The sequence below is a fragment of the Acinonyx jubatus genome, chromosome A3, assembly GCF_027475565.1.
Source record: "Acinonyx jubatus isolate Ajub_Pintada_27869175 chromosome A3, VMU_Ajub_asm_v1.0, whole genome shotgun sequence".
In the NCBI taxonomy this organism is placed as follows: Eukaryota; Metazoa; Chordata; class Mammalia; order Carnivora; family Felidae; genus Acinonyx; species Acinonyx jubatus.
In genome coordinates, this window is record NC_069388.1 from 26,639,207 (window position 1) to 26,710,285 (window position 71,079).

Genomic DNA, 71,079 nt, shown 5'->3' on the forward strand with positions numbered 1-71,079 from the left:
GTGCTCTGGCTGCCGTGAGGAGAGATAACGTGGGTATCACAGAGGAAGTGTAGGCGACATGTCCCCCCCACCCCCGCCCAAACCTAGTTTCAGCTGGGTTCTTGGGCTTTATAGGTATGTCCTGAATTTCCACTGAATTTCCAATCTCCTGAATTTCTTTATATATATGTCCTGAACCTAACTTTACTATTTTGAACACGTTAAAGTGGTATATATTTCATTCCCCTTTAATCGTGAGACCCCCCCCCCCCCTTGGTTGTCAAAAAGCAGAATCGGGCAGCTTCTGGGCTTTCGGGGAACGGGATGCAACAGAGATAGAATAACAGTCCTTGTTTCGCTGAAATGAGATGAGTTGTTTTAGTTCATGGCAAGACAATGATCTCTAAAACCCAAATGTATCAGAAAGGGTCAGGGGGTTCCAATTTCAAAGAGCTCCTTTAGATATTAGGTGACCTGGTGGAGTCAGATAAAACCACCTGACCATAAGCCATGAGAGGTAAAGGCTGAGGGTCCTGCTAAAGAAACTTCCACCCAGTCTCTGTTACTAGTAGGAAGTAGAGGGCAGTGCTCTCCCCAGGGGAAACTGGGTGCTTAAATCGACTTCGTGTGTCTCCCTTTGCTCTGCTGTGGCATAAAATAGATCCAGAAGACCCTCAAGTTTCCTGTGTCTGTCTGGTGGAGATGCGAAAATGAGGCTGATAGAGCCTGAGTAGCCCCTGATGCAGAAGGTGGTGTGTGCGAGGGGCGAACGGTCTAAACCTGGGGACCAGATCGAAGACAGCTGAGGTGAAGGGCTCAGTCGGCGGGGCTCTCCACAGGACCGAGAGCTTCTGTCAGTCATGGGATCCAGTACACTGCAAGTGCCAGAACACTCCCTGGCCACTCAATGAGGGACCTTGTCCCTGAAGTCAATGAAGGCCTAGCACAGGGTTGCCTTGGTTCTTCATGCTCCTGCCCCAGGGCCTTTGCACTTGATATTCCCTTCAGCTTGAATGTCCTCCCCCACAAATCCACGTAGCTCGCCCCTTGTCCTCCCTCAGATTGCAGTGAGCCGTTTTGTGGGCACCCCTTTGAGATGGCAAACCTTCCTCCCCCTGGTACTCGCTATCCCCTCCCAGCCCATGCTGCTCATATACTTAGCAGCTGCCCTTATGTCTATTTCACTTACGTCTTTAAACCTTTTCTGCCTCCCTCAATGGAATGTACGCTCAAGAGGACCAGAAATTTTGCTCACCTTGTTTTGTTCTGATTTGCTCACTGCTTCCCCCCCCCCCCCCAACCTATCACAGTGCCCAGGACGTGAAATCCATTCAACCATGTTTACTGAATAAACCGATTAATTCTTTCTTGACCTATCGCACCACCTTCTCCTAAACCCAGATGCTGTCCGAGGAAGGGGAGGGGGGAGGGCGGGACAGAAGAAGGAAGAAATGCTGCCAGACCGAGTAGTTAGTTGCTCAAAAGAGACTGCACTGACTTGGAAAGCCGCTTTCACCCCGAAAAGACGAGAACGAGTTGTTAAGTGCTGACGTTCGGCGCAGCCCCTGATGATGGGTCCTGCTCTTCGTGACTGTTCGTTCTGTCGGCGGGATGGGGGTTCCCGGGAAAACTCAGATGGGTTGTGGAAAATAAAGACGCTGCACTGTGTCGCACGCCGACGTTTGTTGTAGCAGTTTGAGAGAGGAGGAGGTCGAAATGCTGAGCAACCCATCCGCTTGCCGGAGGTCAGGGGGTTAGAAAGCGGTGGGGCATTCTCCCCCCCACCCCCACCCCGGTTCTGAGGCTTTCCTCTCTGCCCTGTGCCGCGTGGTGTGACAGACATTTGCCACCGGCAGATACAAGGGCTGAGGTCAGCTTGGCTGAGGAAATTCACATATTCTGGCTCTGCAGAAAGGTTAGGAGAAAGCCCGGGTGTGGGTAGAAGCTTCTGCAGGCTGGGCGGGAGGGGCCCCATAGCCAGGCTGGGGGTGCTCGAATGGGCACGTCTGACCACGGCCCCCCCCTCCCGTTAGCCTCCCCCTGGCTCCCTTACCTGGCAGTCAAGGCCGGACCTGGACCTTGAACGCTTCCTCCGCTTCCCCCCCGGCCGGGCCCCTAACCCACTCAACCGTGTGCCAGTTCCCTGAAGGCGCCACGCTCCCTCCCACGGCTGGGACCTTCCGCATAAGCTGATTTCTGCCTGAGACGCCCTTTCTGCATCCTTCTCCTCGCCTTTCCCTTCTAATCTCCGCATACGTTTCGGGACACAGGGTACCCCTTCAGGAGGACTCTCCTGGCCCTCAGACTGGGCTGGCCCCTCCCATGTGCACCTCAGACCCTTAGAGCCCCTCTGTCTCATGTCACTTCGGGTTGTGAATTCTCTTGTCTCTTGTCTCCCCTAGGGCCACGTCATTCATCTCTGTGGCCCTAGCGTCCGTCACGGGGGCAGCAACAGTGTATGTGCGTTTTCCTCTCCGGTTAAGTGGTTGTGATCTTTACAAAGCCTAGATCGTTCTGGGGACTATTTTGTAAAAGGTTGCCTTCTCCTCCTTCTCTTGCCCACCCTTTCCTTTTTTTTTTTTTTCCCCTAGATATGAAATTTATTGTCAAATTGGTTTCCATACAACACCCAGTGCTCATCCAGAAAGGTGCCCTCCTCAATACCCATCCCCCACCCTCCCCTCTCTCCCACCCCCCATCAACCCTCAGTTTGTTCTCAGTTTTTAACAGTCTCCTATGCTTTGGTTCTCTCCCTCTCTAACCTCTTTTTTTTTTTTTTTTTCCCTTCCCCTCCCCCATGGGTTTCTGTTAAGTTTCTCAGGATCCACATAAGAATGAAATCATATGGTATCTGTCTTTCTCTGTATTCTTGCCCCCCCCCCCCCCCTTTCCATTCTTTCTCACATGCCAGGCCACCCGCACCTGCTCGCGGGGAGAGAGAGCAGGGATGGATGGGGTGGCTGAGCAAGAAACTCTGGATGTCTGGTTGGTACCTAAGATCTGGCACCTGCTGCCGGCCAGGGCGCCTCCTCCACGTGGTTCCAAAGGGAAGCTCCTGAGGCCAGGAGCCTGGGGATGCCGTGAGCCGGCCTCAGTCTCCACACCCTGCCCCTCCCCAAGAGGCCCAAGTTACCTGGAGTGAGCTGGGACAGGAGCAGCAGGGCGGCCAGAGTCAGCGAGAGGAGCTTCATGGCTGGAAGTGGCCCAAGGTGAGGCTGCGGGTCCGATGCGACAGCAAAGCTAATGGGGCAGGGCTCCGGCCTCTCTGGCGGTCGGTCCTTCTGTTCAACCGGAAGGATGCCACCCGCACGTGCCCTCAGCCACCCACGGGTTCGGCCCCCGCGCTGCCCGAGCTCAGGCTGTGCAGCCACATACTAAGGGCTGGCAAGGTCAGCGGGGTGGGGGAGGGGAGGGGGGCAGGCAATCAGGTCCAAGGTCCTTCCAAGGGGCTCTAAACAACCCCACCCCTCACCCCCCTCCCCCCGGCACCGAGGGCCCGCCAGGGGGCGCCACTCATGTGGAGCCCAGAGGGGCGGGGAAGGCCTCACAGAGAAGGTAGTGGCACCTGCAGAGGGGTGCACCCGTGTCCCGGGCAGAGAAGTCCGCCCCAGGGCTTACGCTGGTGTGGAAAATGAGAAACGCGACCCAGCTGGAGCGAAACCCGGACGACCGTGGGGAGAGACGAAGCCCCAGCACCAGCCTGGCGGTGCTCTCAGCTAACCCAGCGCTAACCCTGCAGTGGACCTCACCCCCAGGGCCACGTCGTCTGGACCCGGGGCTGAGCTCCTCCCCCAGAGGTCCAAGGACCAGCTGTTGGGGTCCCCGCTCTGATGTAGACCTCAAGGGTATAAAAGCGTAGATAGGGTTTACAAGACAAAAATGACCCGAGAACCATTGACAAAGGGGCAACATAGGAAGTTGAAGACTGAAAATAGGCAAAAGAGTGAGGTCAGTAAGTGTAAACGACTCCTTCTAGAACCTTGATGAGGAAGAGGAGACAGTGGGGAGGAAGGGACTCGGTGCCTAAAGCCTGGAAATCCACCACGGGGGTGTTCATTTCTGTTAAGGAGGGTTATCTATCTATCTATCTATCTATCCATGATATCTATGTATCTATCTATATTTTTGAGAGAGAGAGAGGGAGGGAGAGGGGCAGAGAGAGAGAAACTTAAGCAAGCTTCATGGTCAGCGCTGAGCGCTACCTGGGGCTGGATCTCACCACCCTGGGATCATGACCTGAGTGGAAATCAAGAGTCTGACACTCAACCGACTGGGCCACCCAAGCGCCCCCAAGGAGGCTCATCTTTTTAAACTGTGTCAGTTGAGGTTCAATCTGGGAAGCAGAGCTACGATCAGTATTATGGGACGAGGACGTTATTATAAGAATTGGACTCTATTCAATTGCAGAAAGACCTAGGAAAGTAAAGATCTGTTCAGGACGTTGGTGGGGTCACTAAGGGAGCTGGTGTAGAAGTCGTGAAAAATCATGGACAAAAATACGAATAGACCATTCACAAAAAAGATTTAGAAGGCTCTTGAGCGTGTGAAAAGATACTCAATTTCACTCATAGTTGGAATTTAAAGAAAATCTGTTGTTTTTTGTTGAAATATGTTCAAATCCTAACCCCAAGTACCTGTGAATGTGACTTATCTGGACTTATCTGGACTTACAGGGTCTTTGCAGATGTAATCCAGTTAAAGTAAAGTTTTCCTGGATCAGACTGGGCCTTCGAAGAAGAGGGAAAGGAGGGAAAGTTGGGCAGAGACACTCAGGGAGAAACCGTGTGACAAAGGAAGCAGGGATTGGAGGGGACACTGCTGCAGGCTGAGGGACACCAGCAGCCAGAATTTAGCAGAGAAGCGTAGGACAGATTTCTCCTCTGAGTCCCCAAGGAGGAAGCGACCGTGCCAACACTTTGGTTTTGAAATTCTAGTCTCCAGAACTGTGAGAGAAGAAAATTTCTGTTACTTTAAGTCCCCGGGGTTGTGGTACTTCGTTATCGCAATCCCAGGAAACGGATACATCATCCTACCCAAGCACTAATGTATCTTTAGGTGTTTGCCACAGTGAACAAGGAACATTGGGGTCTCTGCCCAAATGGAAACATCGGTGCCCTTGTTCCTCCTCCTTTTCTAAAGAAAAAAAAAATCTGCTACAGGCCACGTAGGCGAGCAAACTCTTAACGTATTCACTTGCTTTCTTTTGGACACTGAATTCACCTCTGGAGAAGGAAAAAAGAAGAAAAATGTATTGCACGTCCCATAGCCCACCTGCCCCCATCTCCAACTCCGGCCAAAGAAATTATTGAAAAGAAGACATTTCTGCTGCATCTTTATTTTTTTAATTTTATTTCTTAAATGTTTATTTATTTTTGGGAGAGAGAGAGAGTGTGTGTGAGCAAGGAAGGGGCAGACAGAGAGGGAGACACAGAATCCAAAGCAGGCTCCAGGCTCCAAGCTGTCAGCACAGAGCCCGACGCGGGGCTCGAACTCACGGACCGCGAGATCATGACCTGAGCCGAAGTCGGTCACTCAACCGACTGAGCCACCCAGGCGCCCTCTGCTGCATCTTTAAAATCTTGAATAAATATTGAAGTCACATACACTAGATGTTAATGTTGAGTAATGCCAGAAGTGGGACCCCAGTGCCCTCTGGACAACACAGAAACCTCTAAAGCTGAATGTCATCGTGTTCTGGCCGCCATCAAGAGTCTATGAAGCCAACTGTGAGAAGAGATTGTGGGCTGGTGTTGGTAGCGGTAATGAAGGCCAATTTGTAGCTTTCCCAGAAAGATACCCAGGCTGGGGTGCCTTCCTTAAAACGTTTACCTGGGTCTCCACAACCTTGTTGGGGGTGCTGATGTTGTCAAAGGCCGTATCTGCCAGGGGCCACATGGGCACTGTGGCCTGGCAGCCCATGTGGCACCTTGAGATGACAAGGAAACCAAGAGAGTCATGGGCAGGCAGCCTGGTCTTTACCGCCAACCCGGGAGTTCCAGAACTCCTCAAAACAAGGCCCCTCTTCCCGCGCAGGATTCCATCGACCACCCGTACCACTTGTTCTAGGCAAAAGGGAAAAGACAGGACCAGATACCTGTTGCGAAGCTAGGTAGATGGTTCCCTTGGACAACCCTGACGGCTTCAGGCTGAAGAGACTTGCTTTCAGAACGGCTGGGGGCTGCTGAGGCTGTTGCCGAGCTGGGCGAGAAGGCTGGGGTCGGAGGGTGTCTTCTGTCTGGACCAGAAGGGACTTGCATGGGCGTTCCCTCCAGGGCAGTGAGGAGTTGAGGCTGGTCAGTTGCTGTTCGCTCCATTCTCAACTGTGACATTGCCCTAGGACCTCCCAGTTCCCCAAGGACAGATGAGAAATTCCTTCTCAATAGTGGTGGGCATCCAGTGCTGGCTTATTTGTGGGGCCCCTTTGTGGGTCCTTTGGAGGCACGCTGAGGGATGCATATACCAGACTGTTCCCAAAAGTGAGTGATGAACTCTCTGGCTGACTTCGCATGACCTCTCCCAGCTCCTGCTTCTGGGGACTTCTTTTTTTTTTTTTTTTTTGCCTTGGCAGGAAATCCTCTTTGGTCGAGGGTATCCCGTCAGGAGGGTTTGAGTGTGACTTAGTCACCGACTTGTTCCATCTCCCTAACAAAGCACTTCGTATGAACAATGGTAACTAACCTCAGGGACTATGCGTTGGAATTCGCTTTCCTCAGGAAATGTCACGAACTCCTCTTTTGGCCCGTCTGGTACCAGATGGCTGCATCACGGTTTACTTACCCAGGCCTCTCTCTGTGTGGACCCTTTGGTTGTTTCTGATTGTCTGCATTGTAGACACCGCTGTGATAAACATTACTGTAATTCTAATCCCATTATTACTTGTGACAGTCAAGGTTCATTCAGGAAAACAAACTATGCCAGATATTTCCACGAAGGGGATGGATAGAAAGAATTGGTTAAACAGGTATTTGCGATTGACAAAGGGAAAGGGGATGTTGCAGCGACGCAAATATAGCAATTGCTGGACGCAGCTTCGGCCCCAAAGGCTGAGGGAATAAAAGAAGGAGGTTGGATGGGGCGCTTGGGTGGCTCCGTTGGTTAAGCGTCTGACTCTGGATTTGGTTGGGCTCAGGTCTTGATCTCACGGTTTGTGGGTTCGAGCCCCACGTCGGGCTCTGCACTGGCAGTGTGGAGCCTGCTCTTCATTCTCTCTCTTCCCACCTCTCTCTGCCCCTCCAGGCTCACGTATGTTCTCTCTCAAAATAAATAAGTAAACAAACTTTATTTAAAAAGAAGGAGGTTGGGAGTATTAGCTCGGAAAACCCCACAGGGTTGGGACCTAGACATTGAGGGAAAGGAATTTCCTAGTTTCCAGAGCTCAGAGGAGATGTTTTGCAGATCAGGGACTCTGACCTATGAGTAAGGGCACTAGCCAGTGCCGTGCCTCTAAGAGAACCTAGAGAGGCCTGTGTTAGGAGTGCACGTCACAAAATATGGAAAACTCAATAATGAGAAAGCAAACAACTTGATTAAAAAATAGGCCAAAGATCTTAACGGACACCTGACCAGAGGAGACGGACAGATGGCAAATAATCGCATGAAAAGAAAATGTTCCGCATCATACGTCACTGAAGAAATGCAAGTTAAACAATGGTGGGATGCCACTGCACGCCTAGTAGAGTGCCCCACATCTGGACCACTGATATCACCAAGTGCTGGCCAGGCCGTGGAGCAACAGAAATTCTTATACGTTGCTGGTGGGAATGCAAAATGGTACAGCCACTTTGGAAGACCCTTGGGTGGTTTCCTACAAAACTAAATACACTCTTTCCATAAGACCCAGCAAACACACTCTTTGGTATTGACCCAGAGGAGCTGAAAATTTACGTCCACACAAACACCCGCACATGACATTCAAGGTAGCTTTATTCACCATTGCCACAACTCGGGAGCCACCAAGATATCCTTCAGTAGGCGAATGGATAACTTAACTGTGGTGCATCCAGACAATGGAATATTATTCCGGGCTAAAAGGAAATGAGTTTGAAAAGACAGGGAGAAATCTTACCTGCATATTGCTGGGGGAGAGAAGCCGGTCTGAGAAGGCTTAGAATCATACCTTATGATTCTAACTGTATGACATAGGCTAAACTTTGGAGACAATAAGAAAGAAATCAGTGATTGACAGGATGGAGGGAGGAGGAGAAAGATGAATAGGCAGAACACGGAGAATTTTTTTTTAAGGCGGTGAAAATAACCTGTACGATATCATCATGAGGGATGTGTTATACGTTTGTCCAAACCCGTAGAATGTAGGATACCAAGAGTGAACCCTAATGCAAACTATGGACTTTGACTGATTATGATGTATCAATGGAGGCTCATTGGTTGTAAACAATGTCCCCCTTTGGTAGAGGATGTTGAGAACGGGGGAGGCTATTTCTGAGTGTGAGCAGGGGCATATGGGAAACTTCTGTATTCTCTTAATTTTATTGCAAAACTGCTCTACAAAAATGAAGCCTTTAAACAAATATAAAAAAGAGAGGCACCTGGGTGGCTCAGCTGGTTAAGCGTCCAACTTCGGCTCAGGTCATGATCTCTCGGTTCGTGGGTTCGAGCCCCGCGTCGGGCTCTGTGCTGACAGCTCAGAGCCTGGAGCCTGCTTCGGATTCTGTGTCTCCCTCTCCCACTTGCGCTCTCTCTCTCTCTCTCTCTCTCTCAAAAATAAATAAACACTTAAAAACATTAAAGAGGAGAAAAAAGGAGCTTACTTAACTTTCATTACTTTGTAGCACATAGAAAAGACGATGCCTTGTTTTCTGTGTATGACGTGGGGTCTTGGAGGGTATCAAGGTGAGTCATAAAAAAGGCTGACATATAGAAAAAAACAAACCTCTCTGGCTGTCGTGTGACTTCTTCCCGCCGGACCCTAACAGGTGAAAGTGGATAAAGGCAGGCATGTCAGCTCAGGGATGCTGGTCCGGCTGTGGGCGGGCCGTAGTCAGGGCAGTGACCGAGAAGTCCGAGGGAGGCAGGCTGTTCCAGGGCTGCGTGTAACTGTGGGACGCTGAGGCACGTGTAAGTGACGTGTGCTCCATGTGATGAGGGGGGCAGAGAGTCCAGACCTGTCCTCCTTTGCTTGTCACCTCCTCAGGCCAGACACCAGCCCTTGAGCCACCTGAAGTCATGAAGTGCTTTTTGCTAACTTTGGCTGTGCTGCTGCTCTTGTCCTGGGTCATTCCAGGTAACCCAGACCTCTTCGGGGGAGGGTCGGGTGTGGGTCTCAGCTGGGGACCCCCAGCGCTTGGGAGGACGGGCTGGTGGGCGGCAGAGCGGAACACCGCTCATCCGGGGAAGAGAGAGGAGCCCCCAGATCCTGGGAGAGACCCTGCCCCACCACTTACCAGCTCTGTGACGTCCCCGGGGAACTACCTGGCCCCTCCGAGTTGCAATGTCTCGTTCTTCCGTTTAGAATAAATCAGGTTTGAGATCCACATGGAACACAAAGAAATTTTATGCAACCGATGTAGCTTTTTTATTTATTTTTGATTTTTTAATGTTTATTGCTGAGAGAGAGAGACAGAGAGATGGGGCACGAGCAGGGGAGGAGCAGAGAGAGAGGGAGACACAGAACCTGAAGCGGGCTCCAGGCTCCCAGCTGTCAGCACAGAGCCCGACACGGCGCTCGAACCCACAAGCCGCGAGGTCATGACCTGAGCCGAAGTCGGACACTTAACCAACTGAGCGGCCCATGCGCCCCCGAATGTAGCTTCTTTATTTTCTAAACCCACGTAAGAGGAGGGCTGGCGCTCAGCCAGTCTCCTTTTCCCGTGGCAGGTGCCAGTTCTTAGGCACCGAATGTCACCTGCCGATTTTTCTGCCGGCTCCCCCTGACCTCCACTCCTCAGTCAGCTCCAGGGGCCAAGGGCAGGAGGTCAGGTGTGGGAGGAGGAGTGGGGGAAGGCTGGGAAAGCAGGAAGGAGGCAAGGCAATAGTGACCTCTTCTCACACGAGTCCCTGAAATCACTTGGCTTTTGCCCCACTTACAGCTGCCCGAAGAGAGACAGAATCTCCTAACTCCCATCGCCCGTCCGTGCCAGGCCCTGTACTGGAGCCTCGGAAAGGTTTTAAGTAGAGAAGAGCCCATGTCAAACTTGCCCAGCCCAAGGTGCTAGTGCGGTCCTCTCTTTGTGATCTGACAGAAGCTTCTACCCCTGTCACCCTCGGCGTCTCTAACTTTCTGTTTAATCATGTTCATTACTAGTCCTGTGTCGATAAATTTGGTTTATTTTGGAGAGAGAGAGACAGAGACAGAGAGTGGGGCTCGAACTCACGAACCAAAGGAGGGATCATGACCCGAGCTGAAGTCGAACGCTTAACCGACTGAGCCACCCATATCTTCCTTTCTTTTTAAACACAGCCTCTTTTTCACTCTGTATTTCTCTTATGCCATTATCTGCTAATTCACCTGATCATGTATTCCTTCTAGTTTAGTCTTTACTAATAAAGCGATTTTTTTAAATGTACAATTCTTGGGGCGCCTGGGTGGCTCAGTCGGTTGAGCGGCCGACTTCGGCTCAGGTCATGATCTCGCAGTCTGTGAGTTCGAGCCCCGTGTCAGGGTCTGTGCTGCCAGCTCAGAGCCTGGAGCCTGCTTCGGATTCTGTGTCTCCCTCTCTCTCTGCCCCTCCCCCGCTCATGCTCTGTCTCAGAAATAAACATTAAAAAATTTTTTTTTTAATGTGCAATTCTTTCCGAGATACCATCGTGTCATATCTGAAGTTTTTTTCATGCTAATGGCTTTTATACGCTCTTCATTTGATCCCCACCACAACTGTCTGAGGCAGGTTCTGTATCTTCTTTTTAGAAAAGAGGAAATCGATGCTCCGAGAAAGGAAGTAACCTGCTTGAGTTCTTCTAGTTGGCTGCGGTATAGACAGATTTCAAAACCAGGTGGATGGGTTCCGACAGTCCGTGTTCCTAAGTGTTATGACCGGACCCCAATGACCCTTAATTATTATGACCCGCTGTACCCATGAGACGGAACATCAGGAAGAGCAGTGAGTGGCATGAGTGTCCAGAAAGCATGTGAGACTTTACCACCGTCCTATACATCGTGGGAGGTGACTCCATGTTCTAGGGTCTTCTGCGTGGCTATTAATTAGCCCTCTCGAGCCAGGACCTAGCGCCCCTCAGGACGGATGTCGGCTTCTCTCCCTTTCCGCCCTTCGTATCAGGCAGCACTGAAAAATGCTGGAATCTTCGTGGCTCCTGCCGTGAGAAATGCATCAAGAATGAAAAGATTTACGTTTTCTGCATGAGTGGTAACCTGTGCTGCGTGAAGCCCAAGTTTCAGCCAAAGTCGTTACAGACGTGAATTAGTGCTCTGAGCCCGAGGGCACAGCAATGAAGACAACCCTGCCCCGAGTCTGACCTCAGCAGATTCCTGAGCTTGATTAAAATACCTTTGGATGTTTTCCGTGTTCGTCTCTTGGCACACCTAATCAAAGTCGAGTAGAAGGAAGGCTTGGGTAAGGAAGTATATACAGGAGAGGAAAGCAGATCTACTGTATGTTAGATGCATCTATGATCTCATCGTCCCTTTAGACCTACCTGAGAGGTAGTTATGGTTATCAGTTTTATTTTATGGATCGGGAACCTGAGGATCAGAGTGGTGAAGTGATTTACTCAGTCCATTCACATAACTATCATGGGGAGATGCTGGGATTACATACCCGTCCTCGTACAGGCTTAGAAATAGCTCCTCGCCTCTTGGACCATGGCAAATATAAACAGAGATGCGTATCGTATTTATTTGAACCTCTGAGATAGGAAGCTGGGGCAGGCAGTGTTACAAGGGGTCTTATGTTCTGGGATTGCTGTAGAAGCTGAAGAGTTAAGCTGAAGTTACATTCACTCCCAGGCCTGATTCTTAATCCATTGTTTCTTTCTATGTGTATTAGTTTAATTTTTTATACTTAGTTTGGATTTTCATCAAAGCCAAACGTAGTTTTAGGACTCAGCTTTGAATAAGGGGCTATAATAACATATAGCCCACACATCTCCCTTTCTCCATTTCTTGTGTTCCAAAGAGAACCACTTTCTTATCTTTTAAATCTTTTATTTATTTTGAGACAGAGAGAGAGAGAGGGAGAGAGAGAGAGAGTACAAGCAGGGGAAGTCCAGAGAGAGAGGGAGAGAAAGAGAGAATCCCAAGCAGGCTCCGCACTGACCGCACAGAGCCTGATGCGGGGCTCGAACCCATGAACCGTGAGATCATGACCTGAGCCGAAACCAAGAGTCGGATGCTTAACCGACCGAGCCACCCAGGTGCCCCTCATATCTTTTAGTTGTTTCTTTGGATTTCACTCCATATCTCCAAACAATATGCTTACGTACTATTGTTATTTCCTTTTTTTTTTTCATTTTTATGTATTCCCCATTGAATTCCTGATATGAAAAATGAGAATTTAGCTGTCTGTTATCTCCTCTGAATAAGATCAGAACCATTAGGTAGCTTATCAATTTTATCTGCCTGGAGTTGGACTTCCTCCAGACTGAACTGGGTGCCTCCAGACCCGCTGCCATCCTGGGTCTCTGTTGACATCATTCTGGGGATTCTTTGATTTTCTCCTGTGATAAATGCCCTGCTTCCTGGATCCTAGACCTTTCTTGATTTGCCCCTTTACTTTTGGCAGAGCACCTCCTGATGGGCTCTGGAAAACATCTGGCCTCCATGTAGTAACCTCACACTCGGTTAGTAGTTTGGTTGCTCGTTCCATATTGGAAATGATTTCCTCTCAACCTTCTGAAGGCATTGTTGCATTGCCTTTCAACATCGAGTGTCACCGTGGAGAAATCCGAGACCGTTCCGAAACTCGTCTCGGTATTATTTTTTTTTTTAATTTTTTTTTCAACGTTTATTTATTTTTGGGACAGAGAGAGACAGAGCATGAACGGGGGAGGGGCAGAGAGAGAGGGAGACACAGAATCGGAAACAGGCTCCAGGCTCTGAGCCATCAGCCCAGAGCCCGACGCGGGGCTCGAACTCACAGACCGCGAGATCGTGACCTGGCTGAAGTCGGACGCTCAACCGACTGCACCACTCAGGCGCCCCTCATCTCGGTATTATAAACTGTTCTTTCTCTCTGAAAGCTTTTACGATTTTCTCTCTACTACGGGGTGTTGAAATTTCATCATGATGTGCCTAAATTTTTTGTAGGATTATTTTAATCAATTCTACTCAGCACTCAATGGACCCCATCAGTTTGGAAATGCATGTCCTTCAATTCTAGAACATTTTTTTCCTTGACTTATTTCTTTGATGATTTCCTGCCTTTTGTGTTTTTTGCTTCCTATTTATGTAACTCTTTCTTTCCTTCCTTCCTTCCTTCCTTCCTTCCTTCCTTCCTTCCTTTCCTAGAATTCTTATTTTGCAAATGTGGGATTCCCTAATTTTCTCATTTTCTTTTTTCTTTTTTTAATTGAGAGAGAGAGGGTGCAAATAAGGGAGGGCAGAGAGAGAGAGAGAGAGAGAGAGAGAGAGAGATTGAGAGAGAAGTGGGGCTCACCCGAAGCAGGGCTTAAGCTCACCTGATGTGGGAATCGAACTCACCAACTGTGAGATCATGACCTGAGCTGAAGTCAGAAGCTTAGCTGACTGAACCACCCAGGCGCCCTAATTTTCGCATTTTCTTATATTTTCTCTACTGCTTTTATCTCATTTAATCTAATTTCTAGAAATTTTATCTTTGTACTTTTATTCACTAAAATTTTTTTCTTATTCTTTTTTCTTTTTATTTATTTTTTTGTTTATTTTTTATTTATTTTTATTGTTTAAAAAATATTTATTTTTTAATGTTTATTTTTTAAGAGAGAGAGAGAGTGAGAGAGAAAGAGCACAGTGGGGAAGGGGCAGAGAGGGAGGGAGACACAGAATCTGAAGCAGTCTCCAGGCTCTGAGCTGTCAGCACACAGCCCGACCCGGGGCTCAAACTCATGAACTTCGAGATCATGACCTAAGCTGAAGTTGGATGCTTAACCGACTAAGACACCTAGGCGCCCCTTTTTCCTTTTGTAAAATAATTAATTAATTACTTTTTGAGAGGGAGAGAACTCGAGTGAGCAAGGGGCAGAGAGAGAGGGAGAGAGAGAGAGTATGGAGCCTGGGGCGGGGCTTGAACTCATGAACCATGAGATCATGACCTGGGCTGAAGTCAGATGCTCAGTGGACTGCGCCACCCAGGTGTCCCTTTTTTCTTTCTTTTTAAAAATAATCCTGTTCTAGTTTCATGGTATTAATCGCTTCTCTCATTTTGATGATTTTTCCGATGACGTTGTCTCCTGCATAATCTACTTCTTTTTAGTTGCTGTTATTATTATTATTATTTTGTTGCCACCCATCCCTCTCTTCCTCCTCCTCCTCCTTCTTTTTCTGGTATGTTAGAAGCTTTCCTCATCTGGTTAGTAGTTCTTGGTTATTTGCTTATATTGTGAGTGGGCCATGACCAACTGGCTTCATTTATCAAAGAACACACAGTGCCCGTGTCTTCAGGTCTTTTTTTCCTCTTGGACTGGTCAAATCTCCCCTGGAAGAATCCTCTGCAATCTTTATGACCTGAAAGTGTGCGTTCCTCTCGAATTCATATGCTGAAATCCCAACCCCCAGTGGGATGGCGTCAGGAGGTGGGGCCTTTGGGCGGTGCTTAGAGCCCTCATGAATGGGATTCGTGTCTGTATAAGAAAAGACCCCAGAGAGCTCTCTCACCCTCTCTGCCCTGTAAAGACAGTGAGAAGAGCCTATGAATAAACCAGGAGGCAGGGCCTCACCAGACACTGAATCTGCTGGTGCCTTGATCTTGGACTTGCCAGGATCCAGAACTGGGAGAAAAAAAAAAAAATGCTTATTGTGTAAGCCACCCAGTCAATGATAGTCTGTTACAGCAGTTGAAACAGAAGCAAATACAGTGTCTGTATCTTCAGGGTTTTTTTCCTCTGGGATTGGTCAGATTTCCCTGGAAACTGTCCTCCAAAATCCTGCTCAAAATGTACAAATCTGCCTGTCAGTGTCTTCAAAGCGGAGATGGGAAAGAAGGCCAGATCTTACCCTTAAATAGGTAAAACTTCACTTAACTCTCTTCCTGTGTTCAATACGATCCCCTGCTCTCAGAGGGCGCCTTGTTGCCTCCCCGCATCCAGAGATCCACGTGTTAGACTCTTCAGATAAGAAAGTTCTCGTTTTCTGCTCAGATAAGGGAGGATTGTCAGTGTGACATGGGAGAGGAGATCTGGACTGTGCAGATTTTCAGCAACTGGGCAAGGCTGTAGGGCAAGGATGCGGGCTGGTCTCCACCTCTGGGAAGTACCACAGGCCGGTTCTGAGGCTGCCCAGCACAGAGCCTAACGTGGGGCTCTGACTCACGAACCTCGAGATCATGACCTGAGTGGAAATCGAGAGTCAGACGCGTGACTGGCTTTGTTTTTTAGAACACGGTCTGTATCACTTACAAACCTTCCCTCCTCCAGACAGTGGAAATCTGATTGCCATCCAATCAGGGCCCCCTGATTTCCTGAGTTCCTCGAGGGACTAAGAGGGGAAAGTGATGTTATCAAGATGGTGGCGTAGGTTGTTCTAAACTTCAGTCCCCTTTACGGAAAGACCAACTAGCCGCTATCCATAGACAGGACAGCACTGTGGAAATCTGAGAACTTGGGGGTAAGATTGAAGCACCCCCGGACCTCAGAAAAGGAAAAAAACATACACTCTGATGGTACCCTGCCCCCACCCCCCGCCCAAGGCCAGCACAGTGTTGCAACAAGAGGGATACCCGGGGTCTATGGTTTCTCCAGGGGGAGAAAGCGAACCTAAGGTGGGCATCCAGCTGGGCCTTGTGGGCTGCTTCCAGAGGGGCTCGCTAGGTCTTGTTTCACGGGGATCTTTGGGAGGAATCCGTACGGCTTGAGTACTGGGGATCAGATAGAGATGGAGAAGGGAGCAGGGCTTACGGCAGCCAGTACCTGCTCTCGGACTGCATTCCTGCTTGCAGCAGACCCAAGCAGAGATCTCAGCCAGCATTTCTGTCCCTATGCAGAGCCAGTGATTCCAAACGGCTAGGGAGCTCAGTTGCCAGCTCCCTGGCCAATGATGCACACTCTATGGCCTGCTCAGGCCGGGAAGCAAATTTGCAGCCCTCGCCAACTGGTGAGTATAGCCTTCGGTCCTGCTGACCAGGAGCCTGGCTGGAGACCCTGGCAGCCTGCTGCAGCCCGGCCTGAACATGGAATCCAGCCAGCGGCACCGTGTGGCCCCAGGAGACAGCCTGAGATCCCAGCGGGGCTAATTATGGAGCCCCCCCCCCCCCCCCCAGCCTGTAGCTGGGCCCAAGTGTGGAGAACACTCAGTGGCACCACCCTGTCAGGAAACGCAGCCTGAGATTTCATCCAACCAGAGGGGACTGCAGAGCCCTTGTAGTGGTTCCTCTCGACCAGGGGCCACAGCCAGCAGCCCCACCCGACCACAGAATCCAGCCGGCCACAGCATCCCTACCTCCTGACCTCAGAGAGGGTCATACTCAGCTGTGGAAGGTTGCAGGCTCTTCCTCTAAGGTCAGCAACAAGACAAAGGTGCCCGCTCTTGCTACTTACATTTAATATAGTCCTACAAGTCTTCACCAGAGCAATCTGGCAAGAAAAAGAAATGAAACGTATCCAAACTGGAAAGGAAGAAATGAAGTTTCCTCTGCAGATGACAGGATTGTGTATATAAACACGTCCTTAAAGGCTCCACCAAAAAGCTTAGGACTAATCAACAAATTTAGCAAGGTTGTAGGACACAAAACCAACAGACGAAAATCAGTTGTGTTTCTGTACCCTCACAATGAATTACCTGAAAAGGAAAGAAAGAAAGACAATCCCATTTAGGGGCGCCTGGGGGGGCTCAGTCGGTTAAGCGTCTGACTTTGGCTCAGGTCATGATCCCACGGTTCGTGGGCTCGAGCCCCGTGTCGGGCTCTGTGCTGACAGCTCAGAGCCTGGGGCCTGCTTTGGATTCTGTGTCTCCCTCTCTCTCCGCCCCTCCCCTGCTCACGCTCCGTGTCTCTCTCTCTCTCTCTCTCTCTCTCAAAAATATAAATAAAAACACTAAAAAAAAAAAAAAAAAACCCAATCCCATTTACAATAGCATCAAAAGCAATAAGATACTTCAGAAGAAATTTAACCAAGAAGGTGAAAGATCTGTATATGAAAATTACAAGACTTTGATACAAGAAATCGAAGAAAATACAAAGAAGTGGAAAGGTATTCTCGCGTTCATGGATCAGAAGACTTAGTATCGTAACTGTGTCTATACTACCCAAAGCCACCTTGGATTCTGTGCAATCCCTATCAAGATTCCAACGACATTTTTTTTTTATAGGAACAGAAAAAAAAAAAAACCAGTCCTAAAATTTGCACGGAACCACAAAAGATCCTGAATATCCAGAGCAATCCTGAGAAAGAAGAAAGCTGGAAGCGTCACACTTCCTGATTTCAAACTATATTGCAAAGCGATCTTTGGTCATCAAAATAGTATCATCCTGGCCTACAAACATGTGCCAAACATGCTGCTCAGTGCTGCTGAGCCAGTCCCGGCAGAGAGCCTCCCCTGCCCGGCCCGGCCGTGAACCCCAGAGACCCCTGTGCACAGCAGCCTTCGCTGCAGAGACTCCAGTCTTGCCTCTGCTTCCGTTCCTCATCAGGAAAAGGAGGAGCATAGTCATCCCTATCTTGCAGGGTTGCAGGGAAGATGAGGTAAACTAATATGTCTAAACCACTCAGAATAGTTTCTGGCACGAGGAAGGACACCATAAGTGGTAGCTATTATTGTAAGTGCTTTTGGCCTGTGTACCTGGCTCTCTCTCCCTCTGAAGTTAAGTCTTCACAAACAGGGGCTGATCTCACTTTCTCGGCATCCCCAGCAGGATTGTTATTTTCTTGTATCTGCTATCGTGGAAGCTCTGGTTCTCTCAAGGCTGGCTTGTACATTGTCAAAATTCAAAGACGCGGTCCTGAGTGTTTTTTTGTTTTGTTTTGGACTCATTCGCGGTAGCTGTTGGAGGGCAGAAATCAGGATGCTGGGTAAAGGTTACAGGAGGGCAAATTCTGGTTCAATAGAAATAGCCTCCTAAACAACAACAACAACAACAACAACAACAAAGAAATAGCCTCCTAAAATGACAGGAGTCCAAGCATGGAATGTGCTATCTTGACATGTACTAATTTTTCCATCACTGAAAGTGTTTTAAAAGAAAGGGGGAGGATTGGTTGGAGTGAACTTTTGCTTTCGATAACATAAGACATGAGACAGCCTCTTAGTTCTGAATTCTAAGAATCTATGCTCAAAAACTAAAAAAGAAAAAGGCTCCATATTGTTGACACCAGGGATTTTCAAGCTTCTTTTTAAAGCAGCAGAACATATTTTTCAAAAGTTGATTTATTTATTTTGATAGATAGAGAACGGGAGCAGGGGAGATGCAGAGAGAGAGGGAGAGAGACAGAATCCCAAGCAGGCTCCGCACTGTGAGTGCAGAGCCCGACGCGGGGTTTGATCTCAGGAGCTATGAGATCATGACCTCAACTAAAATCAAGAGTTGGACGCTTAACTGACTGAGCCATCCAGGTGCCCCAGCAGAAAACTTAAAAAACAAACCCTTAAATGGAAGCCAATATATCAAACAGATCAACAGAAAGATGCTCATGTTAAAATGGGAAGAGAGAAGGGAAGGACCAGATCCCTACCTTCTTAGTCTCCCTCGATTTTCTGATTTTGACCCCCAGAGCCAAGTCTAAGTTTCTTATATTTGCATTCAAGAATTTAAAGGTCTCATGGCTATCCAATCCTGCAACATTATATGGTGCATGAACTCTCAGCTATAGCCATGCAGTATTTTCCTTATTTCCAAATGGCTCCCAAGCTTTGGCAGCCACCATCGCTCTGTCCACACTGCTCCCTTACCTGGAATACCCCCTCACACCCTCCCCTCTGCCATTTCTCTGGAACCTGCCTCCCTTCAAGGCTCTGACAAGGCCCTCCATGAAACTTTGCTGACCTCCCTGGCCTTTGTTAATTGTCCCTTTTTTTGTGCTGTTCCACCCGAATATGTTTTTCTATTTTGATTCAGCACAGAGTACTTTGTATTGTTTTTATTCGTGTGGCCGTCCTGCCTGGCCACGGTGACGATACGTGTGGCTGTTGACGCTATTCAAATACTTCCGGCTCTCGGCATTCTAGGCGTACGGTAGGAGTGCATTTCTTGGCCCTCTTGTGGTTGGCCGGGGCCGTGTCGCTGTTGTAGCCAGTGAGTTAGGTCATACCCATTATTTCCAAGGTCAGGGCATGTAAAAGGCAGTTCTAAGACCCACTAGGGCTCTCTTTTTCCTCTGCCATGGTGATCAGCAGCGGTTGAGTGGCTACCAATCGGTTTGGGTTCCCAAGTGAGAAGACAGAGCAGTGTCTCCGGCCAACCCGCAAAGAACGTGCAGCGTGAGCGAAAAGTAAACCTTTGTTCTCACAAGCCACCAAGAGTCTTTTGATGTTGTTGTTGCTGTTACTACATCGTAATCTAGTTTATCCTAATACAGTTGGTTATTAGGGGCCACTATCCTATACTGTTTTGTATTTCTGGTGCCCAACAGAGTTGGACTGCTCATAGCAGCTGCTTCATCAAGGTTTGGTTTATTTAGCAAACATTTCTTAAGCGTCTTTGGAAGTTCGTTTAAAAATGCTTGCTTTCCATTTTCCTGAAGAAGCTGTAAGCATTTTAGGGACCAGAACCCTCTTAGTTCCTCTGCCACTATGTCCAGAGGACCTTAGACTTTGGTCCATAGGAACCTTAAAATGGCCTGCGTAGGGGGACGGGGAGGGGGGCAGTTAGAGAAAGACATTCTAGGAGGGATGAAAACACGACCTGACACGGAGACAGCAGTGGTTGGTGCCTGGGAAAGAAGACAAAATGATATGACGCCTTGAGAGAAAGAGCAACTTCTGGAAAGGTTTGGGCAACACTAAGAAGTCATCCCGAGGGGCCCAAGAGAGCTAGAAACAGGGATAAACTTGGCAACGTGCTCTGATATGTCTTTCATCCTAGCTCGAACAGAGATACATTGTAGCACTCCAGACACAGAAGTGAGATCTGGCCTTGAGCCTGGATTCTGGGTAAACACTTTGCATCTTAGACTGAGACCCAAAGTTTTGAAACTTACGACCTTGATTTGAAAAACCACAGTGGGCAGAGAGGTCTCTGAATCACTGACAATCCTTGCTGAATACTGACTAGGTTAATGACGGAGGGGAGCCAGGAGAGCTTCAGGGAGGAAAGAGGTCATGAGTCAAATGCTCCAAGAAGTCAAGGTAGGTGAGAATTCACGGTAAATAACAACAGCTACCAGTCACCAGGGCTTTCCTGTGTGCCAGACATTGCTCTATGTGCTTCACAAGTAGTACCTTATTTAATCTTCCCAGCTAACCTCTGAGGTCCGCGGTGGTGTCTCCATATGAGAAATGACGAACTGAGGTTCAAAGCCATGAATAGGCTTGTTCAAAGCCACATGGCTGGTGGTGTCTATAAACAACAGACTATTACTGAGCCATCAAAAAGAACAAAATCTTGCCATTTCCAACCACATGGACGGAGCTGGAAGAGTACAACGCTAAGTGAAATAAATCAGTCCGAGAATGATAAATACCATGAGATTTCATGCATAGGTGGAATTTAAGAGACAAAACAAATGAGCAAAGGAGAAAAAAGCGAGAGAGAGAGAGAGACAAACCAAGAGACAGACTCTTAACTCTAGAGAACAAATTGATGGTTACCAGAGGGGAGATGGGGAGGGGATGGGTAAAACAGGTGATGGGGATTAAGAGTACACTTACATGATGAGCACCGTGTGTTGTATGGACGTGTTGAATCACTATATCATATACCTGAACCTGATATGACACTGTATGTTAACTGGAATTTAAATAAAAACTTAAAAGTCACGTGGATGATAAATGGTAAAGTGAGGATTTAAACCTGGATTTGTTTGGTTCCAAAGCTTTTTTTTTTTTAATTCCCCCACACTGGCCCTACATCCTTTCAAGTAACTTGAAGAAGAAACACCAGCATATCCACTGCCATTGCTAATTACACATGGCACCAGGAGCCAGAGAGCTGGAATGTAATAGAAAGAAAGCCAGAAGGTCTCCAAGCCTCCTGTGGCCAGTAGTTTCATCCTCTTTCCCCACCTCCCTCCAATGTCCCCACCCCCAGAGACTGCAATGAAGCAAAAATGTAGAGGGGACGCAGCCTTTTATGAGAGTCTCCTCTACTGCTGAAAACCAGTGCTGATTCTGCTAAATAATTTGTATAATGGGTTCCGGTCATTCCTTTTTAGGCCACTTATTCTGCGAATCGGCATCCACGAGAACGAACATGCAGGGTTATGGTGAAGTTCCTAATTTACATCCAAGTTAGTTAGCATACAGGGCAAGAATGATTTCAGGAATTGAATCTAGTGATTCATCCCCTATGTATAACACCCAGGGCTCATCCCAACAAGTGTCTTAATGCGCCTTGCCCATTTAGCCCATCCCCCCCCCCACCCTCAGTTTGTTCTCTATATTTAAGAGTCTCTTATGTTCTGTCCCCCTCCCCGTTTTTCATATTACTCTTGCTTCCCTTCCCTTATGTTCATGTTTTGTATCTTAAATTCCTCATATGAGTGAAGACATATGATATTCGTCTTTCTCTGACTAATTTTGCTTAGCATAATACACTCTAGTTCCATCCATGTTGTTGCAAATGGCAAGATTTCATTCTTTTTAAAAAAATTTTTTTTAATGTTTGTTTATTTTTGAGAGAGAGAGAGAGACAGAGAGATAGAGCATGAGTGGGGGAGAGAGAGAGGGGGGGACAGCATCCAAAGCAGGCTCCAGGCTCTGAGCTGTCAGCACAGAGCCTGATGAGGGGCTCAAACCCACGAACCATGAGATCATGACCTGAGCCGAAGTCAGACGCTTAACCAACTGAGCCACCCAGGTGCCCCAATTTCATTCTTTTTGATGGCCAAGTAATACTCCATTTTGTATATTATGATAAAGTTCTTTACTGCAGGAGAGGTAGATCTCGAAACAGTTTAGTGTAGGAGAAACTCTGTGTCTTTTAAAAGTTCTTTTGATGTACAAATGAAGTTCCTTCTAAACTCAGGTTTCTGCAAGAATGGGGCTCCCACGAGTTGCTCTCTACTTTCTCTCCAGTCTTTCAAGACTCTAGAAACAACCTCTCTCCTCAAGAATGGAGGGAGTTGTGCCTTTGTTTTTGCCCTGGGCCTTAGCTACCTTTTCTGGAAGGAAAGGAAATGAGTTCCAGTCCAGAGGGCTGATTTCCTCACTAGTGATCCTTAGAAGAAAGCCTCTTATCAAATAGCCCCCTTTTTAATTTCTTTTAGCTCTGTTTCAAGGATCCAGTTAATTATTCACAGCAAATTTGGCATTGTTGATTTTTTTTTTTTAAATTCTAAAGACAGTGAGAGAGAACAAGTGGGGGAGAGGGGTGGGGCAGGGAGAGAGAGAATCTTAAGCAGGCCCCATGCTCAGTGTAGAGCCCCACATGGGGGTCCATCCCACAATCCTGGGATCATGACCTGAGCCGAAATCAAGAGTTGGACACTTAACCGACTGAGCCACCCAGGCTCCTCTCAGCGTTGGTGTTATGGCTGATGCTTTTACTGATGTATTGATTTCTATCCCTACAATCAATTCCTATCCGTGTCCTGCACAAGCAACTCTTTCCATGTTTGAATATGTACCTTTTTAAAGCGTATGTATTTTGGGGGCACCTGGGTGGCTCAGTTGATTAAGTGTCCGACTTCAGCTCAGGTCATATCTCATGGTTTGTGAGTTCGAGCCTTGCATTGGGTTCTGTGCTGACCGCTTGGAGCCTGGAGCCTGCTTCGGATTCTGCGTCTACCTCTCTCTCTGTCCCTCCCCTGCTCACACTCTGTCTCTCAAAAATAAATAAAGATTAAAAATTAAAAAAAAAAAAGATTAAAAAAAGTGTATGTATTTTTATTTTACATAGTGGTTTTAGGTCATATATTTCGTTCTGTTGCTTACTTTTTAAAATTAGCACTAGTTTTTAGAGAAGTCAACTTTACTGCAATTTTAAGCATAATTTATGTATAAAATGGGCCCATTTTAAGTGTATACATTTTGATGAGTTTTGACACCTGTGTATAGAATGTTATCATCATCCTAAAAGTTCCCTATTGTCCCATCTCAGTCAATGCCCACCCCCTCCCAACAGCCCTAGGCAACTACTGATACTTTTTTGCTGTTGTTGGTGGTGGTGGTGGTTTTTTTTTTTTTTTTTTTGTCACTGTAGATTAATCTTTTCTAGAGTTTCATACAAATAGATTTATTCAGTATAGTCTCTTTTTATCTGGCTTCTTTCACTCACTTTTTAGAGTCCTGTGTACTGTGTGTAGTAACCATTAATTCTTTACTTCTGAGCAGTGTTCTATTATATGGACATACCGCCATTTATTTCTTTGCTACTTGATGGATATTTAGGTTGTTTCTACTCGTGAATAAATAAAACCGCTATGAAAATGTGTTGCGCACTATTTGGTGTAGACATAGCCCTTTCTTTATCTTGGATAAATATGTAGGAATGAAATCACCGGATTGTATGGTAAGTGTGTGTCTAAATTTTTAAGAAACCATCAAACTAAAAACAAAACAAAACAAAACAAAAACCCCATCAAACTGCTTTCCAAAGTGGTGATACAGTTATAGTGAGCACTGGTTTTCAACACTCATCCATATTTATTTGTGCACACCAAACTCTCCAGCATATGATATCCCCACGCATATTCCTTTTGGAAAAGGAGGATTTCTTTGGAACATGTACCCGGGATTGGAATTTCTGGGTCACAACAAATGCTTACACTTAATTGGACTAAGTGTCATTAGATTCCTCCCCAGAATGACTGTTTCCATCTCAAGTGTAGGAGCCAGCTTTTTAGAATTTTGGGATTCTGTTTACAAAGAACACAAAATTACAAATTCAAAACCAGGTCCCAAAGTGAATATGGGTTTAAAGTTTTTTAAATGTTTATTTACTTTTGAGAAAGAGAGAGAGTGCAAGTAGGGGAGGGGCAGAGAGAGAGGGAGACACAGAATCCAAAGCAGGCTCCAGGCTCTGAGTTGTCAGCACAGAGCCCCACGCAGGACTTGAACGCACAAACTGCAAGATCGTGACCTGAGCCGGCGTCGGACACTTAATTGACTGCAACACCCAGGCGCCCCTGACTCTGTATTTAGAATGAGCTACAAAATTACAATAGATTACTGGGATCTTTTAAGATAATCAGCCTGAAATGCCTATTTATTGATGTTTCCTAATTGCAACCTTGTTTCCCCTCCTTAGCTAGAACATTCTAGAATTCTCAGCACTCACAAGGGTCCAAGCTAGTGAGGGGCCCTGAACCTTTGAGATTCATAGTCATTCAGCCTCTGATCCACACCCCACCAGCAGTACGTGAATATTCCTCTATTCTCATTTCCCTGTCATTATTTGGCGTTATTTAGCTTTCTAACATTTGCCAGTCTGGATCCAGCCTGCTGCCTGATTTTGTATGACCCGTGAGCTAAGATTGGGTTTTACGTTTTTGAACAGTTGAAAAAAAAATAAAAAAGATAGTATTTAGTGACGTGAGAAAATTATATGAAATTCACATTTCAGTGCCTGTAAATAAAGCTTGCTTGGAACACAGCCACACCCATTTGTTTACACACTGTGGTCGCTTGTTGTGCTACAAAGGCAGAGTTGAGTAGTTGCAACAGAGACTGCATGGCCTGAGAACCCGGAAATATTTACTATCTGGGCCTTTACAAAAAAGGTCTGATGGCCCCTTGTCTAGAGCATTCGTTTTTCTTGGAGACAACTGTCTTATTCTGTATCAGAAAGGAGACATGCCTCCTGTTAATGTGCCCTTGTGTCTGCCCATTTTGAAATGATAGATCTGTCCATTACTGTGCTAAAAAGCATTTCATTTGGCTGTTTTCTGATCTGTCTGCTGGCCTTATGTATCTCTAAGCCATTACTATGTCTTCTCCCACTCCCAAACTCAGGGTCTTAACACGGCATTCTTGATCATGGCTCACGAGTCAGCGGGGAAGCTGGACTTTGGCTGGGTTGCTCTGCTTGGGGTTGGAGTAGCAGGCACAGCTTAATTTCTCACTGCAGCTCCGTGGGCAAGCCGGGGTGGCCCTGCTCCGTGAATGTCTGTCTTTGGACCACTGGGGCGCGTGCTTCTCATGGTGATGGCCGAGGTGCTAAAGGGCAGTAAAAACGGTCATCGCCTCTTAAAGTCTGGGCTCAAAACTGGCACGCTGTCACTCCTGGCCATGTGCCATTGGCTAAAAAGCAAGTCTCACAGCCCAGACAAAAGTGAAGGGACAGGGAAGTGCATTCCTCCCGGGATGAGACCTTCGAAATGGATTCAGATAGGGGTGTAAAATTGGGGTCGGTAATGCAGTCTACCATAGATTATAGGAAACACCGCAATGGGAGAAAGTGGCCTTTCCTTTGCCACCTAGGAGGATGCCACTTGTTCTCAAACACACGCTGTTAAAAGTCGGGGCTGTGGCCTTCCTCCTTATCCCACTCCACAAAGTCTGACATTTTTTAGTTTCCAGTAGTGATGGCCAGGAGAAAGAGAGAGAGAGAGAGAGAGAGAGAGAGAGAATCTGAAGCAGGCTCCAGGCTCCGAGCTGTCAGCACAGAGGCCGACTCGGGGCTTGAACTCACAAATCGAGAGGTCGTGACCTGAGCCAAAGTCGGACGCTTAACTGACTGAGCCACCCAGGCGCCCCATGCCCTTCCTTTACCATCAAAATGAATCCCCAACATATGAGACATCCTAAGATGTTCTTATTGCTGGAGAGAACCCAAGGGACACAGAAGTATCACTCCTTTTCGGTCTCACTGCCCTTTCTTTTCTTTTACCAGAACTGAATGACTAGCGAAAGCATTTTTTCCCCTTCTTGGCTCCCCAGTTACATTGCAAACGTCCTCAAAGGTAAGGCTGTGTCTTCTCTTTGTTAACGTCTCTTCCCCCTGTCCCAGCCTCCCCTGGAGGTTTAGACAAGGGTGGGGTATCCGGCGGCCATTCAACCAGTGTGGTTGATGACTTGTCTGCTTGTCTAATCGTAAGGGACTGTTCCCTTTCTGGTTCACTGATCATGGCTCTGCCATGCTCCTCGGGGCAATAAATACCGGTCTGGACTGCCCAGAATGCAGACCTCTGCGTGTCTTGCCAGCCCAGAAGCCTCTAAGCCTCCTAATCTCCCCCTGAGCCCTCAGCGTTCATGAAGCGTATTCTCCTGGTTTTGACTGTTAGCCTGCTCCTGGCCCAGGTTGCCCAAGGTAAATAGGATCTCTCCCAAGCGGGAGTGGGTCATGTTCAGGGAATTCTGGGGGCTCTAACAGCCTGGACTAGGAGAATGGCAGCCTCCTTGGAGGCCTCTGGATGATCTCTGTAGCCAGGGGAAAATTTGAGCTCTCTTGTACCAGCTGATCTTTCCAGTGCTATTACTTGACTACTCTGATCTTCTCTGGTGTACTTTGGAGAAGTGGAACATGATGATCTGGGCGGAGGGTACACGGAGGAGAGAGATGCAGGTGCGGAATATGGAGGAAATGGGCACTTTTCTAAGAACATCGGGGGGGGGGGGATTTGGATTTCGAGCTATTGTTGCCTCCATGAAAACGGTTCCTGAATTTCTGATTGAGGATTCTGATACCATTCTCAGGCAATTTTAATTTATCTGGGCCACTCTAGGCTGTGGGTCCCCCAGAGCAGCTAATTATCTAGGCTGGTTAAGACGCACAAAAAGGCCCGGGATGTTGTGGAGGAGGGAGTGTTACATTCTTGGGAGTTTTGCAAATGCCCTAGAAAACTTGCAGATGTCCAGATGGGTGTATTTCAGACTCCTGTCCCGTTTCATTGATAGGGTCAGAGAGGGGACTGAGGGCAAAGGGAAAAAGTACCTGATATTGGGTACCTGGTTACGTTGTATTATGAGGGAGACAAAACCTAGTGGGGGGGGGGAAGGCTCCTGCCTCCCCCAAAGGAGCTGGCCAGGGAGGGGAAGCTGCCTCCTGGGGAGGACTTCGGGGTTGTGACTGACGACACAAATGGGAGAAGAAAGGAAAATGGCCAATCTCCTCCCCGCACATCTCCTTATTTCCTTACTACTGTCTTCTCTGCCGGGGTGCCTTCCCCCTTCCCCAGCCCTCTGCTTTATTTCAGGATTGACCCCGTCCTCTCCTTCCTTTTTAATTTCAGCCAGGCACTGCTGGAAAAAGTTGGGAAGGTGCAGAACAACGTGTAAAGACAGTGAAGTATTCTACCTCTTATGCAATGATGAGACTAAGTGTTGTGTCAACCCCAAGCATGTACCTGTCAAAACTAGATCCTTGCCGCCAACCGGAAGCCTGGAGTAACTTCTGCAGTCTGGCCCATCTCGCCCGACTTTGAGCCCAACGTCATCGGAGCCCACGGCTCTACGAAATCATTCTCGACTGTCCCATTTGGGTCTGGTAGCTCCGCCTCATTGAACTTACAAATCAAGAACAAAGAGAGGTGTGCGTGCAGGTGAGACAGAACAGGGAAGACCAGTAGGTTAGTCTGTTTGGCACCTAGCTCCTAGCCTGCTGGCCCCCAGTTCAGCCCAGATGATGTAAATAAGGAGTGTTCATTCTACCCACTTGACTCCTGTTTTCTAGAGTCAGCACTGCCAGGAGAATTTTCTATAATGATGGAAACATCCCAGCTCCGCGGTGTCCAATATGGTAGCTGCTAGCCACGTGTGGCTATTGGCCATTTGAGATGTGGCGAGTGAGTGGGTGGAGACGCCTGTTGCATCCTTGTTTGTAATGCAAAAGGAAAACCCCAGAACATTCTAAATGCCCATTAGCCCGGAAATGAAGTATGCATACCGATGACCACTACGTCTCACTTAAAAAAGAGGATGTCAATCTACCTAACGCTGCAAGACATATTGTGGGGTGAAAAAAAGAAAGACGTCCCCCGAAATAGAAACCAAAACATCAACCAATGCTATGTTTTCTAAAGGTATGTGAGTACGTATAAAGTCAATGTGGGGGGGGGGGAAGTGGGGGGGCAGGGGGACAGTAATGCAAACATAGAGCATTTGATTTTTAAATCATTCCACAAGGACATATTACGTGATTTGTTATTTATATCCTCCCTCCCCCACCCCCCACAATCAGTAAGCTCGATGAGGACATGAAAAAAAATGTGGCTAGTGTAACAGGGGAACTGAATATTGAATCCAATCTAATCTAATCTATATAGCTAAATGTGGGTAGTGGTTATCGTGCTGGACGGTGTAGCTTTAGAGTCGAGATACAGGCTACGGCAGGTTTGGGGGGCCGAATCTCGGGGTGTTTCAGGGTAAGTCGAGGAGGCAAGCAAGAATCTGTGATGAACATGAGATCCCATTCTTAGCCCGCTGCTTCGTTTTCTCTACTTTCAGCCCAAAAGGCTGTGAATGCTCTCCCCTGATAACACCCCCAGTTCTACCCCGTTAGGGAGTCCTGGATTGTGTCTCATAGTTTTCTTCCACCTGCAGAGAGCAGGTATCAGGCCCCACGTGGGTTCCCACTTCATCTTTTTCCTTTCCTCCCAGTGGGGGCCACATGATCTTGAACTGTGGGCTAGTCTTTTTCTAAGACTGATCCCGAACTGAGACAGTGGGGATTTTCCCATTACCAGCCCCATGATTTGGGTCACGGTCTCAAGTGTTCCCAGCCCTTGCTACTTATCTGATTAATCAAAAAGGATTTGATTCTTTATTCTGACTTGGGAAGCTCTGTTCAGCATCACCTACGTACCATCCAGTCCCTTCATACACTAAAATTGGCCTCAGCCTATGGCTTGACTCAGTCATCCCCAGCACACCTTTTTTTTTTTCATGAAAACCTCCAGCCTCAGTGTCTAAGTATCACCAGACGTGTCAAACAGTTTTGAACACTGGATTCAGGATCAGAAGATCTGGGTTCAAGTCCTTGAGTCACATATCTGCTGCATGACGCTGGGCAGGCCATTTAAGCCTCTCTGTTTTATTTTCTCATCTCTAAAGTGAGGATCCATCCCACCCAAGGCACAGGGGTGTCATTGGATGAAATGAAATCACAGGTAGGAAGCACCCAGGACAGAATCTAGCACACGTTCGATTCCCAGGAAGACTTGGGATGCCCTCCCACTCTTGGGAATGAGCACTGGGTGTCATATGTAAGAGATGAATCACTGGGTTCTACTCCTGAGGCCAAGATTACACTGTATGTTAACTAACTTGAATTAAAAAAAAAAAAAAAAAGACAGGATGCCTTCCTGTTCACTTCTCATGACAGCTCTGCCATCATCGCCCCTTGAGTCTTTGGAGGGGGAGGGGCCCTGTAAGTCAAGCATATATCTCATTAAGTCAAAATTGTTCAACTGATATTGATTGAATATTCGATTAGTGTTCAATCTGTTTTCAGGGCTACCCCCTCGGCTCAGTCCCTCCTTGGCCTCCTCCCTCTTTCTCCCACCCCAGACCTCCTGCCTTGAGTTTTGCCACTGATCTTTTCGTCTCTCTGCCACGTCCGATTGTCCCACATCCTGGTGCCCAATGTCACAAGGGTTCTTTATGGAATACAGCAACGGTCCTCAACATATTTGATGATGACGCACCTTAAATTTGTCATTGGATGTAATGGCTTGAGTTCATCAGAGACCAACTTAAGCAGAAAGGACATTTCTTGCCAGGATGCTATGTAGCTCATAGAACTGATTGGAAGTCCCGACAATTGAACTGGGCTTGGTAGGACCAAGGGAAAGTGGGCAGCAGAAATAATCCTCCAGGATCCTACCAGCGGCATAGCCATCCTGGCACTGGACATCTGGAGCCTTGCCTGGACTTCTCCTACAGTGGCTTCAGACCTGCCAGGGCCACGGCTAGGGGGAGGAGGGGGAGGTGCCTAAGGTGCAACCCGTCAGGGGCCCTCAGTCTCAGGGTCATATGAGTGCCTCCTGGGCACCTCCCTCACCTCCCCCTAGTCCTGGCCTTGCCACCTGGATCCTGCACTGGATCCACTGGATCCTCCTCTGCACCACCCTCCCACCACACCTGTACTTATATTTGCTCAGAGTGTGTGTTCGTAATAGACTGTCACCCCCATGAAGACCGCGGCTGATTTATTTTCTGTATCTCAGAGCAGAATCGAGCACAAATCGAGTATTCAAGCAATATTAGTTGAAGAGTTTTGACTTAATGAGATCTCTGTTTGGCTTAAAATAGCGGGAATGGTACACGAGCATTTCCTCTTTAGGGCATAGCTTCACATTGGAATAGTATCAATGTTGGATACTCAATAACCACGGAGTATTACTAGAGATACGTATTGAGATTATAAGATGAGGCACTTAGCAGGGGTGGCTACAGTTACATCACCCATCGCTGTGATGGTCATTGGTGGATGCTTCCATTATGGCCGAGCAAACTGAAATATACACTTGCGTGAGTCAGGCGGTGTCTTCTCTGAATGTCTGGAGGCGTTGTGGACGTCATGCTTTGCCTTAAAAGCAAAATCATTACATATTAATGAGATCAGTTATACAAATGTACTTAATATTTTTGGAACAGACATTGTGGCAGGGTGATATATTAAGAATTCAGTGTAGCAATTGCCTGATAATTTTTTTCCCTCCATTTTACTTGACCAGGCATCAGCATAGAGAGTGAAAAGATCTTTTTTTTTCTGCCTAGTTATTGGAAGGGGGGCCAGGATTTTGTGTTCTAAATCTTGGCCTTCTTTTGCTACTGGGGAACTGAAGAAAGTATGTGTATGCATGTGTGTGTGTGTGTGTGTGTGTGTGAGAGAGAGAGAGAGAGATTCAGGGGCTGCCCTGAAGATTGCTCTCCACTCCCGCCATCTTTATTAGAGAGGCCCAGACACAAGGAGGGCGGCTAGATTGGATGGTCTCAGGAGGACTGGGATGGTCACGTTCCGGAGTCAGAGAATGAATGTAGGGGTTCAAGGGGAAAATGGAGCTTAACTGACAGAACTCTAGGTCCTGGCACTTGATTTAGCTTCAAGTTCAGGAGAGGAGTTGCCTGCCATTTGGAGGTGTTGAATCTCCACACAACCAGGAGAAAAGATGGGGGTTCGGCTCCAAGGGTGTTTGATAAAACACCCTGAGGTGATAAGTGTTTGGACAGGATTGCCAGCATGGAGGTCATCACTGTGGAGACAGCCACCATGGCTGTGGTCCTGGGACCAGCAGCCTTTGCCTCCATGTTGGGTATGACAGCCCTGGTGAGGAACAGATCTCCAGTGCCCAGAGCCGCTCAACGAACGGTTAGCAGAATTCATCAGCAATACCTTGAGCATGAGAAGCAAGAGAAATGAAGATCATCATCATCGAGTAAGGATCAAGTTCCTCCTCATTTACCAAAATCATGGGGTCCTAGTAGGATCAAGTGGAGGAAGGCAGGAAACCCCAACGACAACTGCCATTGGACATCTGACCAGCTTCGCAAGTGGTATCTTGGAGCTGAATTTAAAATGCATACACAGATGGGGCACCTGGGTGGCTCAATCAGTTAAGTGTCTGGCTTTGGCTCCGGTCATGATCTCACAGTTTGTGAGTTCGAGCCCCGCATCGGGCTCTGTGCTCAGAGCCTGGAGCCTGGAGCCTGGAGCCTGTGCTGGAGCCTGGAGCCTGCTTCGGATTCTGTGTCTCCCTCTCTCTCTGCCCCTCCCCTGCTTGTGCGTGTTCTCTCTCTCTCTCTCTCTCTCTCTCTCAAAAATAACATTAAAAAAATAAAATAACATACGTATACAGAAATAAAGCATTTCCTGAGGCTTGAGTGTCGTGGAGTATTCAGAACTGGTATGTGACTATGAACGTATTAAAGAATTTTAGAAGAAACACGCTCACGAGCATCTGTTTCATGGAACACGGCTTGAAGCAGGACACAGTTGGGGGATATACCAGTGTAGGGGTTTCTCTAGCACCCAGTTCCTCTATGGGAGCCTCACCACACTTTCATACAAACTTGGCCTCATGTTGCCTTTCTCAAGCCAGAGGCCCTCAGCTGGATGCTTTTCCTACCTCACTGGGAAAGTGAGGAGAAGACGTGAATCCATGGAAGTCAAAGAAGCCTATAAAAGGCTGTGATTTTATTGGTTCTCATTTTTTCTACCTTCTTGTATTATTAACCTCACAGGTTCGAGGGAGGACCAGCTGAGCTAAAGTAAAAGTACCCAGGCTATGTGGGACCCTCTGGGAACTTGGTCCCTAGCACTTCCCCACCCCCTGCCCCACTGTGGCTGCGGGGACTGGGTGGCCTTTCAGGAGCTGAGAAATGCAACTTTGCAGATTTCAGGGGGTGGGTGGTACAGGTCTTAGAGAACTGGTCAGGCCAGCCTGTACCGTGTGGGAGGCATTACAAAGGCCCAGGCTACAGTCTGTTCTCTTCGGGGCGGGTTCTGGAAGCTACCACACAGTTCCCAGGGGCCAAGTTGGCTCTCTGACCAAGGCCTGCCTCTTCCCCTGTCTCTTGGCCTCTTCTCCCACAGTGGCTTCTGCTTGCTGGCCACACTTACAGCCCCTGCCCCTTGCTTCCCACTTCCCTTAGCCTCGGCCTGGTTTCCCACCTTAACAGAGAAGATCACCATACAACAGTCACGTTCCGGAGTCAGAGAATGAATGTAGGGGTTCAAGGGGAAAATGGAGCTTAATTGACAGAACTCTAGGTCCTGGCACTTGATGATCTGAGAACAAATCCACATGCATGCACGTACTCAAAAATACACAGACACCCACCCACCCACCCATTACACATCTGTGCACAAACAGCATCCGACTATAAACATTCTCACACATAGAACATTCAAGTACTCACATGCACAGAACACACACAAAGAACTCAGGCACGCAAATTATACACAAAATACACAAAATCTGAGCATGCACAGCTATGCACAAATTTACACATATGCACAAGTACATATAAACAAAATGCAGTGCAAATATAAACTCAGATGCCCAAGTATAGATGTGCTGTAGCAATGAACCTATCTCTTTCCATTTCTCCTTATCTCAGCCAAGGCTGTTTCTCTGAACGGTCCCAGTGCTTCTTGCCAATCTGTCTAGGAGGCTTCATAAAGAGGCTTATGAAATATCGCAAAGAACTGTAATAAGAAGGGGCCTGGAATCTCCAGGGTGGACCTTGTGGTCTGTTACAATAATGACAGCAGACACTTCTATTGTGGTGGGTAAGTGTCAGGGGTCTTACGTGTATTCACCAAATGCTTTGTGCCTATTCACTCATTTGGTCCTCGTTAACAACCTACAGAGCAAGCACCGTTGTTACCCGCATCGCATAGCCAAGGACACAGGTTCAGAGTTAATTACTTTTTCCGAGGTACTACAGTCAGGAGATTAACTTCAGGATACAGGCTTGTCAACATCCTGCGAGGCCGTCTCGTCCCCCGTGCTGAGTCCTGTAGCGGCTGAATAACATTCTCAAGGACACGCAGGCTGCCCAGTTCCCAGCCCCGGACCAGGAGGAACGCCTGGGTCTCCTCTGCACTTGCTGGATGTTCTCTCCTTTTACACCCTTTGTGTTTATGCTTTTCCGGCTACAATGAGGCCTTGTAATTTCTCCCCGGAGGGAGAAACAGCCTCCTTGCTAGTCTTTGCTTGCTTGACTCTACCCTGGCAATTATCTTCAATATGGGCTGCTGGAGTGATTCTTCGAGGAAAAAAAAAAAAAAAAAATCTGACCATGCCCCCACAGTCCTCTCTAAAAGATCTAACTATTCCCTGTTGTGCGCAGGCTGGATTCCCAAGCCCTGAGCATGACATCGAAGGCCCCGCATGGGGGTGCCTGGGAGGCTCAGTCGGTTAAGCATCCAACTCTTGACATCAGCTCAGGTCATGATCTCACGTGAGTCTGAGCCCCGCGTCGGGCTCTGTGCTGACAGCTCAGAGCCTGGAGCCTGCTTCGGATTCTGTGTCTCTCTCTCACTCTCTGCCCCTCCCCCCCACTTTCTCTCTCTCTCTCTCTTTCTCTTTCTCTCTCTCAAAAATAAATACACATTAAAAAAATCAATGAAGGCCCCCATGGGATGATGTGGTGCCTGTCTGTTTCCATCCGGGTCTCCCCTTCTGTCTCAAACGTTCACAACCGCGACTGTCTACTGACTTTTCTCCTACCTTCCTCTGCGGAAATTGGCTTTCCGTTGTCCATCCTTCTTTCCATCCAGGAAGCGCCTGAGCAGTTCCCTTCACCTGACCAAGTCTCAATTTTGTCCGATGTGAGTTGGAGGCTTATGATTTCCACTTCGGAGGAAAAGAAATATAATAAATATGAGGATGCAAAAATAATGATAATGAAAACTGACATAATAATAGTTAATGATTATTCAGCACCTATGAGGTGTCAGGTACTTGGTTAAGCAATTTATGCAAGTTGTCCCACTTAATTCAACCAGGTGTAGTTACGATTTGTATTTGATCATAGGATACTCAGGAAATTTACCTTGCTCAAGGCCAACAGGTACCGAATGTCAGGGCCAATCCTCAATTTCAAATCTGTGTGAAATCAAAACCTGTTCTCCAATCCTGGTATTCTTGGATCCTAGAATTCTCTTCGGTCTTCTTCTCCTGTCATAGTTTCTGAAGTTCTGCCCGAGGTCCAGTCCTTATTCAGCTTCCTGAGATGCTGGGCTGAAGGGATACAGTCCACGCACTTTCTCTACACCCTGGAAGGACTTGGGTTGCTTCCCCATTAGATCACTTCTTATAGGTCAAGGTATGTTATTTATTCGGACCACAGGTATTTATGAAGTTCCTGCGATGTGTTGGGTGTGTCAGAGGTTGCTAGCTCCTCCCCCAATATCTGTCCTTCCCTTCTTCTTAGTAAGACTACCCCCGAATGTTAGCTAGCCACGGGTGCCCAGAATAAGGAAAATATTTCCATTCTACCCTGCAGGTAGGTGTGGCCCTGTGAGTAAGTTCTGGCCAATGTACTGGAGTGGAAGCCGTGTGTGCAGATGCTGAGTCGTGTCCCTTAAAGGCAAAAGCACACAGTTCATTTCCTTCTTTCTCCTCCCCCGGATGGCTGCAGTGGGGCCTTGACGGTGAGGACTGGAGCAGCCCTCTCAGGTCATCAAATGAAGCTGCCTGTGGAGGATGGCAGAACATCAAGCCAGGGGGACCCTTGCTCTCTGCTGAATCAGGAAGCTGCTACACTCAACTCCTTGCCCAGACTTTTCCATGAGAAAGAAGTCAACGTCTGTCTTTTGGAATCCTTGTTCGGGGAGAGTACCTGCTAAAACAGTTGAATTAATACTCTAATCCAGGGGAGGTTACGGGCGGTGGGGTTACAAGGCAAATTTCTGACATTCGAATGGAAGAGACAAAGATGAAGCATGTAAAACAGAATTGAAAAGAACGGATACATCCGTGCAGGTGGTGCATCAAGGGCTGACGATCCAGAGCCACTGTAGGTGGGAGTGCCGATATCTAGGGTGACTAGGAAAGGCCTGTCCAGGAGGTGACCTTCCAGATGAGACTGAATGATAAACAGGAGCCAGCCATGGAAGGTCTCAAGGGAGAACAAATAACAAAGCTAAAGCCCTGAACTGGGAACCAGATTGGCGAGGTCAAGGCTCGGAAAGATACGCCTATGTATCCTTTTGTCAGAAAGCTGAGAATAAGTACTTTTTTTAATTAGGAATTTCTTGATGTATACTTATGCATTCATTAATTAGTTCTTTTGGTCTTGAAAGGCTTAAGAGGCTCTAATTTGCCCGTCTCCTCCCACTATTGGCACGGGTGCTGGCCAGTTTCCCACACTCTCATCTCGTGCTTTGCCACGAAATCTGCTACACACTGTCCTTTGGCCTGGCTGATCTCATATAAATCCTCTCCTGCTATAATTCATTGCCCACAACCCTGCCAATAAAAGCGAGGCTCATCCCCGCTGCACAGAACACCATTTCTATCCCCTGCAGCACAGCCACCTCCTTCTCCTGTGACCTGCCAGCCATGAAGTTACTTCTGTTTCTTCTCATCCTTCTGGCCATGGAACCGGTGGTCTCAGGTAACTTGGGTCCCTCTCAAGTGTCTGGGATCGTGGTCATGAACTTTTCACTTTCCTCTCCTCTTCACTGCGGGCAGCACAAAGCTTTTCCTCATCTGACGCGGCTTTGGGAGGTTTCCCCATGATCAGCTCACATCCACATTTTTCCCTGATTCTTTTTTTTGCCAAGGTGGTGGGATGGTAGCTATTTGGAGCATCTGACACGTAAGGGCAGGGTAGTATTCTGGTGGGACCTGGGAGACGGCTTAGGGGTGATGGGTTGGGTGCAGACTGGGGACTTGTTGGGGGCTTTAGGACATTAGATTAGAAGCTGATGATGAGTTGTGATGGGGAGAAAGACTTGGGGTTGGAGTGGTAGGGGGAAGATTCGGATGAGGTGGAGGTGAGGTATTGGGCTTCCCTGATGGTTTGGAGAGGGCTGGGGAGGAGATGGGATTTGGGGTTGAGTGGAGGTGGTGCTGGGGGTAGACGGGGGCTTGGGCGGAAGCTGGGAGTTGGTAATGAATAGTGCAGGGTGTCTGATGACTGCTGCTCAGAATTGAGGTTGGTGACTTGATTAAATTTGGCTTTGGCTTGGAGTTCAGGTTCGAGGGGCATTGAGTTGGGTAGGGCTCAGCATCCTACTTAAAATTGGACGGGGTTTTGAATTTGAATTGGGTGAATATGGTCAAGGAGGACTGGAGACTGAATTGTGGCTGGACCCAGGGCTAGTTGAGCTGAAGTTAGGGCCAGGCTGTTGATAAAGAGCTGAGTCTGTTGAAGTGTGGATGAATGCCCTCCATCTCCTAATCTTATAGTTATTTATTTCCTTTCTCATCATTCCCAAGCTCCATTAAGGAAGGATCTTCATTGGCAGCAAGTGATCCCAAAGTTAGGAGTAGCAGGTTGGGGGGTAGGAAGACAGAGGGTGGGATGTCTGAAAGCCTTGGATCACCCAAGGTTGAAACAATTGTCTTGGTTCCCTCCCCTCTCAAGATCGCTTCTCTCCTTTCCTGGGACTGTGTCCAGTGTTACTTCCTCAACGGTCTCCCCTTCTCCCCTGTCCTGTTCCTCCTCTTGTCTTGCCACTTGAGGGATACTAACATCTGCTTAATGGTTGTTCCTGGGCCCAACAGCAGAGTGTTGGATGAATGGACATTGCTGGTTGGGGTGCAAAAGTGATGAAGACAGTCTCATTCGTTGCTCAAATCGTAAATGGTGCTGTGTCCTTAGTCGTTACTTAACAGTCCAACCAATGACAGTTGAAAGAATACAGCCCTGGACCGTTCCTCCGATGTCCAAGCAAGTAGAACATAAAGCCAAATCTGGCAAAAGAGGGAATATAAATGGATATCGTGGATAGAAATGGCTTTGTTTCAGGTTCCTTAGCTCCCACATTCCATTAAAAGTCACAAATCTGTTTCTTGTGGGCATCAATCATGAGGAATGATGCTCCAAATGGATTGAGGGTGGAGAGATGGCAGGATGGGGGTTAAGAGGTAGCAGAGGGACATCACTGGGGCTTGGACGCAGCAGTGGGGTGATGGTTCCTCATCTACCAGCTGCAGGAAAGGCTACTGGGTCGGGAGTGGACTGAGAAGTACATCTGGGAAGCCAAGAGACTTAAAGGCACAGCAGGTCCTGAGAGAGGGAGAACCCTTGGGCGGGAGAGTTGGTCCATCCTGGGGGTGAAAGGCTGGGGGTTGACATGGGCTGATTAGAGCCCAAATCCTTGGGTTTCTAGGGAAATTGGCTGAGATGCCTTTTGATCCTGGAGATCCCACAGCGCCAAGGATCAGAGGGTTTCCAAGTGCTAAAAACAGATAAAGCACATGATTTTACCCATTTATAAATGAGTTTGTTCACTATCCAGTTGGTCTGTTCTGTCATGGATTCAGTTATTCAGTCCCCTCAGCCTTGCCACTTACCGCTGTCAGACTCTGTTCATATCCCCTTCCAGGCTTCAGCTTCCCCATCTGCGAAGTTGGAACCATAGACAATCTCAAAGCTCAGGATTGTGGGAAGAAGGAAGTGAAATAATGTAGCTCACAGTGCCCAGTACATCGTAAGCCCTAATTAATGTTAGCTATTACTATTATTGCTCATTGATTTCTTTAAGCATTTAAGGAATATGTGCTGTGTGCCTTCCAGCTGTGTTAGACTCTGAGGCAGACAGGAACCTGCCTCATTTAATTTAGCCTGGGAGAAGACCAACCCATGGGGAACATTCAAGAATTCTGATCGGGTACCTAGAGGACTTGGGTGTCTTCCCGGCCTTGTGGTCTCAAATCCTATTCTCTGGGCCCCATGTATCCAATACAGTTGTTCACCCCTGAACTGTGTTCCCTGTAGTGAGGTCAGAGACCAGGAATGTTCTGTAAAGCATGGTTCATGACATGAAGACAGAATAAGTTCATCCTGACCCTTGGAGATAATTTGCTCTCAGTTCAATATTTCTGCTCTTAGACTCTGGGAAGAGAGACACCTCTTCCTCTGATCCTGGTCCTACTCTGGGTGTCTTCTGATTTAGTCCCTCCCTATGGGGTTGAGAGTTGATGGGGGCAAGTGGGATATATCCATTTAGAGAACTTGTCCTCCTCTCCTTCCAAGACCATGCTTTGAGCACCTGGGGTGTGGAATTCCCTCCCAAAGAACCCCCCCGTGCTGTTTCCAAGGACCACATGGGCTTTCCCCAGCTCCACCCCTGGAAGATGGGGCCCACTGTGTGTGCAACTTAGGCAGGAGGAGGGTCAAGGACACTCCTGTTTGCAGGGGCAGTGGGCCAGCGGGGATGTTCAGGCTGCACTGTCCATGTCTTGCATGAAAGAGTCCTCACAGTGTGGGGCAGAGTTGGGGATGGGAGAGAGGAGAGAGCTGGGCTGTGGACTGAGCCAGCTCCCCTCAGGCCGCCATTTTCCTGCACAGAACTCTGAAGAATCCAAGAATCACAAATTCAAATCTGCCCTTTCAGGTCATTATGAAGGGCTATTTAAAAGATCTTTTTTTTTTTTTTTTTAATTAAAAAAAAATTTTTTTTAACGTTTATTTATTTTTGAGACAGAGAGAGACAGAGCATGAACAGGGGAGGGGCAGAGAGAGAGGGAGACACAGAATCGGAAGCAGGCTCCAGGCTCTGAGCCATCAGCCCAGAGCCCGACACGGGGCTCGAACTTACGGACCGAGAGATCGTGACCTGAGCTGAAGTCGGACGCTTAACCGACTGCGCCACCCAGGCGCCCCTTTTTTTTTAATTTTTAAAATGTTTATCTTGGGGGGGGGAGGGGCAGAGAGAGAGAGGGAGACACAGAATCCGAAGCAGGCTCCAGGCTCCGAGCTGTCAGCACAGAGCCTGACGCAGGGCTCAAGCCCACAAACCGCGAGATCATGACCTGAGCCAAAGTCAGACACTTTGACCGACTGAGCCACCCAGACGCCCCATGAAGGGCTATTTCACAAAGGGCCATAGGATAGATTTTATTTATCTCACTTGTTAGCTTTATTCATAACTGTTAAATATGCAGACATATGATAGATGAGCTTCCATTTACATTCCTGCCTCAGGACCCACACACATTAGGGTTGTGTCTGCAACCTGGATCGTGCTCTGGTGCACAGCCCATCTCCAAGCTCGCTGCAGAGGCAGGGGCTGCGTAATCTGTGTGTCCACATGCTCGACGCCTGTGTGATCTGGGGAGACTCTTAGGCTGCCCACCAGAGCTGCCTGGGCCCTGGGTGAGACCATCCAAAATACCTCCTCACTGTCTTCTCTGCCTCCAGATTCTCTTTGCTGCAGTAAACATGGGAATGCAGATACCTTTTTGAGATCCCGTTTTCATTTCCTTTGGATATATACCCAGAAGTGGGATTGCTGGATCACAGGATAGTTCTATTTGTAACATTTTGAGGAAAATCTTGTTTTCCATTGTGGCTGCACCAATTATATTCCCACCAACAAGTGCACAAGGGTTTCCTTTTCTCCCCACCCTCATCAACTTTTTATTTGAACTTATTTGAACTTTTTGTTTTGAAATACTTACTGGTTCATAGGAGGTTGCAAGATAGTACAAAGAGAGGTCCTACGGACCTTTCATACAGTTTCCTACCGAAGATTATATTTTATGTAACCATAATACAATACACAAACCAGGAGACTGGTATTGTTGCAATGTGTGTGCATACTTCTATGGCATTTTCTTGCAAGCACAGCGATGTGTAACTACCACTGTTATCAAGATACAGACCCATGCTATCAGCATAGAGATCCTTCTCCTGCTACTCTTTCACAGTGGCACGGACTCTTCCCTGCCTCCACCGTCTGTCGCTAACCTTAACCTTTGGCAACCACTAATCTGCTTCTTATCTCCCTAATTTTTATCATTTAGAAAGTGTTATATAAATGGGATCATACATCATCTTTTGAGATTGGCTTTTTTCTTTTTAAGACAGCATTATGCTCTTGAGATCTATCCAAGTTGTATGGATCAATTTCTCTTAATCTTTAAAAAGGGTCATTTCTTTTGAAATCTGAGTAGCTGTTGGGGCGCCTGGGTGGCTCAGTCAGTTGAGCAGCTGACTTCGGCTCAGGTCACGATCTCGCGGTCCGTGACTTTGAGCCCCGCGTCGGGCTCTGTGCTGACAGCTCAGAGCCTGGAGCCTGTTTCAGATTCTGTGTCTCCCTCTCTCTGACCCTCCCCCATTCATGCTCTGTCTCTCTCTGTCTCAAAAATAAATAAACGTTAAAAAAAAATTTTTAAATAAATAAATAAATAAATAAATAAATAAATAAATAAAATAAAATAAAATCTGAGTAGCTGTAGCCAGTGCATTAAGGCAAGAAAAAGAAATAAAGGCATACAAGTTAGAAAGGAAAAAAATAAAAACTGTCTATATTTGCAGATATCATAATGGATTCTGTAGAAAATCCCAAGGGATCTACAAAAAAAAAAAAATCTAGAACTAATAATTCAGTTCAGTAAGGTCCTAGGATACAAGATAAACATAAAACATTAATTGCATTTCTATATACTATCATTGAATATGTGAACACTGAAATTAAAAATACAGTACCATTCACAATCACTCCAAAAAGTATAAAATGCTTAGGTGTATACCTAATAAAACATGTGTAGCAAGTGTATGCTGAGAACTACAGAATGTCGATAAAAGAAAGAAGATCTAAATAAATGAAGAGACATACCATGTTTATAGAGTGTAAGATTCAACAAGCAAATATGCCAATTCTCCTCAAACTGGTAGGCACTCTTGACACAATTTCTATCAAAATCCCAGCAGCATTTTTGGTAGATAGAGACAAGATTATTTTGTCTACATCTTGTCAATGGAGAAAAACCCACAAAGGAATGAGAACAGCTAAAACAAGTTTGAACAAAAAGAATAAAGTCAGAGGAAGCATGCTACCAGATATCAAGACTTCCATAGCTAAGGTAATCAAGACTGTGTGATTTTGGTGGAGAGACAGACATATGGACCAATGGAACAGAATAGCAAACCAGGAATAGGTCCACATGCGTACAGCCAACTGATTTTTCACAAATGTGCAAAAGCAATTCAATGGGAGAAAGATAGCTTTTTCAACAAATGGTGCTGGATTAGTGAGACATCTGTAAGAAAAGAAAGAAAAGAGAGAAAGAGACGGGGGGGGGGGCGGGGAAAGAACCTCAATCTAAACCTCACATCTTATACGAAATTTAACTCAAAATGGCTCATAGATTTAAACATAAGATGTAGAGGCGCCTGGGTGGCTCAGTTGGTTAAATGTCTGACTTCGGCTCAGGTCATAATCTCACGGTTCGTGGGTTCGAGCCCCACATCAGGCTCTGTGCTGACAGCTCAGAGCCTGGACCTTGCTTCAGATTCTGTGTCTCCTTCTCTCTCTGCTCCTCCCCAACTCGCGCTCTGTCTCTGTCTCTCAAAAATGAATAAACATGTAAAAAAGTTAAAAAGCAATTAAAAATAAACAAAAGACGTAAAAGTATAAAACTTCTGGCAGAAAACATAGGAATAATCTTTCAGGCCTAGGGCTAGGTGAAAAGTTCTGAGATATGAAAAGCACAATCCACAAAAGAAAAAAAAATTAGCAAGTTGGACTTCATCAAAATTCAAAACGTTCACTCTGCAAGAGGGCCTGTGAATAGGATATACTGAAAGGCAAATTGCAGAAATATTTTCAAGCCACGTATCTGACAAAGGACTTGTACCTAGAATACAGAAACAACTCTCAAAACTCAACAGTAAAAACCAAGCCATCGAATTAGGAGACAGACAATTCATCAAAGAGGGCATACAGATGTCAAATAGGCACACGGAAAGATGTTCAACATCGTTAGCCATCAGGGATATGCATATTAAGATGATACGATATGGGAATGCAAGCTGGTGCAGCCACTCCGGAAAACAGTATGGAGGTTCCTCAAAAAACTAAAAATAGAACTACTCTACCACCCAGCAATTGCACTACTAGGCATTTATCCACGGGATACAGGTGTCCTGTTTCGAAGGGACACATGCACCCCCATGTTTATAGCAGCACTATCAACAACAGCCAAAGTATAGAAAGAGCCCAGATGTCCATCGATGAATGAATGGATAAAGAAGATGTGATATATATATACAATGGAGTATTACTCGGCCATCAAAAAGAATGAAATCTTGCCATTTGCAACTACATGGATGGAACTGGAGGGTATTATGCTAAGTGAAATCAGTCAGCCAGAGAAAGACAAAAATCATGTGACTTCACTCATCTGAGGACTTTAAGAGACAACACAGATGAACATGAGGGAAGGGAAACAAAAATAATATATAAACCGGGAGGGGGACAAAACAGAAGAGACTCATAAATCTAGAGAACAAACTGAGGGTTACGGAGGGGTTGTGGGAGGGGGGATGGGCTAAATGGGTAAGGGGGCACCAGGAATCTACTTCTGAAATCATTGTCTAACTAATTTGGATGTAAATTTAAAAATAAAAAATAAAACAAGTTAAAAAAAAAAGATGATATGGTATTCCACTACATAATTATTAGAACCGCTGAAGTTAAAAGCAGTGACATTACCAAACACTGGCAAGGATGCAGAGAACATGGACCTTTTACACATTGCCACTGAGAAGGTTAAGTGGTAGGGCAACTCTGGAAAACAGTTTTCCAGTTTCCTTTTAAAAAACAAAATATACACTAACTGTGTTACCCAGCAAATGCATCCCTGGGCATTTAATCTAAAGACATGAAAATTTAGTTTCAAAAACTTGTAGATGAATGCCCATAACAGCTTTATTTGCCTTTAAGGGATTCTTTAAAAAAAATTTTTTTTACGTTTATTTATTTTTTTTTAATTTTTTTTCAACGTTTATTTATTTTTGGGACAGAGAGAGACAGAGCATGAACGGGGGAGGGGCAGAGAGAGAGGGAGACACAGAATCGGAAACAGGCTCCAGGCTCTGAGCCATCAGCCCAGAGCCCGACACGGGGCTCGAACTTACGGACCGAGAGATCGTGACCTGGCTGAAGTCGGACGCTTAACCGACTGCGCCACCGAGGCGCCCCTACGTTTATTTATTTTTGAGAGAGAAAGAGATAGAGTGCAAGCAGGGGAGGGGCAGACAGAGAGGAAGACCCAGAATCCGAAGTGGGCTCCAGGCTCTGAGCTGTCAGCACAGAGCCTGACGCGGGGCTTGAGCTCACGAGCCTTGAGATGATGACCTGAGCTGAAGTCGGATGCTTAACAGACTGAGCTACCCAGGCACCCCTTAAGGGATTCTTTAAAAAAAAAAAGACTTTATGCTTTTAGACCGGTTTTAGGTTCATAGGAAATTTGAGAAGAAGGTACAGAGATTTCCCACATATCCTCTACCCTCACTCATGCACAGCCTTCCCTATTATCAACGTCCCTCACAGAGTGGTACATTTGTTACAACTGATAAACTCTATTGACACATCATTATCACCCAAAGTCCATATTAAAAAAAAAATTTTTTTAATGGTGATTTATTTTTGAGACAGAGAGAGACAGAGCATGAGCAGGGGAGGGACAGAGAGAGAGGGAGACGCAGAATCCGAAGCAGGCTCCAGGCTCCGAGCTGTCAGCACAGAGCCTGTCATGGGGCTCAAACCGATGAACTTGGAGATCATGACCTGAGCCGAAGTCAGATGCTCAACTGACTGAGCCACCCAGGCGCCCCACCCAAAGTCCATATTTTACCTTAGGGTTCACCCTTGGTACTGTACTGTGGGTTTGGACAAATGTATAATGACATGAATAGATCATTCCAGGATCATATGGAGTAACTTCACTGTAAATCCTCCAAATCCTCTGTGCTTTGCCTCTTCATCTGACTCCTACCCCAACCTCTGGTAACCACTAATCTTTTTATTACCCCCGTTATTTTGCCTTTTCCAAAATGTCATACAGTTGAAAATCATACACTATGGAGCCTTCTCAGATTGGCTTCTTTCACTCACTGATGTGCATTTAAGAGTCCTCCGTGTCTGTTCGTGACTTAATAGCTCATTTCTTTTTATCACTGAATAATAATCTCTTGTCTGGACGGACCACAGTTTATTTGTCCATTCACCTACTGAAGGGAATCTTGGTTGTTTCTAATTTGGGGTAGTTTTTTTTCATGTGCAGATTTTTTTTTCATGAAGACTGGTTTATTGGTGGTAGTTAGTATAAGTCAATAAATATTGATCCTCAAAGAAGAACCTAGTTATTTATTGATTACTGGTCCATAGAGATCTGAATGAAATTGAACCAGCTGCCTGCTGAGATGATACACGGAAGTCAATGCTGCTTCTTGGGAAATGGAGCCACAGCTAGCTGATATATAGCATAGGCTGTTCCACCAACTGTAAGCATCACAGTGGCTCTATACGGGAAGACATCAGCTCTCTCTCTACCGGAAGACATCAGCTCTCTCTCTACAGGAAGATATCAGCTCTCTCTCTCTGCAGGAAGACATCAGCTCCGCTACCCTATAGATGCACTGGAATTCCATTATCCTCCTGAAGCTTTTGTTTCTCTGGGCTTGATTTTCAAACTGCCTGTGTGAAGCAGTTCATGTGCAGATTTCTGTGTAGACATAAGTTTTCAAGTTCTGGTAAATACTAAGAAGCACAACCACTGGATTTTGTGGTAAGTGTATGTTTCGTTTCATAAGAAACTGACAAACTGTCTTCCAAAGTGGCCGTATCGTTTCGCATTCCCATCAGCAGCATAGGAGAGTTTCTGTTGCTCTACATTCTTCCCAGCATTTGGTGTCAGTGTTCCAGATTTTGGTCATTCTAATAGGTGGGCAGTGGTGGCACATAAGTATTTAAAAAAATTTTTTTTTTACATTTATTTATTTCTGAGAGACAGAGAGAGACAGAGCACAGGTGGGGGAGGAGCAGAGAGAGAATGAGACACAGAATCCAAAGCAGGCTTTGGTCTCCGAGCCGTTAGCAAAGAGCCCGATGAGGGGCTCGAACCCACAAACGGTGAGATCATGACCTGAGCCGAAGTTGGACACTCAACCGACTGAGCCACCCAGGCACCCCGCACATAATTATTTCAGCCCTTTAGGTTTTGACTGTGCTCCTTGACTCCTCAGATCTATGTTAGTATTGCCACTATTAAATGGAAATTAACTATCTGTATTTTTTTTTTTTTTTTTTTTGGTCAGGCAGACATCACACTCTTCGATGCATGGGAAACATGGGAATCTGTAGACCCTCTTGCAGAAAGTCTGAACAACCCTACCTCTACTGCTTAAATTATCAGTCATGCTGCCTCCAGTCCTACATGAGGATAAGCATTTCTGGCAGAGAGATGAAAAATGACTGGAGCCAACAGAATCGCTGGCCAAAAATACCTTGAGTGCTGGTGATCAACATCTTCAAGCTGCTATCAAGACCCCTTATTAAAATTCATGCACCTGCTACCCTTGTCTGTCTTTTGTCCATTGGAAATCACGGCGAGAGATTGGGTTTTGCATGATGAGGTATCTGTCCCATTGTGGACCCAACTCTGTGGGAGAGAAAACTGGAGTGACAAGAAGAATCTAGAAAAACCACGGACGATGGGGAGAGAAGGTCCTGAGACCACTGAGGGAGAGTTGAAGCGTTTGGGCAGAGCCAGGACTTCAACTGTGCCATGGAGGGCTCAGAGGGGGATCAGAGTTAGTGGGATGGATGCACAGGGCAGTGGGTGGGCATCTTGTAGACAAGCATGCCTTCGTTTATGGAAGAATTTCCTAACCAGCTGCTGTAGTGTGAATAAGTTGTTTCTGCCAAGGCTTCAAGTCGTGAGGCTGGAGGTCTGTTTGGTGATTATTGAGGAAGGAATTTGAATATCACATGCTGTTGTTCTTTTTGATGAGTGTCAGGGACTTTTTATTTTTTAGAGAGTGCGAGCAAGTGGGGGAGGGGCAGAGAGGCAGAGAGAGAATCTTAAGCAGGCTCCACACCCAGCAAAGAGGCCGCCAACGCCACCACGGGGCTCAATCCCCCGAACCGTGAGATCATGACCTGAGCCAAAATTAAGAGTCAGACAGTCAACCGGCTGAGCCACCCAGGCGCCCCACTTCAGCACTTTTAATCCCTGAAAGTCTAGGAGGCGTGTGCCCCCAATGACAACCAACACGAGCTTTTTGAGGTAAAATTCTAATTTTACTTTTTCTGTCTTACCTCCACTCATATCTCCTTTCTTTCTCCACCTTTACTTCCAAATGTTGTCAAAAGGAGAGTAGCTACATTTACCAGGGATCTTTCTCTAGTCTCTGTCTCAACTTGTTACAGTTTGCTTTTGGGCTTATGGTACCATTGAACTGGCTCGGGCCAAGCTCACTGGCGCACGTCCTTTCTGAAAGGTCCCTGGATGTTGCTCAACTTGTATCTCACTCTGCCTCTCGGTAGCGGTAGCGTTTCCAACCACAATTCATCCTCTCCCTGGAAACTGGGTTGGCTGCTGTGACTTCACTCTTTCTTTGTTTCCCTCCTAACCTCTGGGCTGCTCCTCCCCCATTGCCTCTCGGGGTTCCTCCGCTGGCATTTGTCACCTTGCATCCCTCTGGTTCTCTCTCCTTTTGTGAGAATCAATACTGTCCACATTCCTAGGAGAAGGCTGACAGTTCTTCAGCCGTGTTAACAAGTAAATACCTTGAAAGGTTTTTAACCTTTCTCATCTATCAGGGACAACTTGCATCCGTGAAGACACCTTGGAAAGCCAAATCATCAGTGACAGCGTTATGCTTTGAAAGTCAGACAGTCAGCGCTGGGTTCGCTTCAGGGTCTACACTTCTAGGTGGTCATCAACCCATCTCCACGTCTGTAACCAACACGACTCCCCCAGGACGCTCCCCGCAAATGCTATAGAAGTTCAGCACTTTGTTCTGCTTAAGAGAGCCATGCATGGCCAGCACGGCTCTCTTTTATTTAAGAAAACAATCATTTCAGCATTTTGGCTTCAGACACTGAGTGTTAATCTCCTCTTTTGACAATTCTCTTCTCTTCTTCCTTCTGTGTTTCTGCCCAGCATCTCATAACAACAAACCTTATGATCTGGACAAAATTGGTGGTTCTGGACCTCTGTTTCTGTCAGAGTAATGGTCTAAGAACCTGGATGAGCCCTCCCATTGAGAATATCTAAAATACTTTATTTAAAGTATACAAAAGAACTTTTTACGCATCCTTGACCTTTTCTGCTTTTCTGAAGGCAGTAACTGAAACTGGCTTCCGTCTTGAAAGCATTTGCTGAATCAGGTGAACTTGAACTTGATTTCCATGGCTTTGGCCAGGGTCAGGCGTAGGCCAGGGAGAGGAGACAGCGCCCAGGGTCTGAAAAAATGGGAGTCCAGGAGAAGACTCCTACATAAGTCTCAGTCCTGAAAGTGTTACACATGCTGTGGAAGGATAAAACAGATACAACGGGGTGCCTGGGTGGCTCAGTTGGTTGAGCGTCTGACTTTGGCTCAGGTCATGATCTCACATTTCATGTTCAAGCTGTACATCGAGCTTGCTGCTCTCAGCTTAGAGCCCGCTTTGGATCCTCTGTCCCTTTTTTTCTCTGTGCCCACCCCCACTCGTGCTCTCTCAAAAATAAATAGACAAAACAAAAAAGAATGGCCATTCTTTTAAACAACAAAAAACAGAAAAAGCCCAAAACAAAAAGATACAACTTTCCTTCTCCTTTAGCAAGCCTTTTTTGAGGAAAATTGTCTGGTCTTGAACCTTGATACTCAGTACACAGAAGAAAAAAATCTCTACTGGGAATTTACAACCTCAAGCTGGCTCTCACATATCACATAGTTTCTTAGCCAGAATTCATGGCATATGGATGGTCTGAAAAAAAAAATCAGCTTTAACTGATGATTCAGTTAAAGTTGCCCCAAGGTAGTAGTGACAAAGATGTGTGACAGAAACAAATGAAGGAGTAGACCTTTAAGTCATGACTCAACGAATTTACTCAGATTAAGCACCAAGGAAAATGCATAAATCAGAGCCCCAAATCACAAAAGCACAAGGAAATAAGGCACCATGAATTAAGGCCAGGAGAAACCACAGACCAGAGATTCAGGACTTCACGGACTCCAAATATCAGAATTACTAGTAATAATAATTTTAAGGATAATTTGAAAAAAAATAAATTCGTGCCATTTGAATTTTCCATCATCATGGGGGTATTACCTGACCCTGTGGAGGGGCATTTTAATGCTGGGTGGAAACGGAATATTCTAAGTGGAGACTCAGTAGATCTGGAAGGCATAAATAAACTGTAGGAGCAGGTGGCTCAGATGGCTGTGTTTTACTGCCTCTCCTACATCGCACACTAACGGTGCCACAGAGAATTCCAGTGTTTAGCTAACAAGGAGGAAAAAGGTCAGCCAAGTTTGTGAGTGGCTTACATGATGTGCTATCACCAGCCAGAAGTGCTGCAAAACAGCCCGATTTAGAAGTGCCCGAAATTCCACAGTGAGCAAGAGAAATCCTTCCTGTAGAAGGAGGGATGGTCTAAGGTATGGATCTAAAGTAATTCGTGGCCAGTGGTAACGGGTTGACTGGTGGGCTGGTCAGGGTCTTAGAAAGAGCAAGATTAGAAGTCTGGGGGAAAATGAGGTGGGAGGTGGTTGTGTGGGTTGGCCTCTCTGAAATGAGATGGGGTGCATGGCTATTTTTATGCCATCAGAGGGAGATAAATAAAGCTCTCAGTAACCAAGTGGACAAAATGACCCATCTTTTTACCCGCAATTAGGAGGCCATCCCTACCCTTGGATGTCCATGTGTGATCGAGGCTTGGTCGAGGAAATGGGTTTATGAAGCCAGCCTTTCAACAGCTCCTATTCCAACCTTGAAGCAATTGGGGCAAAAAAGAGTCCTTATAGTTTATACGTGGGCCAGCCAATTTCCTACAGTGAGTGATGATACAGGGCTTTAGGGTCAAAGTTAGTGAGTGGTAAAATGGATGCTTTCACCTGAGACGTCCGCTGTTGTAAAGCAAGGCTTTAGTATCTTAGGAGCTACTCTTATAAATCCAAGGATTTGGAATCTTGATTGTGACAATTTTTGCTGCCACCAAGAGACAGGATGAACACAAGGGCTGCCTCTGGTATACCAAATCACTTGTTGAGAGGACAGGACAGTGGAAAGATGAGCTTTGGAATACTTAACTAAGCGGTTAAAGCTGTGCATAGGTCGCCAGCAAATAAGGGTCACTAGAAACGGGTAAAAACCTAAGAATTTGAAATTTTGAGAAAAGCACTGAGGACTTTATTGTTGGAAGTACTGAAAAATTTCAGACTTCTTTACACAGCTGTTTTTATCTAGAATTACACATTGATGGAGGGCGGAGGTGGGGTGATCATTGTGGTATTTTCAGTGCTTTATCCATATGACTTAGTCCATTCCTCTGAGGACAGGGTGAGTGACAGCCAAGAGGAAGTCATGAGCTTTGATGAACCTCTCAGAAAAAGATCTGAATTTTCAGTTCCAAGTCAGACTTTTCACCTTCTTTATTCTTGGTGCTTCTTTCAAAGCAGGGTGTAGTGGAACCTGCTACAATTATATCAGTAATATCTGATTGAAAATTCTATATGGTTGCAGTAGAAGTGATAGGGACTTTCTGGCCTGGAACGTAGCAGACTGTTTTTATCACTTTGTCAACTTTGCAGGTTTCCTGCAGTGTCCCATTTGTGCCAGCATTTTTCCCCACCACTATAGGCTAAATAATGAAAGGAGAGACTATTGATTTTAGCTTACTGATGTGCTCAGTTTTACAAACATGACTGTATATTGGCAATCCCTTAACAACATCATGGGTCATAATTAGATTCTGGCTTGAAGACTTCCAGCTCAGGCCTGGTAAATACCATGTTTCTAAAAGTCTCTTTTCCCAACCTCTTTCCTGCCATTTTTTAACTTTTCTGAAAGTGAGGTGAATACCTTGCCATAAACGAACAGAAACTTGCTAGTCACAAGGAACTATATATTAAATATCCGTGGGCCTGTTTGACGCTATCCACGTGAAGAAAGTTCGTCTGGTTATCACTGTTGATTGAGTTTCTTGCATTGGTTGTGGCCCATGTGGTTAATCACTTTAAATATATATTCAAATGAATATATAAAATATACCGGTAACAATAAAGTGAATACTCATGTGCCTGTATTCTCATTAAGGAACAGAACATTACTGCATACTTAGAATAGTGTAGGTATTCCTATGTGAGATGCTTTGTTCGCTCAGGTATTAGGGAAGTGCTTCTTCGACTTTGTAATGTGCATAGAAATTATGTAGAGATCTTGTTAAAATGTAGACTCTGGGGGCACCTGGGCGGCTCAGTCGGTTAAGCATCCAACTTCAGCTCAGGTCATGATCTCACAGTTCATGGGTTCAAGCCCCGCATCGGGCTCTGTACTGTACTGACAGCTCAGAGCCTGGAGCCTGCTTCGGATTCTGTGGCTCCCTCTCTCTCTGACCCTCCTCCGTTCATGCTCTGTCTCTCTCTGTCTCAAAAAAAATAAATGTTAAAAAAAAAAAAAGAAAAGAAACTCTGTACCCATTCAAAGTGACCTCCCCATCCCCCTCACAGCCACCAGGCTACTTTCTCTTTGTCTCCATCTGACTACTCTGGTAACCTCATACAAGTGGACTCACAGTATTTGTCCTTGTCGCTGGCTAGCTCAGCATTATGACTTTAATGTTCACCCATATTGTAGCATGTGTCAGAATTTCACTTTTTTATTTTTTATTTTTTTAAGTTTATTTCTATATTTTGGGAGTGAGAGAGAGAGCACAAGACAGGGAGAGGCAGAGAGAGAGGGAAAGAGGGAGGGAGAGAGAATCCCAAGCACACTCCAAGGTGTCAGCATGGAGCCTGACGCAGGGCTTGATCTCACAAACTGTGAGATCATGACCTGAGCCAAAATCAGCAGTCAGAACCCTCAACTGACCGGGCCATCTGGGTGCCTCTGCTTCTTTTTTAAGGCTCAGTAATATTCCATTTCATGTGCACACCACATTTTGTTTGTCCATTCATCTGTCAGTAGACATTTGAGTTGCTTCCACCTTTTGGCTCTTGTGAATCACACAGCCCTCCTGATTTTAAAGGTGAGTTCTTCTAATTTCGTGGAAGATCAATCGAAGTATTATCTTATATAAAATGTTCCAGGGGCACCTGAGTGGCTCAGTCGGTTGAGCGTCTGACTCCAGCTCGGGTCATGATCTTGCAGTCTGTGAGTTCGAGCCCCGCGTCGGGCTCTGTGCCGACAGCTCGGAGCCTGGAGCCTGCTTCGGATTCTGTGTCTCCCTTTCTCTCTGCCCCTCCTCTACTTGTGCTCTGTCTCTCTCTCGCTCTGTCAAAAATAAATAAACATTAAAAAAAATTTTTTAAATGTTCCAGAAAATAGGAGGGAAAAAGAATTATAGGTCAATTTTGTTTATAAATATAAACTCAAAAATATCCTAATTACAGTATTAGCCAACTGAATTCAATTGTCTATTAAAATACATCATAAGCAAGTAGGGTTTAATTCCAACTGCAAAGTATCATCCAACCTAGAAAATCTATCAATCTATCAATGAAACTTCCTACCTTTATAGAATTAAATAGATAAGTAATAGAATTACTCTTATTTGATGCAGAAAAATGATTTGATAGAGTTCAATGCTTACTTATAATGAAAACTCTCGGCAAAGCAGGAATAGAGAGGATTTCTTTGATTTGGTGAAGGTTATGTATCAAAATCTAGAGCTAACATTATCTAATGGAGAAATTCATTCTTGTTGAGGTCAGGAAAACAGACATACTATTATTGCTATTGTTTATTTTTTTTAAATTTTTTTTAACGTTTATTTATTTTTGAGACAGAGAGAGACAGAGCATGAATGGGGGAGGGTCAGAGAGAGAGGGAGACACAGAATCCGAAACAGGCTCCAGGCTCTGAGCTGTCAGCACAGAGCCCGATGCGGGGCCTGAACTCACGGACCGTGAGATCATGACCTGAGCCGAAGTCGGACGCTTAACTGACTGAGCCACCCAGGCGCCCCTTATTGCTATTGTTTAAAATAATAGTGGTAGACGTGGTCAGGGCTTACAGGAAAAACAACAACAACAATAGCAACAAGCAAAAGCCAAATCAAAACAAAAGCATAAGTATTGGAAGGAAAGGGATAAAATTGACATTTATTCCAACAGGCATGATTATCACATAAAAAAAAAGAATCAACAAACTTTGTAATTAATGGGTATATTAATTTACAAGAATCAATAGTACTTGTCTACACTAACAATAACTAACTAGAATGTAAAATAAAATATACAGCATGGCTATGAGGTATCTTGGGTTTTTTTTTCTTGTTTGTTTAGTTTGTTTATTTTGAGAGAGAGAGAGAGAGAGAGAGAGAGCAAATGCAAGGGAGGGGCAGAGAGAAGGAGAGACAGAATCCCAAGCAGGCTCTGAGCTATCAGCACAGAGCCCAATGCAGGGCTCGAACTCACACTGTGAGATCATGACCTGAGCTGAGATCAAGAGTTGGATACTTAACCAGCTGTGCCACCCAGGTGCCCCTGAAGTATCTTGTTTTAAATGAAGAATATCCAAAACCTCAATGGGATATATTTTAAAACTCAAATAGCAGATGTGATTTTAAAGGGAATGACTTAATTATTGTAAAGATTCACTTTCCTCTAAATTAATCCATAAATTTAATGCACTTCTAATTAAAATCTCAGTGGTATTTTTGGAAGACTTGATTATACTAGTTTAAAGTTTATAGTGAAGAATAAAGGCCACCAAGAGGTAAGATTTCTTAAAAAAATAAAAAGCAAGACAAAAGCTTGCCCTTCTAGACACTCACAGAATATAAAGCTATGGTATTATAAAAAATATAGTAATATCACAAGAATAAATACATCACTAGAACAGAATAGGCAGCTGAAATAGATCCATGCTTGAATGGGGAACTTAATATGCAGTAACAATGACACTATGACTCAATGGAGAAATTGATTTTTCCATTTCCCAGCATACAGTGCTGGGAAAACTGGCTCATTCCATGAGAAAAATAAAAATGGATTTATACATTTCATCTTGTGAATGTGAAAGACATAGTAAAAAAGTTGTTAGAAAATAATGTCAAAGATTCCCTTTGAGACAGAAGAATGAGGGAAAACTTTTTATTTTATTTATTTTTTTAATTTTTTATTTTTTTCAATATATGAAGTTTATTGTCAAATTGGTTTCCATACAACACCCAGTGCTCATCCCAAAAGGTGCCCTCCTCAATACCCATCACCCACCCTCCCCTCCCTCCCACCCCCCATCAACCCTCAGTTTGTTCTCAGTTTTTAAGAGTCTCTTAGGCTTTGGCTCTCTTCCACTCTAACCTCTTTTTTTTTTTCCTTCCCCTCCCCCATGGGTTTCTGTTAAGTTTCTCAGGAACCACATAAGAGTGAAACCATATGGTATCTGTCTTTCTCTGTATGGCTTATTTCACTTAGCATCACACTCTCCAGTTCCATCCACGTTGCTACAAAGGGCCAGATTTCGTTCTTTCTCATTGCCACGTAGTACTCCATTGTGTATATGAACCACAATTTCTTTATCCATTCATCAGTTGGTGGACATTTAGGCTCTTTCCATAATTTGGCTATCGTTGAGAGTGCTGCTATAAACATTGGGGTACAAGTGCCCCTATGCATCAGTACTCCTGTATCCCTTGGGTAAATTCCTAGCAATGCTGTTGCTGGGTCATAGGGTAGGTCTATTTTTAATTTTTTGAGGAACCTCCACACTGTTTTCCAGAGTGGCTGCACCAGTTTGCATTCCCGCCAACAGTGCAAGAGGGTTCCCGTTTCTCCACATCCTCTCCAGCATCTATAGTTTCCTGATTTGTTCATTTTGGCCACTCTGACTGGCGTGAGGTGATATCTGAGTGTGGTATTGATTTGTATTTCCCTGATGAGGAGCGATGTTGAGCATCTTTTCATGTGCCTGTTGGCCATCCGGATGTCTTCTTTAGAGAAGTGTCTATTCATGTTTTCTGCCCATTTCTTCACTGGGTTATTTGTTTTTCGGGTGTGGAGTTTGGTGAGCTCTTTATAGATTTTGGATACTAGCCCTTTGTCCGATATGTCATTTGCAAATATCTTTTCCCATTCCGTTGGTTGCCTTTTAGTTTTGTTGGTTGTTTCCTTTGCTGTGCAGAAGCTTTTTATCCCTCATAAGGTCCCAGTAGTTCATTTTTGCTTTTAAGAGGGCAAAGTTTTTTAACAAAATCACCAAGCAGAGCCCATAAGACAAAAACAACAACAAAAAACACAAAAACACACACACAAAAAACCCCAAACAGGTTGGATTTGATTAGATCAGAATTAAGTATTTTTGTTCAATGAATGACATATCATGGGCAAAGGTCATGCATAGGTATGTGATAGATTGGGGGATAATATACCCAGTGACTAAAGCCAGTGACTAGGGAATAATATCAAAGACAAAGAACTTCACATCAACAAGAAAGCATCACCTGTCCGGAAGAAATAATGGGCAAATGCTATGAACAGGCAATTAACAGACGTGGAAAGAGTCACTTGTTCATTTAGTCAACAAATGTTTGTTAAGTGTTGATTACATACAGGCACTGTTCAAGATACAGCAGGATACATCCACTAACAGAATAAACTAAATGTCCTGCTCTCAAGGAGATGTCAGTTTTTCAGGAGACAGTAAGTAAGACAGCGAATAAGAGAAGAATGTGATATATTCTTTATTTTAGATACAGTTGAATACAGATGATAAGCATTATGAAGAGTAAGAAAGCAGGGAAGAGTGGATAGGAGTGTGTGATTGGAAGAGATAGCAAAAGATCTCACTGAGAGGAATGTGAAAGAGGGAGCTCTGAGACTAACTGTGAGAAAAGTATACCAGGCAGAGGAAGCAGCAGGTACAAAGGCCCAGGGGCAGCATCTGTCCGGAAGTTTTGGAAAAACCATAAGGTGGTGACCCTGTCTACAGGATAAGTTAGGTGAAGAGTAACTGGAGAAATATAATTGGAGGTTGAGATCACGAGGGTCTTGCAGCTAATTGAAAGGAAGCCGTTCTTGTATTTTAATCATAGGATAAGAGAAATGCTAATTAAAACAACAGTGCACTATTACTAACCCGTGAGACTGGTAAAAATTGGTATTGGGTGTTGGCAGGACGACGGTAATATGGTGGCCCTGGTGCGCTGCTGCTGGGAGGTATGAAGATTTCCTTGTTCTTATAAAATATCTTAAGTTTATTGTTGAGAAAGATAGAGACAGCTCGAGTGGGGGAGGGGCAGAGAGAGAGAGAGGGTGACTGAGAATCTCAAGCAGGCTCTATCCTGTCAGCACAGAGCCTGATGCAGGGCTCGAACTCATGAAACCGTGAGATCATGACCTGAGCTGAAACCAAGAGTCAGACGCTTAACTGACTGAACCACCCAGGCACCCCTCCTTGTTCTTATAAATGTCACTGGGTTTTACTCTCGTTCCTTAAACATAAGGGTTGGCCAAGATAAAACACAAAGACTTTACGCTTCCTTCATCATCTCAACTATTCCGTGTAAGGGGCTGGCTCCAAATTTGTACCTCCTTACCAGAACACTCAGCCTTGAAACTCCAGAACATGCAATATTTCCTTCACTCCCCTCATGCTCTGAGTTCCCATGATTCATGCATTGCTTTTATCAGTCTTTCACATCTGTCTCTTTCCTAGTCTCACCCCCCCCCCTTCCCACCAGAACTCAAAGCTGACCCAGTTGGTTCCATGTGGACCACATGGAATTGTCCCGATTGTGCCTGGAACTCCAACTGGAGAATTACTCAAACCCTGATCGCCAGAAACTTTAACAGGCTGTGTCCTAAGAGGCATATGAGGGAGGAATTCATGGAATAAAATACTTTACACTGACCTTTAACCTGGCCATTTGACTTCCAGGAATCTATCCTATATAAATCCTTGCCCAAATATGTACAGATACTTATACAAGGATGATCACTGATGAGCTGTTAGAAAAGTGGGACATTCCCAAATGGCTGTACCTAAATTACAGCTTATCTTATAGTGAGATTTCACAACTTTACAAAGAATGAGGTAGATCTTTCGGTGATGATATAGAAAGGTAATCCCAAAATACTACTAAGTGAACAAAAGGCTGCTGCATACCCATGTATACAGTATGTTTACTTTTTTTCTTTTTTTAAAACATTTTTTAATTAATTTTTTTATTCAAATATAAGAATGTTAATAATAAGTCAGTCAGAGAAAGACAAATACCATATGTTTTCATTTATATGTGGAATATAAGAGAAAAAAAACAAATGAACAAAGATAATAAGAGACAAATAAAAAACAGACTCTTAACTACAGAACGCAAACTGATGGTCACCAATGGGGAGGTTGGTGGGGGATGGGTGAAACACATGAAAGGGATTCAGAGTCTACTGATCATGATGAACACTGAGAAATGTATAGAATTGTGGAATCCCTACATTGCACACACTGCTTACTTTTTTCTCATAAAGCAGAAGTATTTAGATTCCTTTTTATATGACTCTGCTCATACATTGAAATGTACCTTGAGAGAGATATAACGAAGGAGAAAGCGGGATGCTTTGAATAAGAAACTTCAAGTCCTCTCCAGTAGCAATCGCAAAGTTCTGGTCATGACTTCAGGGGACTTTAAGAAGCAGCGATTACTAAAAGCCTAAAGTTTCACTACCGAAGGGAGAAGGAAAATCAATTCTATTTTTCACACAGCAGCTCTGCAGATATCTTCTGACCTGTTTGCCAAATTCCAGGATATGAGAAAAAAGAAGGGGCCACATTCAACGCGATCCCTGGACTTTTAGGGCTAAGAAAACACAGGAAAGAGGGTTTTGGAGTCATTTTTATTTTTTTTTAATTTTTATTTATTTATTTTTTCAACGTTTTTATTTTTATTTTTATTTTTGGGACAGAGTGAGACAGAGCATGAACGGGGGGAGGGGCAGAGAGAGAGGGAGACACAGAATCGGAAACAGGCTCCAGGCTCTGAGCCGTCAGCCCAGAGCCCGACGCGGGGCTCGAACTCACGGACCGCGGGATCGTGACCTGGCTGAAGTCGGACGCTCAACCGACTGTGCCACCCAGGCGCCCCTGGAGTCATTTTTAAGCTGGCACCAACTGAAAAGAGAACTGATGTCCATCAAGCTCTCATCTGGTCCTTAGATGACAACATGGAATACAGAACCAAAGACAATTCTGGATGTTGGGTTGCCCCTGTCTGTTGAGGACATCTTGTCCCACCCTTAGGTTCTACCCTACCAGGGACATGGGCCCAATGCGGGGGCCATGGAGCTGCCCAGGTTGGGGGGGGGTACTATAACACGTTGGACATTCTGTGGGCTGGAGCCCATCCTACCTCCATTTTTGCAACTTCCTTGGGTTCTGATTACCTGGGATCACTTGTGGTAGGAACACAAGGATAGCAAAAGCCAGTTCCTTGGTCCAAGGACCAAAAGCCAGGTCTCATGGTCCTTGGGAAGTTAGGAGGCAGTGCACTCAGGAGTCCAGACCCCTTGGTGCAGTTCAAATCTGAGCTAGAGTTTTATTGACCTCTGTGGGATGGGGGCAGAGGGATGAGGCACTGAACTGGCCAGATACGGATAAACGTGTAAAAGCTAATCCACACGGAACATCAGTCTATTGACTAGTGCACTGATAGGGCATCTGTTACAGGCCCTGGGAGAGTGTGGAGAGGCTTATAGGTCACAAGCTTTTGGGAAGTGACTGAGGATCTGGAGGGAGAGGGCTTGCGCACCAGGGCAACTTCCCTGGCTTCCCTAGGCCTTTCCTCGGGGTCCTGCCTTCTCTGTTCACAGTCCTGCCCATGCTGGCATAAGCCTGCATTCAAACTGTTTCCTTGTATGTCTTCCCGCGCCGGGCTGCGAGATTCCTGAGAATAAGGGACTGTGTCTCTCATTTTTGAACCTCCCAAGGCACAAAGCATATTCTCCGGGAAGGTGGGTGGAAATAAGAGATAACAAACACAATCTATAGTCCACATTTCTCACTTACATATGTGCCCACCAGGGGAAGCGACTTGCCCAAGAAAACAGAGCTGGCTTGCTGCAGAGTTTAGGGGAGACAATTTGTAATAGGACTCAAAGGAGGATGTCACCCAATGTCATCAGAAAGCCTCCCTACCCAAGGCAGTTCCAACAGTAAGTTGGGATGTTACTTTTGACAAGGACACTCTGGAGGCCATTGGAGGTCTGGGAGTCATCTGTGAAGGCCATGGCATTCATATCTGCCTTTGGGGTGCAGAACCCTGATGTAACCTCTGCAGTCGGCTTCGTCCTGCCTCCTTATGGTCGCATTTTTACACTGCATCCATCAACTCTTGCTTTCTCTTGTTTACTTGGCTCTAAAGGTCCCTGTGAAGCTTTAGGTTAATGATTCTTCTGGGATCGTGGACCATACCTGTGAGAACAGTCTGCAGAAATTTACAGGGCTATCATGTGGATGAAGAAACTTTTTTCTTTTTGGATGACCCCATGTGGAGTGCCCAGGATGGTGATGGACTCTTGCCAAATTAACTTTCGTTTAATATGTTCTGACAGTAAGAACACCGTTACTAGGAAATGGCTGCCCAGAGAGGTCGAGGGTATTTTGTAACTGACTTTGTCAAGCCAAGGCTAAGTGATAGAATAGGAGAAATTTCTACATAGGATAAAGAATAGCTTTTCTGGAGCGCGTGGGTGGCTCAGTTGGTTAAGTGTCCGACTCTTGATTTCGGTTCAGATCGTGATCTCACGGTTAGTGGGTTTGAGCCCCGCACTGGGCTCTGTGCTGAGACCGCAGAGCCTGCTTCAGATTCTCTCTCTCTCTCTCTCTCTCTCTGCCCCTCCCCTGCTCATGCTCTCTCATTCTCTCTCAGAATAAACTGAAAAAAAATTTTTTTAAAAAGGATAGTTTTTCTGATTCTATCCAAGCAGAAAAACTTGTTTTAAATTCTATGAATGGCGGGTCTCCGTGTCCCGACTCTTTCCAAATGAAAGGCTTTGAGAAAACCATTTTTTGTCATGTTATAGAAAAGAAGGAACATCTGAATGTACCCCACCCCAGTTCATAGTCTGCCCTAATGTCTGAGGTGACAGTAGTGGCAGTGTAGAAGGGTAATTCCTAAAAAAGGGAAGAGTCTATTACAGGGGAGAAGATGCATGGATGCAGCCCATGGTATCATAGTCCTGGGTCCTGGGCCCACATTCAGCCATTCTTTTGGGGGGATATGTTGAGATCTTATCCATCAATAAATATACCTGGAGGCTATTATTTAGTAATTGTTTACTTGTCTATTGGACTTGAGGTATAATTAACAAACAATGGGTTGTACATATTTAAAGCATACAATTTGATAATTTTGACACATATTTACTCATGAAACCTTCACCACCATCAAGATAAGGAACATATCTACTACTCCCCAAAGATTCTTCATGCCTCTTTGGAATCCCTCCTCCTTGCCTTTCCCTGCCCTCTTCCTCCATCCCCAGGCAGCCTCTGATCTGGTTTTTGTGATCATACTTTAGTTTGTTCCAGAATTTTCTATAAATGTAACGGCACAGTATGTACTCCTTCAAAAAAATCTGGCTTCTATACTTCAGTGTAATTATTTTGATTCATCTCTATTGCAACATGTTTCAACAGTTTACTCCTGTGTGTGTGTGTGTGTGTGTGTGTGTGTGTGTGTGTGTGTGTTCTTTTTATCCATTTTTTTTGAGTCTAGTTGACGCACAATGTTATAGTAGTTTTGGATATACAATATAGTGATTCCATAAGGTTATACACAGTTTACTCCTTTTTAATTATTTATTTTTTTTTCAACGTTTATTTATTTTTGGGACAGAGAGAGACAGAGCATGAACGGGGGAGGGGCAGAGAGAGAGGGAGACACAGAATCGGAAACAGGCTCCAGGCTCTGAGCCATCAGCCCAGAGCCCGATGCGGGGCTCGAACTCACGGACCGCGAGATCGTGACCTGGCTGAAGTCGGACGCTCAACCGACTGCGCCACCCAGGCGCCCCAGTTTACTCCTTTTTAAAAGAAAAAAATTTTTTTGAGAGAGAGAGTGAGAGAGTGTGTCCACATGCAAGGGGGGAAGCGTGGAGAGGGAGAGAAATCCCAGTAGGCTCTGCTCTGTCTGCACAGAGCCCAACGTAGGGCTCAATCTCATGATTGATTGATATCATGACCTGAGCTGAAATCAAGATTTGGTTTCTTAACCAACTGAGCAACCCAGGGCACCCCACAACATATGCCTTTTATTGCTAAGTAGTGTTCCACAGCACGAAAATACCACCATTTAACCACTGAGACATTGGGATTGTTTCTAGTTTTGGCTATCACAAATAAAGATACTACGAACACAGAGAGTCCAGAAACTGATGGCCTTACAGGGTTAGAAAACAAGACTGATCCTAGGTCTCAAATGACAAGAGATGAGCTTTAAAAGGCATTGAGCCACTAAATTCCAGCAACATATTTTGGGAGTTGAAGTGAGAGAAGAGATTAGAGTAATGTTGTGGACTTCAGGGGCACCTGGGTGGCTCATGGGTTAAGTGTCTGACTCTGGATTTTGGTTTGGGTCATGATCTCCCGGTTCGTGAGTTCAAGGCCCGCATTGGTCTCTGAGCTGACAGTGTGGAGCCTGCTTGAGATCCTCTCTCCCTCTCTCTCTGCCTCACACCCCATTTATGCTCTCTGTCTCTCTCTCTCAAAATAAATAAATAAACTTTAAAAAAATGAGGTGGACTTCCAATTTCAGTCTGAGAGCCTCAAGGTAGCTACTACTCATGAGAAAGAGAAAGGGGTAGAGAAAGAGAGAGAGAGAGAGGAAGGGGGAGGGAGGAAGAGGGAGAGAGAACAGTACAAAAAGGCATAAAAATAATTTGAGAAGTGCAGGAAGGAACATTGGGTTTGTGAGTTGCAGATGGAACCGACTGGAAGCAAATAGATTAGGAGCCTATTAAGTCTTCAAAAGTACCACATTGCCAAACAAACCAGGAACCCTAGCCCAACAGTCTTTGACTGTGAGATAATGCAATTTTGGTTCTCCAGTCTTCCATAAGGGAGGCAGGCTTCAAAAGCAAATTCCCACAATTCAGATATGGCCAAGAAGAATTACGCATAAGGAGGAAGCTCCAAGGGGGGGTGGATTTAGGGGTCACGGAGAATAAAGGGCAAGGGAGCTCATCTCAGAAAGCAGAATCAGGGCCTCAGCAAGGACTCTCCCCGAGGCACAGGATGAGAGCTTCATAATTTGGGCCTAATAGCATTTCAGCACCGCTATGGAATAATGGCTGCTGGGCTCTTTTGAATGAGAGTATTTATTGTAGCTACTTTACTCCTGGCCCAGCATTTTCTATGACGTGGATGAGCAGATAACTCGTCTTTTCAGTTCATAGGTTGTCAGATTGAGGAGATCCCCATCTGGACCAGAGGTGAGGGCCATGCATCACTCAGCACTCCGGGCTTTGCGCGGGGTTGGATTTTGAATTGTATGTCTCGGGAAGGAATTGAAGGTGTGTTACATTTGAGGAAGAAGAGATTAAGAGGATATAACCACTTCAGCTGGGTTGGTGTCCTGTGACTGGGCTCCGGCCAATGGGAATAAGTGGAGAAATGATGTGAGTCTTCCTGCCTTGGCTTTTCAGGACACTTCCCATCATTATCCAGCCATCTCTTCCCATAATGTGATAATCTTAGATGCTGCATGTTTCAGATGCTGTAACTAAATGACAAGACAGAGAACGAGACCATCCCAGGACTTTTCATAAGCAAATATAAACCACTGCTGTGAGGCCACTGAGATTTTAGGGCTCATTTGCTACGGTGGCATAATCTATCCTTTCGTGACTACATATCACTTAACGCATATTCTTTGTTTCCTCTTCTTAGAACGCTGTTCCTAGAGGTTTTTGTTCGTTCGTCTTTTGTTTTGAAGAAATATTTTCATATTTTTATCTTTTAACATAATTTATTGCCAAATTGGCTTCCATACAACACCCAGTGCTCATCCCAACAGGTGCCCTCCTCAATGCCCATCACCCACTTTCCCCTCCCCCCCACCCCCCATCAACCCTCAGTTTGTTCTCTGTATTTAAGAGTCTCTTATGGTTTGCCTTCCTCCCTCTCCGTTTGTAATTATTTTTATTCCCCCTTCCCTTCCCCATGGTCTTCTGTTAAGTTTTTCAGGATCCACATGTGAGTGAAAACATATGGTATCTGTCTTTCTCTGACTGACTTACTTCACTTAGCATAATACCTTCCAGTTGCATCCATGTTGCTGCGAATGGCAGGATTTCATTCTTTCTCATTGCCAAGTAGTATTTCATTGTATATATAAACCACATCTTTATCCATTCATCAGTTGATGGGCATTTAGGCTCTTTCCATAATTTGGCTATTGTTGAAAGCGCTGCTATAAACATTGGGGTACAAGTGCCCCTATGCATCAGCACTCCTGTATCCCTTGGGTAAATTCCTAGCAGTGCTATTGCTGGGTCATAGGGGAGATCTATTTTTAATTTTTTGAGGAACCTCCACACTGTTTTCCAGAGCAGCTGCACCAGTTTGCATTCCCACTGACAGGGCAAGAGGGTTCCCATTTCTCCACATCCTCTCCAGCATCTATAGTTTCCTGATTTGTTCATTTTAGCCATGTAGAGGTTTTTCTTTTTCTTTTTTTTTTTTCATGGCTATTTGCTTCAGGCTTTAGCTTGAATGTCACATTCTCAGAAGGGATTTCTCTGACTACTCTGAATTGAATAGGAGAGGTCCTTCTGTTGAAGTTGTCATTCAGTCAGAGTACCTTCCTTGTTTCATTTGTACCAGTAATCACAAATTATTTATATTTCCACTTGTTTATTTTCTACTTTCTTTGCTAGACCATAAGCTTCGTCAGACCAGGTATCAAGCCTGTCATGTTCAGGTTTGTAGCTTCAATGTCAACCATGGGTCTTTCAATAAAATAGATGTTTAGAAAATATTTGTTGAATAAATTTGTGACATTGGCCCTTTTTGACCTCAGTTTTCTCATCTGTCAAAATGTGACAGAACTAGTATCTATGTCACAGGGATTTTGTTTTGTTTTGTTTTGTTTTGTTTTAGTGCTGCTATGTTTGAGTAGTGATTTATTCTTAGAATTCAAATTCAGTTGTTAAATTCCCAAGAAGGGAAATAGAGCTCCTGATATGGTAACATGTGAAGTTTAGAGAGAATGGTATCAGCAGGGAGCCCATAAGTATTTAGTAACAAAAATTGATTGGATAACGGATACTGGGATGGGAACCTTCTGCAAGACTGTGGCCAATAGTCTGGGTTTAACTGTACTTGCTGTTATAAGCCTTTCCTACTCAGGATAAGATTTTCTTCCAAGTTCCCATAAGAATGTGAGGTTATCACACAATTGAACCATGAAGGGGGGCCCAAGGCTTCTCACGCTGCTGAGTCTCCAAGAAGATGGAGTTGTACAAAGATCAAAACCAATATGGAGTCCTTGAGGACTTCTATTTTTTAAAAAAATTTTTAGTGCTTATTTATTTTTGAGAGAGAGAGAGAGAGAGAGAGAGAGTGAGAAAGAGACAGAGCGTGAGCAGGGGTGGGGCAGAGAGAGAAGGAGACATAGAATCCGAAGCAGGGTCCTGGCTCTGAGCTATCAGCACAGAGCCTGATGTGGGGCTCGAACCCACAAACCGTGAGATCATGACCTGAACCAAAGTTGGATGCTTAACTGACTGAGCCACCCAAACACCCCTCCTTAAGGACTTCTAATTAGTCCTTTGGAATGAACCTTTTAATGGAGGTAACAAAAAGGTATGAAATGGGACTGATATTGACCTCTCTCCTCTCTATGGTGCTTATGCCGGAGCATTGAAGCATTTATTTGAGCTTTTTTTTTTTTTTCTTGTTCTTTTCTGGGTACTCCTCTCCTCACACACACATCCTCAGAAAAGCAAGTATTATCATGTAGGGTTCAGTTACCTCCTGTATAGGCCTTTGGATTGACAAATATGATCAGAGCTTGGGTCAAGAAAATAAGCCCATGGAGCCTGCAAATCAACAGTGTTGTCTAGTCCTTAAGCAAAGGAGACAGGAGATTCCTCAGGGCATTCCTCTGGCCCAGCCCCATTCTAAAGCAGAAGGTTTTTTAAAGGTTTTTTATTATTTTTTTTAAATTTTTTTTTTAATGTTTATTTATTTTTGAGACAGAGAGAGACAGAGCATGAATGGGGGAGGGTCAGAGAGAGAGGGAGACACAGAATCTGAAACAGGCTCCAGGCTCTGAACTGTCAGCACAGAGCCCGATGCGGGGCTCGAACTCACAGACCGTGAGATCATGACCCGAGCCGAAGTCGGACGCTCAACTGACTGAGCCACCCAGGCGCCCTTTAAAGGTTTTTTAAAGGTTTTTAAAGCAGAAGATCAGACAGAAGGTTTTTTTGTTTGTTTATTTATTTAGAGTTTATTTTATTTTTAATTGAGCAACTTGACGTATAAATTGTATACATTTAATGTGTACAACATGTTGATTTGATACATTTATATAATGTAAAATGATTGTCATTTTAGTGATAGTGCCTCTATCATGTCACATAATTACCTTGTGTGTGTGTGTGTGTGTGTGTGTGTGTGTGTGTGTGTGTGGTGGGAATAGCTATGAGCTGGTCTCTTATCAAGTTTGATGGCTATAATACAATATTGTTTATATTCACTGTACTATGCACTAAATCTCCAGGACTTAATATTTATCTACTTGTTGTAAATTTATGCCCTTAAACAACATCTCTCCTAAACCTCCAACCCCCAGCCCTGGAAAACCACTATTTTACTTTCTGTTTTTATGAGTTTGGTTTTTCGTTAGATTCCACATGTAGGTGGTATCATAACAATATTTGTCTTTTTTTATCTGACTTATCTCACTTAGCATAATGTCCTCAAGGTCCATCCATGTTTTGTAAAAGGTAGGATTTCCTTCTTTCTCATGGCTGAATAATATTCCATTATATCTATATCACCTATTTTCACCTCTTCTTTATCCATTTGTCCATTGATGGATACTTAGATTGTTTCCATATGCTGGCTATTGTCCAAAATGCTGCAATAAACAGGGAAATGCATGTATCTCTTTGATAGCCTGTTTTCATTTCCTTTCAATATATACCCAGAATTGGAATTGCTGGATCATATGGTGGTTCTATTTCAGATTTTTCGAGGAACCTCAATGTTGTTTTCCATAGTGCTTCACCCATTTACATTCCTACTAACTGCATGAGGGTTCCCTTTTCTTCACATCCTCGCCAACTCTTGTTAACTCTTAATCTTCTTGGTGATAGCCATTTTAGTGTGAGGTGATATCATATTGTGATTTTGAACTGAATTTCCCTGATAATTGGTGATGTTGAGCACCTTTTCATGTACATGGTGGCCATTCGTATATCTTCTTTGGAGAAATGTTTTTATTCAGGTCCTTTGCCCATTTTTAATCTGATTGTTTGTTTGGTTTTGCTACAGAATTGTATACATTCCTTATATATTTTGGATGTTAACCCCTTGACAGATAAATGATTTGCAAATATTCTCTCCTATCCATAGGTTTCCTTTTTACTTTGCTGTACAGAAGATTTTTAGTTTGCTGTAGTCCTGTTTGTTGATTTATGCTTTTGTTGCTTGGACTTTGGCATCACATCCAAAAAACCATTGCCAAGATCACTGTCAAGAGGGTTTCCCTTTAGTTTCCTTCTAGGAGTTGTATAGTTTCACGCCTTTGATTTCAGTCTTTAATCCATTTTGAGCTCACTTTTGTGAGTGGTGTAAATTCGGGGTCCAGTTTCATTTTTTTCTGCATATAGTTATCCAGTTTCCCCAGCGCCATTTAATGAAGACACTTTCCTTTCTCCATTGGATATTCTCCACTGAGGTTCTCTTGTTGAATATCAGTTGGTCATATATGTAGGGGTTTAATCCTGGGCTCTCAATTCTATTCCGTTGGTCTATGTCTGACAAACATTCACAACCAAAGGTGAGTTAGTAATAAATGGGATGCATTTACCTGAGATAGCTTCTATTTTTATTTTTTTTAATGTTTTTATTTATTTTTGAGACAGAGAGAGACAGAGCATGAGCAGGGGAGGGGCAGAGAGAGAGGGAGACACAGAATCCAAAGCAGGCTCCAGGCTCCGAGCTGTCAGCACAGAGCCTGATGTGGGGCTCGAACTCACAGACCGTGAGATCATGACCCGAGCTGAAGTCGGACGCTTAACCAACTGAGCCACCCAGGCACCCCATGAAGTAGCTTCTATTTTATAAAGAAATTTTTAGTGTCCTGGTAGCTATTAGTCAAAAAATTATGGAGTTACTTATTTTGAACCAAAAGGCTAGTATAAAACAAGGAATTCCATAGACACTTCTCAAACTGTTTGGCTAGGTGAAGAGAATAGTACCTTTGACATGGGACACTAGCAGAGCAGGTGCAAAACAAATGGAAAAATGTTTTTCTTGTTATTTTTTTAAAGTTTACTTATTTATTTGGAAAGAGAGTGAGCGAGAGAGAGAGTGAGTGGGGGAGGGGCAGAGAGAGGGGGAGAGAGAATCTCAAGCAGGTTCTATGCTGTCAGCTCAGAGTCCAACATGGGGCTCGATCCCACGAACCATGAGATCATGACCTGAGCTGAAATCAAGAGTCAGTTGCTTAACTGACTGAGCCACCCAGGTGCCCCAGAAAAATGTTTTTCTCGGATGAAGTAGTTTAATACTTGATATTCCAAAAAATTATTTGAGAAAAGTTTCATGAGAAACACTGGAAGTTTCCTAAATTTTCTTCTGTTATATTGATCTATTATTGGTTTTTTTAGAATTACATATTGTTGGGGGTGGGACACCATTTCAGTGAGTACTGTGGGCACCTCAAGGTCTTAATCCAGCCTTGTGAGGACACGGATGAATGACAGCAGAGAGGAGATCATGTGGGTCTTAATGCACCCATGGAAGACAGACTGGAATTAACCATCCCTGGCCCGACAAATAGCAAATTTCTTCTGCGTCCCTCTAAATTTTGGCTTGCCTCATGATGGCTATGGGTACATGTTCCCAAACATTTCCTTCCAAGTCAGTGCTTAAAATTTGGGACTTCTTAGTAGGTGCTTGGGTTGGTCTGTGTGGTTGAGAATCTGTCTTGCTTGGAATGCAGCAATAGTCACCGTTTTTACATGGCTTTTTCACCATGTAAGATTTGCAGTCTTTCTTGCAGTGTCCTTTCGTGATCCAGCAAGATTTTTGGCCCCCACAGACTGAAAAGAGTAAACGATGTCAATTACCTCAAAGTATTCTTGCTTATAGTTGTAGCTATTACAGTGACTTCACAACAACCCTGTTTTCATTAGGAAGGATTATGTAGGCAAAGGAAGGTTTGGTACCTATCATATTTTTAAGTATCTTATCATCAATATCAAAGGAGCTTTCTAGCCAGCAGGAACTGCAGTTATTTGGTAAGAAATTGTGTGATTATGTAACATTAGCTTCTGATTCAGCTGGGTTATTTGCACTGTCCATACCAAAGGTACAGAAATTTCTGCTTGAGCTGGATCCACAAATGACACAAAAATAATTGCTCTAAGAGGCAACAATGAAACAAAATCCGTGTTATCAGTGTTTTAGTTGGACATCTCAGAAATACAGCTATAGGAGATTATGACTGATTCTCACACTTGAGCACAACCCCCCAGAGGGCTTGTTAAGACACAGACTATAGGCCTCTTCCCCAGAATTTCTTTTTTTTTATGTTTTTATTTATTTTTGAAACAAAGAGAGACAAAGCACAAGCAGGGGAGGGGCAGAGAGAGAGGGAGACACAGAATCTGAAGTGGGCTCCAGGCTCTGAGCTGTCAGCACAGAGCCCGATGCGGGGCTCGAACTCACGGACTGTGAGATCATGACATGAGCTGAAGTCAGATGCCCAACCAACTGAACCACCCAGGCGTCCCTAGAATTTCTGATTTAGTATGTCTGAGATGGGGCTTGAAACTTTGCATTTCTAGGGGCGCCTGGGTGGCGCAGTCGGTTAAGCGTCCGACTTCAGCCAGGTCACGATCTCGTGGTCCGTGAGTTCGAGCCCCGCGTCAGGCTCTGGGCTGATGGCTCAGAGCCTGGAGCCTGTTTCCGATTCTGTGTCTCCCTCTCTCTCTGCCCCTCGCCCGTTCATGCTCTGTCTCTCTCTGTCCCAAAAATAAATAAACGTTGAAAAAAAGAAAAAAAGAAAAGAAACTTTGCATTTCTAGAAAACTATATGACTTTGATGAAAGAAATTAAAGAAGACACAAATAAATGGAAAGATGTCCTGTGTTCAGAGATTGGAAGAATCAATACTGTTAAAAATATCCACACTACCCAAAACCATTTACAGATTTAATGCAATCTCTAGAAAAATTCCAATGGCATTTTTCACAGAAACAGAAAAAGCAATTCTAAGATTCATAGGAACCACCACCACACACACACCACACCCTAAATAGCCAAAGCAATCCTGAGAAATAACAAAGTTGGAAGCATCAGGCTTCCTGATTTCAAACTATATTATAAAGCTATAGTATTCAAAAGAGTATGATACTGGCATGAAAACAGAAACACAGACCAATGGAACAGAATTGAGAGCCCAGAAATAAATCCCTGCTTATACGGTCAACTAATGTTTGACAAGGGAGGCAAGAACATTCAGTGAAGACAGGATAGTTTCTTTAGAAAACGGTGCTGGGAAAACTGGATGTCTACATGCATAAAAATGAAATTGGTCCCTTATCTTATTCCACTCACAAAAATGAACTCAAAATGGATTGAAAACTAAAACTAAAGACCTGCAACTGAAAATCCTAGAATAAGACCCAGAGAAACATCTCCTTGACATTGGTCTTGGCAATGATTTTTTGGATATGATTTCAAAAGCCCAAGCAACAAAAGCAAAAATCAACACACAGGACTACATCAAATGAAAAGTTTTCTGCACAGCATAAGAAACTACCAACAAAATGAAAAGGCAACCTATGGGGTGGGAGAAGATATTTGCAGATCATATATATGGTAAGGGGTTAATATCCAAAATATATAAAGAACTCATACAACTCAGTAGCAAAAAAACCCAAAAACCAAACCAAACAAAAACTGAACAAACATGAACAAACACAAAACAACAATTCAATTAAAAAATGGGCAAAAGATCTGAATAGACAGTCTTCTAAAGAAGACAACCAAATGGTCAACAGGTATCTGAGAAATTGCTCAAATTCACTAATTATCAGGAAAATGCAAATTAAAACCAAAATGAAATATCACTTCACACCTGTTAGAATGGATGCTGTAAAAAAAAAAAAAAAAGATAACAAGTGTTACAGCAGATGTGAAGAAAAGGGAATCCTTGTGCACTGTTGGTGGGGATATAAATTGGTACTGCCATTATGGAAAACAGTATGGGGTTTCCCTCCAAAATTAAAAACAGAACTACCATATGATCCAGCAGTTCCAATTCTGGGTATATATCTGAAGAGGAGATACCACTATTGCAAAGAGATGTCTGCACTCCTATGTTCATTGCATCGCTACTCGCAACAGTCAAGATGCAGAAATAATAGCCAAAATACAGAACTACCCATCAACAGATGAATGGATAAAGATCACACACACACACACACACACACACACACACACAGAGAGAGAGAGAGAGAGAGAGAGAGAGAGAGAGAGGGAGAGAGAGAGAGAGAGAGAGAGAAATATATTCAGCCGTGAGAAAGAGGGAAATCCTGGCATTTGCTACAACATAGACGGATCTTGAGAGCATTGTGCTAAGTAAGTCAGACAGAGAAAGACAAATACTGCATGATCTTACTTATAGGTGGAATACAAAAGCATCAAACTCATAGAAAGAGAGATTAGAATGATGTTTACCAGGGGGTGGGGGAAATGAGATGTTGGTCAAAGGGTATATACTTCCAATTACAAGATAAATAAGTTCCAGGGATCTAATATACAGCATGGTGATTATAGTTAACAATACTGTATTAAATACTTGAAAGTTGCTAAGAGAGTAGATCTTAAACGTTCTTACCACAAAAAAGAAATGGAAATTATGTGACATGATGGAGGTGACGGCTAACTCCGTGGTGGTATCAGTTTTGCTATATATAAGTGTATCAGGTCAACACATTGTACACTTTAAACTTACACAACATCATATGTCAATTATATCTCAATAAAACTGGAAAAATTTGCATTTCTAACAAGTTCCCAGGTGATGCTGATGATGGTGGTTGGGAGAACCAGCATCCTATAGACAAAGGCTATAGCATATCTGGAGGGAAGTCCACACATTAATAAA

General features: G+C 45.1%; 3 protein-coding genes and 1 long non-coding RNA gene across 8 annotated transcripts in view; 2 read left to right on the forward strand and 2 right to left on the reverse strand.

Annotated features, from left to right (window-relative positions):
* The window catches only part of DEFB123 (defensin beta 123), an 8,673-nt gene extending 5,341 nt beyond the window's left edge, over window positions 1–3,332 (reverse strand). The window contains exon 1 of the mRNA XM_015084179.3: window positions 3,113–3,332. Within this exon, the coding sequence (XP_014939665.1) occupies window positions 3,113–3,170 (58 nt within the window). The 5' untranslated portion in view covers window positions 3,171–3,332. The remainder of the gene's footprint in view (window positions 1–3,112) is intronic.
* Window positions 3,333–14,549: 11,217 nt separating this feature from the next.
* On the reverse strand, window positions 14,550–28,128 carry LOC128311137 (uncharacterized). The gene is made up of 2 exons (XR_008289155.1): window positions 27,460–28,128; window positions 14,550–15,415 (listed from the first exon to the last, which is right to left on the reverse strand). It is a non-coding gene; the product is annotated as an uncharacterized LOC128311137 (long non-coding RNA).
* Window positions 18,498–28,147, forward strand: DEFB121 (defensin beta 121). Of its 5 annotated transcripts, XM_053200118.1 has the most exons (4): window positions 18,503–20,362; window positions 26,007–26,076; window positions 27,346–27,654; window positions 27,786–28,147. In XM_053200118.1, the coding sequence occupies exons 2-3, from the start codon at window positions 26,013–26,015 to the stop codon at window positions 27,501–27,503; spliced, it is 222 nt and encodes a 73-aa protein (XP_053056093.1). In that variant the 5' UTR covers window positions 18,503–20,362; window positions 26,007–26,012; the 3' UTR covers window positions 27,504–27,654; window positions 27,786–28,147. The 5 variants fall into 5 exon arrangements, with proteins under 5 accessions (XP_053056091.1, XP_053056093.1, XP_053056094.1 ...); XM_053200116.1 differs by lacking the exon at window positions 26,007–26,076 and having other exon boundaries at window positions 18,498–20,362; XM_053200119.1 differs by lacking the exon at window positions 18,503–20,362 and having other exon boundaries at window positions 24,678–26,076.
* A 7,835-nt stretch (window positions 28,148–35,982) lies between these two features.
* Window positions 35,983–46,097, forward strand: LOC106985969 (beta-defensin 119). Its single transcript, XM_027069789.2, has 2 exons — window positions 35,983–36,181; window positions 45,842–46,097. Exons 1-2 carry the CDS (start codon window positions 36,127–36,129, stop codon window positions 46,033–46,035), a joined length of 249 nt encoding a protein of 82 aa, XP_026925590.1. The 5' UTR covers window positions 35,983–36,126; the 3' UTR covers window positions 46,036–46,097.
* Window positions 46,098–71,079: the final 24,982 nt, after the last annotated feature.

What these genes read in the sequence shown, in the direction of transcription:
- LOC106985969 (XM_027069789.2), top strand. Translation starts at nt 36,127, where the DNA reads ATGAAGTTACTTCTGTTTCTTCTCATCCTTCTGGCCATGGAACCGGTG. An exon ending in CATGGAACCGGTGGTCTCAG is followed by an intron (nt 36,182 to 45,841) that starts GTAACTTGGGTC and finishes TTTTTTGGTCAG; the next exon opens with GCAGACATCACACTCTTCGA.
- DEFB121 (XM_053200115.1), top strand. Translation starts at nt 27,195, where the DNA reads ATGGGAGAAGAAAGGAAAATGGCCAATCTCCTCCCCGCACATCTCCTT.